Here is a 72,089-nt window from a genome sequence, read left to right as displayed (position 1 = left end):
GCGCGCCGATTGCTTTGGGCCGGGCCTAGTCAAAGTCCAGGGCCGTTTTTTAGTCCCAGTCCGTCCCTGCACATGATCCTTCAGAAATCCTTCTAATGTGATGATTTGATGCTCAAGAAACATTTACTATTATGTTACTTTTGTAACATTATGCATGTATTTGCTTTCATTTTTGACCAATTTAATGCACCCTTGCTAAATAAGAAGTATTCATTTCTTTTATAAAAGTGATCCCACTAAAGTGCACATTTAATAATTTATCAAATGCCTTTATCAAGAGTAATCTTAAGTACAGAAGCAATCAAAAGTGGAAAATATCACCTATATACACTTCTGTTTAGTTATCTCATGCTTACAATGTAGACAGGGCATTATTGTAGCCAATATAATAAAGCCTGTAACTACTGTGGAAGTCTATGAGGGATGTGTCATAGAAATCACTGCCAAATATAATATTGATTGATTTGATCCTCCTGAATTTTTCTGTTTAATTTATGTAGTTTACCCGCACTACACACTAGCATCCTCTGAGGCTGGAGTACAATGGCACGTCTGGATTAGTTTTAGACAATATGATTCATGTTCATTTGCTTGTACAGCTCTGAGAGTTCGTGTGAAACGTTCTGAGAAAACCGCTAACCAGGAACAGCTGTGAAACGGTCAAGTAAGCACTCACCATATTTATGTATGAGAGAGGTTTCACTCATTTTCCTCTGGCAGAGCGGCACAAACTGCATGTGGTGCTGGTGTAGATGAAACTTACGACGGGGTTTTGCTCCATTCTTGACTCGGTTTCATCGGCTTCTTATGGTTTGCTTGCAGCTTTTCTGGTGAATTTTTCTGGCTTGTCTCATACAGCTGGACATTGAGGATTGTCAGACCAAGACGACAAATTCTTCCCTTGTGTTTTGAGGAACTGTTTACTATAGCATCTACTATATATATATAATAGGGCTGTCAAATGATTAATCAAATCCAAAATAAAAGTTTTTTTTTTACATAATATATGTGGGTGCACTGTGTATAATTATTTTGTATATATATAAATACACACACATGCATGTATATTTAAGAAAAAAATATTATTTATATATAAAATATTTATATATAATATAAATTATATATAAATCTATATACAGTATATACATGAAAATATTTCTTAAATATATACAAGGATGTGTGTGTATTTATATATATAAAATAATTATACACAGTGCACCCACACATATTATGTAAAAAAACTTTTATTTTGGATGTGATTAATCACGATTAATCATTTGACAGCCCTAATATATAACATTTATTTATTTATTTATTTATTTTTTATTTTTGCAAATTATATTATTTAACTGAATTTAAATTGCGAAAATATTTGATGACTAATTTATGTATTATTATTTAGTGTGTCCCCGTTTGGGGTAATAACAGCATGCATTTGAGCATTTATTCAGATGGATGAATGGACATTATTTTTTTATTATTATTATTTTGCCTTTGGATAAAGGATAGTTTAAATACACACACTAATGTTCATTGGTTTTGGGGGAATAAAAAAATAAGAAGAAATGTATACTTTTATTCTGCAAGGATTCATTGAACTGATCAAAAGTTATAATATTTCTATTTCAAATAAATGCAGTTCTTTTGAACTTTATATGCATCAAAGAATCCATATTCGACATTGATAATAACAAGAAATGTTTCCCAGATCAGCATATTAGAATGATTTCTGAAGGATCATGTGACACTAAAGACTGGAGTAATGATGCTGAAAATACAGCTTAGCCATCACAGGAATAAATATTAAAATATATTTGAAAATATTACTGATTTACTGTATATTTTATCATTAAATGCAGCCTTGGTGAGCATAAGAGACTTGTTTTTAAAAACATTAAAAACTCAGTCATGAAGCAGGCCAGACTTGAACCTGCAGCCCAAGTCAACTGTTCACTATTTTATATTTTACCCGATAAAAACAATGATGACAAGTGTTGGTACACATGCGCAAATGACCTTCTTTTGCTTGATGTATCTGGTGAACCTTCCTCTCAAACATGCCTGTGGTCTGTTGCATTGCCTCCTACTGTTCTGCAAAGATGATTAATGACTGAACATCACTCAAATTCAGCACTTCTACACTGTGAAATCGGAGAGACCCGCGCTCAGTTCTCTTGAGAACCGTCTTGCATGCCCAACACATGTAAATTTGTGATTTTGTGAAGCCACAAGCTTCGGTGTGTTTGTTTTGGCCATGTATGATATTTCACTCTGATTTGTTGTTTCTCAGGCCAAGTTTAAATCTAGATGATGAAGGCATCCACATGTTGTATTTCCTCAAATTTTCCAAAACACGTTTCTGTCTTACTGTGATTGATTTACTATAGAAAGCGTGTTATAAGTGTTTATATTTTAGTCCGTGCGTGCCATATCCATAAATAGAGAAAAGTTGCTCCGGCTGCTTTGAGGTGTGTATGGTGTGTGAGTGTCAGAGATTAGTTGTTACAACGAGTGAGAAAGATTGACACGGAGCCGCTAAATCTCAAACCTCCGGGGAATCAGCCGTTTTAAACAAATGCAGAACAGAGGAGAGTCCGCTGGCAAAAAGAGAACGTGACAGAGCTTGTAATAAAACTAGAATCAACATCGGTTTGGCTTTTCGGAGATGGTGAGAACTGGGGATTTATAATGTTGTAAAAGTGATGCGGAGATGGCGTTTTTATTTACTCAGATGAATAAGGTATTTTAGTGAACAGATATGTATCTCTCTAACAGAGTTGATTGTGAAGCATCATCTATTGTGAAGGGTCATTTCATTATGGTTGTTGTAGTGAGTTGTGAGTTTATTTTTAAGGAAGTACCGTGTCTATTAATGGGTAAATTTGCAGTAACATCTTCAGCTAGTCAGCTTGACATCCTTTCCATCTAAACTGGTTATTTCTCTTATGAGCAGATAACCATATTTCATCACGCAGAGGCAAAGCACAACCAAAACAATGTTTTTCTGCAAAATGCATTTTTTTTTTTTTACAAAGTGTACCTTTAAATAAACTTTAAACCTGTATTAGTTTACCTAAAATGAAAATTCTGTCATCATTTACTCATCCTTCATCCTTCAATTCATACAATGAAAGTCAATGGGGTCCAAAATGACTTATTATATGGACCAAACAAAAAAGAGGCATTTTTTCATTCATTGTTTTCAAAAACCCAGCCAATGACCTCTCTCCATATGTTTGGTCACAGTGTGGCACGAAGCGTCATTTCAGCAAACGTTTTTCGCTGGGTAGTAAATCCTGACAAGGGCCTGCGACTTCACAGATGTGATTTTGTCAGCACACGATCGGGTGTAACAAAATCCTGTCTGACAGCCATTTAGGTCATTTCCTCTCTTTAAGACCCCGTATTACAGCTCTCTAAAGGTAAGGACTGCCCAGAGTACAGTCCGACGAAATTGGGAATGTTGGGTAATCTAATTAGAGGGCAGGACGGGGGCCCATGGGGCCACAGACTGTGGTGAAGCAGGGAAACACTCGCCCTAAAACTGCACACCGCAGGCTCGCTGTGGTAATGTCTGAGAGGTTAATTCTTCCTCATGAGGAAAAACAGGACCTTTCCTGGACGGGACAGCCACATCCCTGTGACATAGATGCAGAATGAACTAACCTTTGCGGAGTGAGTCAGTGTATTCTAGATAAGGGATGTCAGTATTTGCTTTTACTTTTAACGGAAAAAGAATATAACAAATGTGCACTAAATAACTTTTAATGGGTTAACTCTAACTTACCGTTCAGTAAATGGGGTGGGATTATGCATGTTATTCTATTGTAAAATACTACAAGAATTATGGTTTGGGAAGTATAAAGAATGAATTATAATTAATGGTTAAACTGTATTAATTCAAATTATATTCAAGAACATGTTCTTTTAGAGTACAATTTTGTTAAAATATATTTTTTTTGTTAGTAAAAACAACTTAGCATACAAATTTACAATGAAAAGAGTTTTTTCAAATATATGTTTCTTTTATGCATAAATAGTTGTCTGCAATTGTGTGGTTGATTTTTAGTGCATTTTGCTTATTTTGTTCACAGAAAGCCAGTTATGATGACTTTAAATCATTATGTGGTTGTTTCATTTGATCCCCTATGTTATGGCTGTTATATAAATACATTTAATGTACAAAGGATAATTAAGTAATTAATTGAAAAATGTATTCCTGTTTGAAAATACTGTTTTTGTCACCAGATTTTTAATGTCATTTTAACAGGATTTATTTATTTGCAGCGGACATAGGCCTATACTGATAAAAATGTATTATATATATATAAAAAAAATTTCAACGAGACAGTAAATGTAAATATAATAAACTGTTGAAAATATACGCGAACAATACAGGTTAGCAGGTATTTAAAACTTTTTTTATTCAAATATAAGTTTCTTATTATTTTAAGATGTTTGTGGCATTTCGTTTATTATTATGGTTCATAAAGCCATGAAGATTTTATGTGTCCTTTTATTTTACCACATATATTATGGCAGTTATAAAAGTACATTTTAATGTACAAAACAGATTTAGATACATACATTTTTTTTCTCACTATGTTTCTACTGTAATTTTAACAGGATTTCTTTTTTTCTTTTACAGTGGACATATACTGGGACAAAAAGAGGATAGGATAGTATAAAAGAAAAGAAAGAGAGCGAGAAGCGGAGCACAAATACAGCGAGAGAGGGTAAGACAGGAGTGATTTATGTCCTGCTATTGAGAAACTAAAATAAATCCAAACTCTGTACGGTACGATACAGTACGGACTGTAAAACACAAGACATGCTCGGCCGCTTTCCCTGCCTCAACCTCAGAAGCTTACGCTCCCTCTCCGCAATGTCAAAGCCAATCATTTGGGTTTTTGTCCTTAAGGATATTATCTGAGTTGGAAAGGACCTTGTTTTCTCCAGCCCAAGTTTGTTGTAGAGGGAATTGTGTGTTTGATTTTTGGAGGTCTGTTTTAAATGACCCGGTCAGTAGTCATTATTGTCAGTGTTGCGAGTCTCTTTTCTGTTTTTTGAACAGTTGTTCAAAATGTTGAAGCCATGACCTAGTAAAAATTGCTGCCTTAAATTTGAAGTACAATCAACTTGGATGTTTAAGTCATTTCAACTTAAATTAGATCAAACTGACTTGAAATTGAAATTGACGAGTCAAAGCAATGTAAAAACACATGATGTTGTCATGACTCATTGATCATATCATTTTTTAACAGTGTGATGCTCATTTGGGAGATACAGGTTTGCATCTGGTCTGGTGTTGATCTGCGAAGATAAATGCTAAACTTTCGCTCAATCTGCGATGAGCACATTTTATTTTGACTAATCAAAGGGCTTGATAAATGCGATACACTTCATTTAGAGAGAAAAATAGCACAGTGTGGGGCGTTTGATCAACATTATTTACACAATACGCCACAACTGTGGCGAGAGTTTGTGTCTTGGCGGACTTCGATTCGCGCACACACTCAGAGACGCATTCATTATCTGCTTCCGCCCGTCTTTTTAAACTGTTTATTTATGAAGGTGGAAGGATAATGATGTCTTGATTACACAGCAACAGGATTTGCCTTTGTGCGCTCAGTGACTGATGTGAAAGTGTGAGAGTGCTGTAAATAATTCATCCGCTTGATTTGTGACACTGTCAGCACAGTTTGTTGCTCTCTCCGGAACAGAACGCCAGATTGAGATGGGAGAATCCACCAAACTCAAGGCTGGCATTCTGTGAGAAAGAAGAGGAAAGGAGAAAAGATGTTTTTTTTTTCTCCTGTAATGATCATTTGTCACTTTTTTTTTTGAATTGTTATAACCAAAATACAATAAATTTGATCAGAATACAGTAAAAACAGTAATATTGTGAAATATTATTGCAATTTAAAAGAACTGTTTTCTATTAGAATATATTTTGAAATGTGATTCTACAGTGTCCTTATTATTATCAATTTACACTGTCAAAATTATATGATCAATAAGTTTTTTTTATAAGTTATATAAGATTTAGTCAGTTTAATGTAATTTAAGTTGAAATGACTCAAACATCCAAGTTGATTGTACTTCAAAATTTAAGGCAGCTACTTTTTTACACTGTAGAAAACGGTTCTGCTGCTTAATATTTTTTTCTTGGAAACCATGATTTTATTTTCAGGATTCTTTGATGAATAGAAAGTTCAAAAGAACAGCATTTATTCGAAATTGAAATCCTTTTTTAACGTTCTTTACTGTCAATTTTGATCAATTGAAATAGAAGTATTAATTTCTTTCCTCCCAGAAAAAAACGTCGTTTTAGATGTTATCATGGCTGTGTCTCAACAAATTACACCGACCTGTCCTTGAGGGCTCAAATTTACACCCCATGCTTGCCAGGCGTCTCTTTATAGCTTCTTCTCGCTTTTTTTACACACGCTTTGTGATCCCTAGCATTTCCGCTACATCCACGTGCGGTTGACTTTCTTTCCTGTGAAAATGTCTCGGAATCTGGAGTTTTGATTTTTCTTTGCTTTGTTCTGCTGTGGAAAGTGGACTAACACATGCTTGGCAAATGTCTGTTTGAATTTCCAAATTCCAACAGCAAGTGGAGAATCTTGTTTCATTGTTTCATAATGCAATTCTAATGAAGCACACTCACATCCCTTCGAGATCGTCCTACGCTTCGCTTTCCGGTGAGAAGTTATTCTACGCCCCCGTCTGTCTGACAAAACTCCCTATTGTTCCTTAAATCATGAATTGTGTTCAGACTCGGCCAGACAACCTGACAAAGAGCGATGTCTCCGTGAAGTGAAGTTCCACTGAATTCTCTGTATGCTACGGTCACCCACATCTGCGATATGCAGGGAAATTACCTATAAAAAGACAGTTTCGTAAAGACTTTCTCTTTGTCCCCTTAGACATCCCCTGTCCAGCCAGGCAGATGTTGGGTCAGACAGGAAGTTTCTTCCCCTTGCTCTCTGTCCTTAATGAATCTCTGGAGAGGGGCTGGACCTGGATCTGTCTCTTCCGTTTAAACCTCGGAAGCTCCACTCTCCCGCCCAGCTTATGTAACCCTCATACGCTCAGTAAAGATTCATGGGTCAGACCAAGCGATGCTGTGATCATACTGAGACTAATATGAAGCAAAGGGTGCTGAAACCACTGAATTTCTAGAGGTTGTGACTGTTTGCACATACACATCATCCTCAATGTCATGTTTTTTATTATAGCTACTTGTAATTGGCATTTTGAACACATTGAGATTCATCTGTATCATTCTGTATATTATTATGGTGTGCTTAATCTGAATGATAACTCAATGGGATTTACTGATATTTCTCATGGTACCTCACAGAGATCATGGATGAACGCATCTTATGCTAATCTATATGCTAATATGTAAGTCTATAAAATTTCAAAATGGGGTTCAGGCAAAAAAAATTAATAAAAAAAAGTATGTATATTTATATATATTAATTATATACACTATAGATAAAAAATTGAGGTCTGTCATTTTTAAATGTTTTTTATTTTAATAAATATAGAGTATTATTAGGTTTTAAAATAACCTTTTTCTGTTTAAATATATTTTAAAATGTAATTTATTCCTGTGATCAAAGCTGTATTTTCAGCATCATTACTCCAGTCTTCAGTGTCACATGATCATTCAAAAATCACTCTAATATGATGATTTGATAACCAAGTAACAATTATTATATCAATATTGTCAACACTTATTTGAAATGTCTTTAATGTCACGATTGATCAATTTAATGCATCCTTGCTGAAAAAAACAAACATTTACAAAACGTTTCATTTAGCCTTCTAATTTTCTTTCTTGCTTTGAAATATTTATTGTGAGAAATGCTACAGTATTATTCCAATTCAGTTGAAAATGTGTCTTTCCATGTTAAAACATCTAACATTATTTATTAATATTTCTCACATGGGCCTTTATTCTGTATATAAAAATATGAAGAAGCCTTTATGGGGAATAATATATTCATATTAAGGATCTTTGACATCGAAAGGTTTGAAAACCCCTGTATAAGAAGGTTCCATACAATATCTGTCAAGTGAATTAATATTTATGGTCATTTTAAATTTTATAGTTACATTTTAGTTTTTCTTTTTGTAGCATTTAAAAAATAAAATAAAAATGTGTGTGTGTGTTCCAGAAAAAAATAACAGCATGACAGTATTTTCCTTTTTCCTTTAATGTTAAGCAAGCACACATATGCCGACACACTTTGACATTTCTTTGCAGAGCGCGGTCAGAGGCGACACAAGCCCAGCACTGAGTGATCTGGCAGGAGCGATCGGGACTTTCAAGTGGATGCAGAAGTGTTTTAATATCCTTCTATTGTCCCTAGCCTGCGTCACGACCCTTGCGCAAGGATGGAGATGGAGATAGAGCTGGCTGTTAAACCACAGGCTTGATTAGAGGATGATGGGATTGTCCTACAGCAAAATGGGGAAATGCTCAAGAGCTCATGCACTTCCCACTCTTAGGCAAGAACAGCCAAAGTAACAGAGTAATGCCTCCCTTAAGATCTCGTGTGTGTGTGTGTGTGTGTGTGTGTGTGTGACCCCAGTGAGGACAAAATATTCAGGGGTCAGAGAGTTCTGCTGGGCTGGATCACAATCTGACTGACAGCGTAGAGCGGTAAACTTGCTATTTTAGCTTGGCTCTCTCCTGACGGGTGATGCACGTCTGTTTAATGGAAATGATGTTTGCCATACCAAAGAGGCGTTTAGTGGTACCGTAACCGCCTCTGTGGACAAACATAATTATGTTGTCAATATATATCATAGTATTTTATTTTTTTGATATTTTTCTTATTTTATGGTGCTTAAAAATAAAACAGTTGCTAGCAACAGAAGAAATTTACAAAACAGTTCTAGTACACAAACGTTTATAATTTATTGTGTTAATAAATCATAAAAGAGGCATCAAATTATTCGACAGAGATGAGATTATTTGGTCTACTGACAATTTATTTGTATAAATATTTAAATGTAATATTTATTACACTTAATATACCCAAATTTATTTTATACGTATATATATAATTTAACTATAAACAAGAAAATATATAAATCTTGCACACTACTCAAACTGGATTGGGGGCCAATATATATATATTTATATAAGTAAATATATATACGTTTAAATTGTACTTTTATCCTATATGCACCTGCAAATAATTTGGGTGTGAAACACTGTTTTTTATTAATTTAATCATAATAAAATATAATTAAATTAAATATTATTCAAAATGTTATATTAATTCAATATATTATATTAAATTAAATGATACTTTATAAAATAATTGAAATGTGGGTTTATGATTGTCATGCCTTAATTATAATTTAAAAAAAAAAGTAAAAAAAAAAGTGTGTCTTTATGTCGAGTTATTTCTTAATATTTTGCATCTACACTGGGGTCTAATTTTGCATCATTTTAAAAATGTACTTTTTCACACAAATCCACATAACAGTTTGAATAAAGAATTACATAAAATGAACTAATTATTTAGTTTGTCACTTTATCGACAGCAGCATATTTGCTTTGCGACCCAGAAATAGTGTCGAATTTTAAACATTTCATTTCATGTTGTTCCTTGTTCCGTGTCAGAATCTCAAAACGTTGTTGTTTCCAGGTTAAAATAAACTCATTTTTGGACCCTTCTGTATTCAGTGTAACCTGGTAGTTCAGGTAACACACACACCAGTAGAGGTCAGCAAGTCCATTTACACATTAAACACAGTCTCCATCACTCCTGACTAATTAACACTGGTTGATGAGGAACTAAGGACAAAAGCTACTGATTAATGCCATCATCCTTAAACCTTGGAACAGCACATAAAGAGAGAGCCCAGCAACACGTGGGTTTTTCCTGATGAAGCTCTACCCTCACATTGAGAATCCATTAGTCTGCTATAGGAAGAAATCTCCCAAGCCCACTATTAAGGACAGGGAGTCTCCAGCACTCTGGGATTTGGCCTTCGTCACAGGCACCGACAGCGAGAAGGAAGCCATTAAATCATAAAATGTTGACTTCACTTTTTGAAATGAAAGGATTTATTAAAACAGTATGCTGGACTGGGGGGTACAAAAGGCTTTTAGTGATGCATTTGGCTTTTACAGTATTTGAAAGCGTTTGTGGCTGGAGAAGCCGGTGGGCGAGACTAAACTAATTGGACCATGTGACAAACAGCAGAAAGAGTCGGGTCTTTACAGTCAAATACTTTTATGATTTATTAGACACCAATTGTACCACCAACACAAAGAGTGTTTTTACTGCAGTCGGCGGAGTGAATCAGGACAGAGGTGTGTAAAGCACACGTCCCAGATCGTCTCCGAGGACACATTCATAACGCTGCAGAATCTGTGCTGGCTTTTGTACATCTGAATAATGCATCAATGGATCTATTAGACACACTTCTGCTGCTATTTATTAAGCTCATATGAATTCATTTTTAATTTATAAATAAGTAAAATGGACAATTCTTCTTTTAAAAAAAATATATTTTACAGTATTTATTCATGTGCCCTGATAATCTTTAATTAAAATTACTTCTCCTGCAACGACATCTCTTCTCTGATGATGCGTTTCGGGACAACCTGTCACTCACATGAGATCGACCAATAGCAAACCACAACCATCCAATCAGTTCCCGATGGACAAAATCAACTCCCGCCCTACATTTTTTCTTGTTCGAGAAGCCATTTCACTCGGATATACATCACAATATGGGAAGAAAAGAGTATCGCAACTTAGGTTTCATGCCGCATTCAAAAATATTTGTGCCATTTTCAAAAAAGCTAGAGGTACAAGTGTACCATATTATTTTCCCTTCTGAGCTTTTGTTGAACTCGAGGACTTTTTGAAGAGGCCCAGAAAATAATTGAGCATTACATTTATAATTATTTAATTTAAATAAGTTTTAAGTCGAATTGTATAGACCAAGATAGAAAAATTGATTTAAACTGGACAGCAACCTACACTTCACAAATCACTTTGTGATCCTTTCAGACGGAATAATTCTTAATATATTATATGAAAATCATGTCAGTTCACAGACCTGCAGTTTGGCAAAACTGTCCAACATATGTTTTTTTGTTGTTGATATTTTTTTACATCTGTTGCAACATGACATCATGACTTTGCGTAAACATACACGCCACTTTCAAGTTAAGTGGCGTGTTATCTATACGCATTTTGAGCTATCCGCGTGTGTGTCCACGCCGAAACGAACCGTCATCTTTTGCGTGTATGTCTACGCCGTTAAATGTCCGAGTGATTCCGCGTGTATATGTGTATGTGTACGCCGTTAAATGCACGAGCGAAACGAAGCAAAATGTATATTTACATCTGTGGAGCAATATTTTTTTCCTAGGATGGTAGGGGAAGACTCATAATGGTATTAACCCCAGTGACGGGTAGGTTTAGGGACGGGGTTGGGGTAGGTCATAGGCTATATTTACAGTAATGTAACGTTAAGTCAAGGCGTTGATAAACACGCTGAAAAGCGATTATTGATAGCACGCCAAAAATGGAAATACTAATTGGCGTGTCATACATAGGCTACGCCATTTCATGAGATCAGTCTGTCAAATCAAATATTTCAGAGCTCGATAGCACTGTGTATCCACATCATCAATCCCGCTGGGACAATCTAAGCTACCGGTATTTGCTTTGTACTGTTGTTGAGCTTATTTAGCGGAATTTACAATTGACAAATGTTTGTTAAATATAAATGTTATTATGCTGTTGTTTGCACTACAGCTTAAGATAGGCTACACTTGACACGAATCAGTAGTTTAACATGTTATATCAACAGCAAAAGTAACACTCTGACAGGAGTTAGCTGTTTTTAAACCATCATTTTCAGATTGCACATAAAACCAGAAACAGAGTATGTTTGAATGTTAATTGTGAATTGTATTCGAGATTTATTTCAAAGTATGACAATTTATGTACAGAAGTCATGGGTGCAAAAGGAGATATTTGTTTACGTGAGGAATTTCTGTAGTCTGTAAAGTCCATAGTTCCAGCAGACCCGGACTTTGACAGATCAGAAATGTAGTGCATAGCATAGTACAGTCACACCTAATATATCCCATATTTAAGGTTAATACATTTTACAACAGAAATAACTTAATAAATAATAATCCTTATGAAAAGCCATGGAGTTTAAAACCTAACAAAAATATATACGGATTCTCCAGTGCAGGGTAAAAGATGAAAATACTGAAAAATATCTGCATGAAACATACTACAAAAAATGTATTCAGATAGATATGCTCCGTAATTTCTGGTATTGTCGCAGTGGATCTTTTCGTTGAAAGGGCAAACTTGTGTATTTCAGGGCTGAAATCTATTTCATATCATTCACGCTTACAAACTGAATGACTATTTTTCATCTAATATATATATATATATATATATATAAGGCCATTTAGTGTCACATAAACTAGTGAAGGCAAAAAGTTGATTAAATAGGTGAAGAAGATACAATTTCATTCATTCATTTAAATTGAAACCTTTTGAAGATATTAAAATTATGCGGGTCAATTTAATTATTTATTTATTGCAAATTTAGTTAAAGTTTAGGTATTTCCCATGCATTCTGATGCAGAAATATTGAATCTGCGTTAAACTTGACATTGGCTTCTGGGATTTGAAAACTATTGAGCATTGCATTTGTAGTTATACAATATAATATAATACACAATTTATTTATTGAAATTATAATTCAGGTCAGTTGAATTGAAGTTGAATTTTACAAACCAAGAATTTAAAAAGTCTTTCAACTGTTTTTAATGAACATTTTTCAATAATAATTATTTATTTTAACCTATTGTCAGCTCTAATACTTGTAATTTCTGTTTTAAAGGTTTAACAAAGCAAAATCTCTCCTCTAGATCCTGCTGAAGAACTATTTTCCCTCAACGTTTGAGCAGCATGTCTCTAGATTTAACATGTTGCACTGTTGGTAACGTATCGTGCTCCCTCTTTTCTTATAGTCACCTGATAAGTGAAACCCTCACATATCACTGCTTTTCTAGATGCTTCATGTGGGATCTGATCAGGCCTCAGTAAATCATGCCAGATATCGAAAGAGAGAAACCACATATGAAAACAAACCTTGTGTAAACAGCATCCGCACGTCTCAAAAACTCTCCTGATAATTTGACTAATAAGCGGGATAAACAGAGAATTTGCAGTACTCACCCGAGACTGTGTGACATGGTGCTTTGAGAGATGAGAATGACCGTCTCTCGTCTTCTCCGCTCTCTCTAAATAAGGCCTTGACTCCACACTCTTTTCCCCATCTGCTAAAGCTATTTCCCCCAAAAGGCATCTGATTTCCTCTCCGTCTTTTACCCGTGAGCAGAGAAAGGCCCTGCTCTGTGTGTATGGGTGAAACCTTTGGGACGTCTTGAATAGTTCTGCTCGAGTATAGTGTATGCCGCGATGAGCACTGTTACTCTGATTAAAACAGTGATACACTACCATGACTGTAAATTACAACTAATGTATATTCCATAAAGAATCTTTTATTCATTTTAGTGGGCTGGGAAGTTGTTGAAATTACATGGGATATATTGTCGGATATATGCGTGTGTGTGTGTTAAAAAAAGGTTACAACATGACTTTCGTAGACAGCGAAATAGCACATCAATAATGAGATTATTGTGTATACTGTATAACAAAACGTTCTTAGTTTTAACCGTATTTCCTTAAACTAATCAAAAAGAAAATACACTAAGCTGACTGCCTAACCAAAAAGCAATATATGCAATATATTTACAAAGCCAAGTGAACATTGAGAGGGCCAAAATCAGTGTCAGAAAACAGGCAAAAGGTAAAATACAACAAACACAGACGAACACAAACACAAAACATTTCCAACTCAAACAGTCAGTACTCACAGTGTCTAATACACTTTTCACACATACAAACTCTCTTATTAAACACTACAAACATATATATGAATACACTAATACAAACTCTCTTAAAACTCTGCACTAAACAATCCAACTCTTTCTGCCCAGGACACAAAGATGTTGTGATGACATGTCTTTTAAAGTACTGTGCACCAATCAGGACATAGCATCAATCAGCCTGCAGGAACCAATCAGAGGGCATTCCTGCACGCACACACACACACACACACACACATGCACACATACTCCCAAAACAACCAAGGTAAAACAAAACACATAAACAAACCATATGGTCCTAACTATTTATATATATTTATTTATATATATCACCTTAATATTTAGTTGGAAACAGTTGGAACCTGTAATTCTCTTTTCAGGATACATTGATGATAAAAAGTTAAAAAGAACAGCATTTATTCAAAATATAACTGTTTTCTAACAATATAAATCTTTACTATCACTTTACTGTTAGCAAGTTAACACATCCTTGCTGAATAAAAGTATTAATTTCTTTCAAAAAAAGATTTTTTTTGTGTGTATATTGTATATTGTTACAACAGATTTATATATATATTTATACACACTACTTTAAAAAAAGAGATATTAATACTTTTTATTTAACTTCAAAAAAAGTGCGCATTTTACTGATAATAAGACATTTATAAATTAAATGTAACATGGTTTTATAAATTAAATGTAACATGGTTTCCACAAATATATGAAGCAGCACAACTGTTTTCAACATTGATAATAATATGTTTCTTGAGCTCTAAATCATCATATTAGAGTGATTTCTGAAGGATCATGTGACACTGGAGACTGGAGTAATGATGCTGAAAATACAGCTTTACCATCACAGGAATAAATTACATTTTAGAATATATTAAAAATGGAAATTTTCAATTGTAATAATATTTTACACTATTATTGTTACTGTATTTTTGATCAAGCGTTATTTATGTTGTAGGTGGTTTGTCGATAGACTACTCAAAAAGAAAAGACTCAATAGTTTGTGCAGTCATCCCACCAATAGAAGAAGATCTACAGCTCAGGGGCTTCTAGCACTGAGCCCCTGTCCTAAATCATCCTCACAACACAGGAGAACGTGCAGAAGATCAACAACCCATTAACACGTTTAACCCCTCTCAGCTGCTCCGACCCTCTCAACAAATCTGCCTTGTGGGACCGAAGAAAAAGCAAATCATGAAAAAGATTTAAAAGGGCCGAAATGAACATCTATTTCTGACATGTTTTAGAAGTATCGAGCTGTAAGGCTTGGCCTGGCTCGATTCAGTGGACAGTTGTGGCGGGGTTCTGTGACCCAGCCTCCCTCTCATGTTACATGTCCCTATTTATAACATCTCCCACCCCTCCTTCAGTCCCAGCCCATTGCCCAAAATCCCGGCCACTGTTAGGAAGCACCTTTCCCTCTCAGCTGGGCCGCAGTCTGCGCTAGACTGTCAACTGAGATTCATCTCTCATCATCATAATCGTCAGCTGCTGCTGCCTGGCAACTCTCGCTCGCGACGTGCATGGGATTATCACACACACACACACTCATGTGTACTGACGCACTTTTTTCCTTTTCCACTTTTTTTTCCAGGGAGAGATTGCTTAAAGTGAGAAGCAAAGGAGCGTTTTGGGTTTCTGCTGCTTTTAATTAATCTTTTCATCTCTTGGAAGTTTTGCTGTTGTGGCTTCTGTTTTCGTGAGCGACCGGTTTGGTGCATGCGATGGATCACACGCTGTTCGGCTGTTTGCGCAGCCCTCACGCACCTCCACAGGCCCTGCACCCCGCCTTCGCCCTTCACGGGCGCTCCGAGCACCTCTCCACGTACCCTGACCTCTCCACCTCCTCTCCTTCTACCTGCATCGTGAGCGGTTACCCAGGTGAGGATGGGGGACTGTTTGGGGAGCACGGGCACCAGCGAGGGCCACCCATGTCCCAGCAGCAGCAGCATCATCATCATCATCATCATCATCATCTACCCCAACCGCAGCAGACCGGATGGCACATACCGCAGACGGCCAGCGCCTCGCCAGCCAGCGGCCGTCTGGGGCTGGGCATCTCGGCCCCTGATTCAGGCTCTTCAGACATGGGTCCCGGGGGCCCCAGCCTCTGCGCAAGCACCCCGAGCCTCGGCGGAGGGGTGCCCTCGGGGGCCTCTTGTGTTCCCGGAGGGGATTTCGGACGTCACACGATGTCGCCAGCCGAGGCAGAGAAAAGGAATAGCAAACGAAGAAGTGACAGCTCTGGTAAGAAAAAGGCTCATGTTTATTTTAAACCAATCTAAACTTAAGTAAAAAGCTAAAAGGTCCGATCTGATAAAGTCATTTTTTGTTTTATATATAGCCTTCATTTATTTGATCAAAAATACAGTAGCTACTATTGTGAAATATTATTGATAATGGTTTTCTATTTTAGTTTACTTTAAAATATAATTTATTTCTGCGATGCAAAGCTGAATAATCATCAGCTGTTACTTTAGTGTTCAGTGTCACATGATTCTGCAGAAATCATATATATAACAAATGTGTATATATACACAGTATAATTATTTATTTGATTTCAGTATTTAATATTCTTTGCAAAATATTTTTATATATATATTTTAAATTTTATAAATCATATATATAAATAATATATACAAATTTAGGATTTATTTGCTATCTGTAAATAATATTAATATTTGTTAAATACTAAATTATATATATTTCTTATTTTACAAATATTATATATAAATTGTTTGAAATATTTTTAAATATATTCTGTATATTTATATATAATATCTATGAATTATTTAAATTATTTATATATATATATATATATATATATATATATATATATATATATATATCTGTGTGTGTATGTATGCATGCATGTACCGGTATGTATGTATATATATATATATATATATATATATATATATATATATATATATATATATATATATATATATATATATTAGGGCTGTCAAATGATTAATCGTGATTAATCACATCCAAAATAAAAGTTTTTTTTTACATAATATATGTGGGTGCACTGTGTATAATTATTTTATATATATAAATACACACACATGCTTGTATATATTTAAGAAATATTTTCATGTATATACTGTATATAGATTTATATTTAATTTATATTATATATAAATATAAATATTTTATATATAAATAATATTTTTTTCTTAAATATACATGCATGTGTGTGTATTTATATATATACAAAATAATTATACACAGTGCACCCACATATATTATGTAAAAAAAACTTTTATTTTGGATGATTAATCGTGATTAATCATTTGACAGCCCTAATATATATATATATATACAGTATATACGTATATGATTGAAAAACTGTAATTTTCTCCTATGCATATTACAAGAGCATATTATATCGTGTAAATAAATTCTTTGTAACGTTTTCCAGAAAAACATTTCTCTTATCAATTATACTTTTGTCATTTTATTCCCCATTAAACACTGTTAAAACATCTAAGTTTGTTTTATTGTAACTGAAAATGTTTTTTGTCCAAGTTATGGTGCATTTTAACAGCCTTCACAATCAGACTGAGTGCAGTGCTAGTGTTTTTGGAAACGTGGAGCCGTGTGTTTGCCTGTGAGAGTTTTGTACTGTAGGTGTTGGCTTACACGCACAGAAGCAATTATTTTGGCTAGCAGAGGGCAGATTGTAACTCATGTGTGGGCATTTAACTGCACGCATGATTCACGTTTAGTCTCATCTGTTTCATCTCCTCACTTTTTTGGCAAGCACAAATAAGGCATGTGGTAAAGTAACTAATGCCATGGTCTGAGAAGGAGAACAGGGACGCCTGTGTTGGCATTCAACACGAAAAGCCAAACGTTAGATGACAGGAGTGCTTTCTCTTTGAAGATAATTTGTTTGTACATTGGAATCAGAACGGGAATATACTGTTACTTTATTTTTGGTTTTGCCGATGGGTAAAACGGGCAGGGAGATATGAAGTAAACTGAAGGGTTTTCGGTTCACTGCAAAAGTTGTTGTTTAATCTGATGGGCATCTCCAGTTTGTTTTGTCGGGAATAGTTGCCACTCGTGTTAAAAAAATCAATTTAACACTGCATAAAATGGATCATAAAATGTACTTTTACGATCTTGTTACTTCAAAGGGAATTTTAACTACTTTCTGCCCTTTAAAACAAAGTTCAGGTCCACACAAGAGGTGCAGCCCTGCAGATGTGGATTTATTCTCATTTGTGCCAACCCGAAATTAACATAACATCAATACACTTGTTCCACTGCTGAAAAGGTCTTAACAGAATTGGAGGACTCCGCACTAGTTCTTTAACAATTTATGGTAGCACTTCATTTTACAGTGTTCTTGTTGCATATGTTGTATGTACTCTGTAATATCATAACATTTTGCATAATTACATGCAACTAACCCTGAACCTAACCCTATAGTAAGTACACGCAGTTAATTATTATTACTCACTTAAATGTAGAATTACACTGTAACAAGGAAACCTTAAAATAAAGTGTAACCCAATTTATTTTGAATCTTTTTTATTTTGAATCTTTTAACAGATATCTTACAACTCTTTGTTGCAATTCATATAAAATATTTTTAAAAACAGGCAGACGTGATTAGAAGTTTTTTGCGCTGCTAAATATAATCATTATGTATTTACTATTATATTATTATTTGTATTAATATTAATTAATTTTGAATATTATTTGAATAATTCTGGATATTATTCTACTCCCGTAGCAAGTGGGATTTACAATAAACAAAATGATTAACATGTTGTGGTGTGTAATATTGTAAAATTTATTGAATTATAGAAAATGTAATTCTCACGGATGTGTTTGGGGCAGTTGAACAGTGTTGATCTATTTTAAGCATTATCGATTTTAAAAGGTATTTAAATTATTAAAATGTTTTAATATACTTTATTCATTTTCAGAGCAACTGTGGCATAACACAAAAATTAAATTATAGAATGCTTTTATAATGAGGATCAATCAATGCAACAAGGGCTGATTTAACAGTCAAAATGTCAACATATTTTTCAATTTATTTTAAGATAGGTTGTTTGATTTATTCAAAGCATGTGTGGATGTTCTAATAAAACAGCACATGTCTGGTTTGGATAGGAGACAGCCGCCGTGTATTTTGTCATGTGGGTTTTCATGATATTCCTTTTGGTTTCTTGTTTTTTTCACCAATAAAGCTCAGTATAAAATATTAAAGTAGATGTCTAAATTTTCATTGTAGCTGTATTTTTTTAAATCATCTTTGAAAGCTTGGGCTGTCCTGCTTTTCCCCCCCAGGACTTTTCTTTTTTTAAAGAAGAGATAAAAGTTAAAGCGCAGGCCTAATTGCTGTGGTGTAACCGCCGTGTTGCGAAGCCGGGAAAAGTTGCCTTAACTTGGACCAGCTCTGTTCACAAAACGCTGCTCGTGTTGCTGTTTCTCACTCCACAATGGCTGCTTTTGGCCCGCAATAAATGTGCCTTTTTGCTCTTGTTTTAATCAGACCCACATTCAGCCGACTCTTTAAAATACATCTGGTGAAATTTGAGCTGAAACTGGGTGTAATCAGTTGCATTTTGATGCACTGTCTTTAGAAATCACCTGATGATTATTTATTCAAAGTCTCTTCATTAGCATGCATGATACACCATAGCCTGCAACTTCTATGCTAAACTACAATATCATCATTACACGAACAATCCTGAGTCTCTGTCCTTGTCAGCTTCTGCAAATCTCAACCTGCAAATTATACTGTTAAATAACACGTTTGGCATGTGTTTATAGCCATCATGATGTAGCTGACAGCGGCGTTTTCACACTTCATCTGAACATCCACCTACAGTGAGACCTTCAAGGCAAACTAAAACAATACTTTGCCATATATCTCAGTGCATCTAAGATACGCTTGAAGTGTTTTAAAAACACTGTTTGTTTGAGAATCCGACCAGCCTGACACAGCAACAGTGGCTCGACCAATAGCATGAGTTTGGGGGCGGGGACAATCTGACTAATGGCAGTTGAGGGAAAATATGCTTGAAAACAGTTAAAAATTACAAATCTGATCATTTACTTTCTTCTATGTAACACTGAAGAGCACGAGCATTTAAAGTGACAGACCAGCACACACTGACACACTAGTTCGGAACGGGGTACGGTTCGCATGAAAAATCGCTAATGTGAACCCGGGTTCGCACTGCGGTAACGTTACCGAACCCGAGACTACCTGGAGGAGGCGCTCTGAGTTCAGTTGCACTCGAACCGTGCCGTGGTTGGTGTGATGTGAAAGCAACACGGACTCGGGTGCGCACTTATTCAGGAAGTAAAGTAACCTGCGCATGCGTTTAGCTGACTATGACGTATTTAGTCCAATAAAACACATGTAAGGGATGATAGTGTTGATGATTTACCTTGGATACGAGCGAGAGTGAGTCTGAAGTGTATTCGCGCATATCACGTTGAATCAGGGCAACAAATTAATGGAAATCCACAGTCTCCTCAAAAGAGTCAGTTTGCAAGCAGCAGAAAGCCACCTTATGCGACACACACACACACACACACACACACACACACACACACACACACACACACACACACACACACACACACACACACACACACACACACACACACACACAGTAAACCTGTGTTGTTCACTCAGCTGCGCATAATAGCACAAAATTAATAAAAAACACAATATATTATAAATACTAAATATATAACAGAATGATATAATCCGCTGGTGTGGACGCTAATATAGTTATCTTTATAGTTATCGTTCTGGGTGTGAACGGACCTTAAATGTTGGTCAACAGTATGAGAGTGAGTAAAATTTCATGGGTGAACTTTCCCTTAAGATGGGATAGTACACAGTATTTTATCATTGAAAAAACATGAACAATTATGTATTTGAAATATCATGCTGACTTGTGCTGAAATGGCAGAGCACTTGCGGATGGGGTCTCATTAAATTAGGCTCTATTTACAGCTGGGTTTTGGATTGCTAGTTGGATTAGCACTCACTCCACACCCACAGATAAATGAACCAAGGCTTTGCAAGTGAGTCACAGCAACATGAAGTCATGATAAAGGCGCACGTCTTGTGAAAAAAGAAGCATAAAATGTCCTTCCTCATGTATCAAAACAACAGAAGCGCATGTGTCTTCGGTAGGATGGATAGCTAGGCTAATCTGACATTTCCTCAATGACCTTTTGCGTTTCCCATTCAAGAATAGACTAGACGTAATTGAGCACTGGCAATAACCACATGTAATTGTATATATATGAGCTTTTATGCGTTCATGTTCTGTCACTCCAAAAAACATCTGAAACTAGGGAAAGCAATTCGCCGTAATTGACAGCGCAAGAGCGAGAGAGGGAACAAGAAACACTCCACTGAAAATTGTTGTGAGCTGGCAGAGTGGAAGACGCTCGTAAAATTTTGAGGTAAATAAACTAAGGAAATATATTTTTACACATCCTCCAGTACTGTTTTGTTCCATATTAAAACTACAAGGATAGCAGATTCCATTAACAGTAAGTCAAATGAAGTCTTTGGAAAGTGTTCTGGTGAGCGCTAACTCATTGTGAGGATCTATATAGCGGTTTATGAAAACTCACGGCTGGAGCTGACTTTTACAAACAGCTGGCATGCACAATTGCAGCATCGTAAAATATGACCGGCAGTATTCCTTATTCTCCTCTGCTTTTCTTTATGGCATTTCTGGGATTTCAACCCCGCAGTGATTGTATTTAATTGGAACGATTGCATTGAAATGAACTGAATGTGTTTCAAAGCCCATTTTGTTGTGGAACAGTTGATACTGCTTTTCAAAAAGTTTGTGACCATTTCTTGTTTTTTCTTTTAAGAGTCCCAAGATGGGAATTACAAATCGGATGTGAGCAGCAAGCCAAGGAAGGAGCGGACAGCGTTCACCAAAGAGCAAATTCGAGAACTGGAGGCAGAATTCGCCCATCACAACTATTTGACCAGACTGAGGCGGTACGAAATCGCCGTAAACCTGGATCTCACGGAAAGGCAGGTGAGATGACCGAGTGCGACCTGGTCCCTGTTCATCAATCATTCTGTCAGAAGCTACTGTCGTTTTATTTTTTTTCTGGGTTCAGTGCTTTTCTATCCAGCCATGGAGTGGGACTATTGTATTCCAGATGTTTCTGCAAGCTTTCTTTTTGGCTTTAGTCAAGTAACGGGAGAGGCAAAGGAAGTTCTGTCCGCTAAGGCACTTCCGCCTTGCTTCTCCGTCTTACAAATTGGTCTCTGCGTGGGAAGGCGCTTCCTACAGCCATATGTGAAATAAATAGCACATGACGCTTTATTTGGAGCCAAAGATATATTGGTTGTTGTAACTATTTGATGTTTTAACCAAACAACTATGTAATCTTATTAAACTATTGAAGTTTATTGACTCCTACAGACACAAAGAGATGACATAATGCTTGCTGTTTTTGAAATGACATCATTGGCAGGTCATTCTGGCCTAATTCAAAACACCATTCATAACATTTTTAACTGCTCAATGAGCCATGCAAGTGCTTTAAATTATAATATGTCCAGTACATCGCAGTATTTTAGATTACGAATGTTTCTAGACCTTTTGGTTTCATAAGATTTTGCAGTTTGCCATGGATCCTACAAGGAAGTGACATCTGTGGCCTTAAATTATGCTACATTCTCCGGGGATACATTCCCAAGGCTTAGAATTAAAAACCTTGCCACACGACAAGTAAGCAAATCCGCCTCCTGCAATGTGATCCCTGTGTGAACCTGCTGGAGATCTGGATGTTCGTGGCAGGAGAAGGACTATGACTGGGGCACACGTAAAATGGTTACTAATCATAATGATATTGCACAGGCTAATTAAAACGACTATCTGTAATTAAGTTGATTACAGCACCTGCAAGACAGCAATGTATTGGTCTCTCTTTAGAATTAAACTCCTCCAGTTAATTTAGTCTAAACTGCTTAACATACAAACTTTTTTTAACTTTATAATTTTTTGAGAAATAAAAAAATAGTGAAAATTCCCATTTACTTTTTTTTTTAAAAAGACTATGTCATCCACATAGTGAATTCTTATTGGCTTTTGCCAATATGTCTGTTTTTTCCTTTCTTGCATTGATAACCATATGGGTGTCTTGCCACTGCAAAGAGGCCCTGATTTCATTTACACAGATACAGTCTTCAACTTTAAATTTATTTCAATGCTGCCATGCAAGTGCTGGTATTTTTAGGAAATGATAGAATTGTCTAATGACATGCACTAACCAGTGACCAGTGAACTTACTGGGACATTTTCAGGCTGAGAGAAGAATTGCAAACGTTGCAGATATATTTTAGGATGGCAGTCTTACAGTGCTGACAGTAATGAACGTGGGTGGCCAATTTAATGGTGTTCTAGCAGACCTTAAAATCCAAAGACTATTCCTTGCGGATGCTTGAAACGTAAGCTGAAGGAATTATTGTGTTGAGCGTAAAATTAATTTGAAAGTAAAATGCGCCTTTGAACTTAATCAAGTTTGATAGCCATTTGGGGAAAAAATACTTCAAATTACACCATTTGGCCAGGTATGCGTCAAGTCTGATTGTGAAGGAAGAATTCTGGTCTATTCCATGTGACTATCTAACATCATACCTACTCCAGAAATACATTTTAGCATAAGGTGGCCCGGTCCCCCAGCAAGCCTTACTTGCACTGCAGTGACCCTTTAAGAAACAGCTAAATCATCATTCTGGGAAACGTAAATACTGTCTCTGAATTAACTCGCAAGGAAAAGACAAAAATGTCTGATGCCCCAGATTAGATGGGCTGAAAATACCTGCCAAATATGTGGATTGAAAGCCATGGTATTTTTCAAGCGTCTTCAGAAAAACATAATTCCAAACTTTGTGGATCATGCATTAGAATAGCAAGGCAGTCATCTGATCACATGGCACACTTGTACCCGATCGAGGGATATTAGCTTACTGGAGTTTGGTGAGTCATGGCCTGATCTACCTCTCCAATCGCTCCGCCAACAACCACAGTAAACTGATCATCTGCACCATCGGGGTGAACATACAGACTAATTTGCTGAAGACAAATTACACTCTTAAAAATAAAGGTTCTAACTATTTTGTTGTTGTTGTTGTTGTTTTCTCAGCGATGCCATTAAAGAGCCATTTTGGGTTCCTCATGCAAGGAACCTTACATGGAACACTTTTTAAAATAACCAATTTTTTCGTAGTGTGAAAGACTTTTTAATAATCTAAACAATAAAGATTTCCACTATAAATATCCTTTTGTGCAATGGAAAGGTTCCTTGGATGTTAAAGGTTCTTCATGGATATTTAGCTAATAAAATTATTGTGCCAGAAGAAGTGTGAGAACTTTATTATGTCTGCTCTCTCTGTATCATCTCAGTGAGCTTTTATTACATTTTACGCATGCACAGTAAGATGATTTAAGCATTTTTCATAGCTTTAGTGTGGACGAGAAACTTTTGGAAAAGCTTGAAAACGCTAATATGGTTGAAGAGCGTTTTGAAACGATCTAAATATAATGGGCTTAATGTAGATGTAGCCTAAGAGTGTAGGATCCGATAACTCATGTGTCTTTCTTTCCCACTAGGTAAAAGTGTGGTTTCAGAACAGACGGATGAAGTGGAAGCGAGTTAAAGGAGGCCAACAGGGGGCGGTAGCGAGAGAAAAAGAGCTTGTGAATGTCAAAAAGGGAACATTACTTCCATCTGAGTTTTCGGGAATTCCTGGACTCCAACATACACCGGACTCACTTATCAACAATGAGGACAGCCACGACAGCGACCAGAGCTCTGAGCACACTCACTTATGAAGCTTATCCGGGGTCATGTTCAGTACGGACTGAAAGTACACAAAGACTGCACAGCAGATGAAACGTGCCAATGAGGAGCAACCGCGCCACGACGCCTCCCAGGACAGTTCCTGTGACGCCTCAAAGTAGTGACAGTGCTTGCTCAATATGTAAAAATGTACACAGGACTGATATATTGTTCTGCATTTGGATGATACAGAATATTTGTGATACTTTGGCATCAATATTCACAAAGAAAATGTGCCTTGCTAGTTTGACGGAAATGTTTTCACATTTGAAAATGCCGTTAAATGCATTAAAGGTGCTGTAAGCCATTTCAAAATCCTCCCTGTCAGCAAAGCCAAAGTGTTTTACAGAGCTTAGGGTATTGATATGTCCTGCATGCTATTCCATAAAATAATCACTTAGTTACAGCACCTTTAAAGTACCCTTCTACTGCTGTTTTACATGAAAGATAGAATAGCAGTGTTTTAAACTGTCTGGTCGGATCTGGCCCAACAACATTCCATTCTGATCTTGCATTGAAAAGGTGCATGTTTAAGTTTGCACTGTCAATTTCTGTGCCTTAATTGATTTCTACTGTATGTTTTTGTACAATTTCAATGTGATCGAAATGATATTCAATCAAGTGTGCAGGAGAGTCAAAAACATTTCAGATAATATTATGTCATGTAAATATTCCTATCTTCCAAAAATCTGACAGCTGTATCATGTGCAGACAATGCTTCAACAATAAACTTTTCCTATGTTGCTTGGTATGATTTTCTTATCATGAATGCATCTTTTTTGGAGGTTAGCTAATAAAAAACAGTGCTTGGATAATTTGAGAAAACTGGCTTTTGATTACAGAACTGACTGCCAGGGCTCAATATGTGAGTGTTACGGGCCAGTTGACGGAACTGCCACCCTATTGGGCCTCTGCTATACCCTACTTTTTTTAATGTATGCATGCATGTTTATGTCTTTCAAACTTTTTGCTTGTGAAATACTATTTAAAATTTTTGTGATAGTAGTATCAGTAAGAACGGCTTGAAAATAATGTCATTTTTGCCATGTAACCTACTGTATGCCATCATTTTCTAGCAAATGTGTTTGTGAATTTATTTTTGTCCTGGAGTTTCCTGTATGATTATATTGACTATAATGCCTAAGCAAAACATTTCTTTGCAAATTATAATATTAAAAAATATATATTTTTATACGTAAAAAAATGAAAGGTACACTGGCCCTCTAGCGGTTAAAAAACAAACAAGCATTAATTTTGCGTAGGAACAATGGTTTCAGTTTGTCTCTACGTGACTGTGGTCCAACTCATAAAACACACATTACTAGGCTTGACATGGAAAGGATGTCAAGCTGACTAGCTGAAGACCTTACAGCAGATCTACCCATTAATAGAAACGGTACTTCCTTGAAAATAAATTCCAGCACAGCGCTACAACAACCATAATGAAATGACCATTAACAATAGATAATGCTTTACAATAAACAACATGTGCCAATTTACCTGTTTAATAAAATACCTTATCGAGTCGACCCGTCGAGTCATAAAAACGCCATCTCCGCATCGATTTTACAACATTTCAAACCCCTCAGTTCTCGCCATCTCCGAAAAGCCAAGCCGTTGATTTTGTTTTAGGATTTACGAGCTGTCGCGTTCTCCTTTTGCCAGAAGACTCCTCTGTTCAGTGTTTTTTTTTTTAATTACATAACAACTAACCCACTCCCAAGCCTCAAAGTAGCAGATAATCTTTTCTCTATTTGTTTCGATATGACGAGACATGCACGGGCGAGTGACGCAAATACGCATTTTTTTTCTTCTAAAATAAAAAAAATTATAACAGGCTTACCAATCAGGGTAAGACAAAAGCACGTTTTGGAAGAGGGATTAATGATCTATTGACTTATTTCAATTTTGTTAATTTTGAACAAAAAAGTTAGGCTAGCTACAAAGTGTTCCTAAATAATGTAAAAATTACATTTACAATTAGAAGCTCAATGTAAATTAAAATTAATAATTACAATTTTTTGAAAGTGTAGAAATATTAACTACTGGCCCAACTGAGCAAGTAGTTAATATTACATCCATTGATTTCACTGCTTGTATCTTATTATTGAAATCATCCAGCACCCAGCAGAGTCTACAAAGCATCACGAGAGATGGCGTTAAACTACCTCGTGACTCATGAAAGCACATAACACATAACATTACAATAATAATGAACATAAAAAACTTAAAGAGCACTGACCTGTACCACCTGACTGCTGCATATTCATTCCAATGTTGATGGTTTTGCCATTGAAACACATAAATTCGAGTCACGAACCGCTCCGAGTATAAAGTCACGGGTATCTCTTCCAGATTAAGGTAGTTATGGTGTGAATGCAGCATAAGCTCGTTGTTTTGGTTCAGGAGGAACTGTAAAAGGCGGCTGCTGGGTGCTCATTGACTGACGTCTGGCTAACTCATAGCATGAAACGCGCTGATGATGTGTGATGTCTGCGTGAGCAGGTGCGTGGAGGTAAGAAAACACATATGTTGACAGGCATTTAGAACATCGTACCATTGCATTCAGACCGAATTCAATGATTGGACGAACATTTTATGGTCCTACGCCTTCCACAGACGACATATATAAGAATAATTACATTTAGAGCACTTAACTTAGTGATTGCTTTTAGGATGTGAAGAGACTTTCAACCAGCATAACAAAAAATGCTTCTGGAACAAATCACCTATACCTCGCCTTTACATGATTATCTTAATTTAATGTGACGACATCTACTGCCACTAGTAGTGAGTAATAATGAAAGATTTGTTGTAGTTTGAATTATTTGCATGACTTGGGTCACTTTACTGAGCCATAGGGACCTCCTTACAGAAGCTGAAATTCTAGGGCCTTAATTGCATGCAGTTGGACTGGAGAATATGCTCTGATACACAACCATTGTTGTGTGTTCAGCTGCGAGTCTAATTTGTCAAGTACATTTTCTAAACCTCAGCCACTTCAAATGCCTTAAGCTGAATATTCCTATAGAAATCCATCCAGTGAGGGTCTGCGACTCATCACCATGATTATGAAGCGAATATTCTATAAGGCTGAGCGAGGAGCCTACATGAATAAGTTATTGAGGAAGGGGCAGGGGAATATGCTAAATTCAGTTTTTCCTCCAGGCAGGGTCAGGACTTCTGCCTTAAGTCTGAGAGGTGGGTGAGCAAACGGATCATATTCTATTACAAAATCAGGTCTGAAATATTGTTATGGCCCATTCATGCTGTCGCCACTGAGTGAGCCTGCATTCTAATTCGTAATGCAAGCCAGGAGAATCAAGACCCATTTGCCCACCAGGACCAATGATTCTGAGGGTCCTGCCAAAAGAATCAGTTGTAGCTTCAACTGCTTTTGACAGAAGAAACCACAAAAATATATTTTGTTTGAATGTTTTTGTATCACCAAGGAGATTTCTGGAACTTCCTCCACAATGGAATAGAGAGGTCACACACAAAGTCATGTTACTCTCTGTTTCACATCTAAGCCTTTCATTGCACTTTGACTTCTTAGGTTCTTTCCTGGACAGGAAAAGCTACATTGTTTTAAATATAGTACAAGCCAAAAACAGCAGTAGACTACAAGCTTTTCCAAAATATTTTTTAATTTACAGTTTGTGCACATTGCTGTGACCTTTTCCCTCTACTAATACACCTAAAGTGATTCATATATTTCACAGTAATTTTGTGAAAACAACTTTTTTAAACACTTTTAATACAAAGTTATTGTCACAGTCACCAGGGGCCTCATTTATAACCGTTGCATACACACAAAACAGGCCCTGAAAGAGGCGTACGCCACTTCCGACGCATAAGTTGTGATTTATAAAAACAAACTTGACGGGAAAATTCGCGCACCTGCACGCAAACTCTGACCCATGCGTACGAACGTTTTGGAGATGGAGCAGTTTTGCGACACCGATGGTAAGTTGGAGTTAAATGTCTTTTTGGTCACTTTTAGACAGAAAATCTAAAGAAAATTAGAAAGATAATACAAATATAATTTCACTCACCAAGCCTATCACTTGAAGCAAATATCCATCCCTTCCTTAATGTCCTCGCCAGTGAGAGTATTAGGCCGTTTAGTGAAACTGACGCATACAGCCTATCTAACGGCAGATGAAGTAAAACCGTAAATCTTCATTATGAGTCCATCATAAATACAGTGCATGTTCACAATAAAAGTTTTAAAAAATAAAAGAATGATTTAAACTATGTTTTACTTCTGATATAAACATTTAGATTAAATATGCCATTCTCATTAATGGTGTTCAACACTTAAACTACATGAAATCATTACTGATGAGTTGTTTTTACATAGATAATTGCTTATCATGATAATAGCAGATTGTCAGAGAAAATGGTTTTGTGCAAATAATGCACAACAAGGTCTATCTGTTTCTATTAAAAATACAAATCAATTAAAAATACTATTTGGCCAGTGGAAAAGATTGAGAAAAACTTTCTCTGAAATGTATTTTACACTATTTGATTTATTTATTCAAAAAACAAGGCAAGGATAGGCTTCTAGATTATTTTTATTAATGTAATCAAATGACGGCACATCCGTATTTTATATTTTCCTAATGTCTAGTACCGTTAAACATGTTATCACGTGGATGAATAATCATATGCAAATTATATGCAGATGAGGATATGCACAGTAAAACTAGGCGTTGTCGGCTCCATATATGGTTATTTTGGGGAGGAGACGCATGTGAGCACAATCTTCCGCTGACTGGTAGTTATAAAGTGAATTCTGTGCAGGTTCTGGCGTACGCACGGTTTTATAAGTCTGGATTTTTTTTTTTGTTGCGTATGACATTTTTGGCTTTTGGGCGCAGATACACTTTTAGTAAGGATCCTACGCACAGTTTTATAAATGAGTCACCAACTCTGTAACCTGTCTGCTTCCCAGCATCCCTTCTGGTCCCCACCTGCACTTTAGTCAGCCATCACCACACCTGCTGCTGATCATCACCAGATACTGATTCCCTGCACCTGCATTCCCTCATTAACACAGCCTATATCAACCTCCATCACCCTCACATCAGTGTCTGGTCTTGTCAATGTTACGAACGTAACTGCTACGTAAACGGTCAGACTTCGTACCTGAACACTCACCTGAGATCGTCAAGTCGCCTGTCGGTCTCCTGTCCTTCATCCAGATCTCCAGTCATCGTGTTCATCCTTCACCTGCACAGAGAATCCACTTCAGTCATCACCGGCTAAGTCTCCATCCTCTCACCATCGTCTGGTTTATGCTGTTGTCCCATCACTCTCCTCAAACACTGTTTTCACTTTACCTACTGTCTGTTCCCTTCTGTGTGTGACAATGCTACTGTCTATTACCGTTATATAATCTATGAGTGTCTTTCTACAATAAAAATAAATATAGGCCTATAGGTTGACTTGTGTGTCTATAATACACAATATTGTGGTGAGTTCAAGTCCTCCTGGGAAGTTCGTATTTACGAGGTGGGAAGTCATGTTTACAATGGCAGGTGCATTCAAGTCACTACTTTTGGTGTTAGATGGCGGTGTACTTTCTCTTAATTACACAAAAAAACAGCAAGGTTAAACTCCACTTCTAGAAAAGATCAAATAAATGTGCATCAGGTGTGTTTTGCTTTTTAATAATTTATGAAGGCACTGTAGACTTACATATATTGTGTATGACTTTACATATTGTATTGTTGTTTTACAATGCTATCATATTGACAGGCCTTAACTCGTAAAGATCGGGGCTTAAAGCCCTCCGCTGTGGTGAAAATCAAGTTTTTAATGTTGCTGGTGTTTTTAATATGCTTTAAGTCACTACATCAACTCCATGCACACACATAATAAAATAAGAATTTTGTTGTTAAAGGGTTAGTTCACCCAAAAATAAATTATGCCATTACTCACCCTCATGTCGTTCCAAGCCTGTAAGACCTCCGTTCATCTTCGGAACACAGTTTAAGATATTTTAGATTTAGTCCGAGAGCTTTCTGTCCCTCCATTGAAAATGTATGTAGCCTACGGTCTACTGTCCTTGTCTAGAAAGGAAATAAAGACGTCAAAGTAGTCCATGTGACACCAGTGGGTTAATGTTTTGAAGCATCGAAAATACATTTTGGTCCAAATATAACAAAAACTACGACTTTATTCAGCATTGTATTCTCTCCCGGTTCTGTTGTCATGAAGCAAAGGTGTAGTTGCATTAATTTCAAGCTATTTTAAGGCATGAACTATGAAGTTTTTTTTTTTTTTTACAGGAAAAAAAACCTTTAAAGGGGTGGTTGATTTCACTTTTCTAACTTTAGTTAGTTGATGTTTGAGCATCAACAACATCTGCAAAGTTACAATGCTTGAAAGTTCAAAGCAAAGGGAGATATTTACTACAACAAAGTCCAAAGCAAAGGGAGATATTGACTACAACAAACGGCTGGTAGGGACTAACGTACACGACATTCCTCCCGGGTTAGTGACACCACCAACCCTAGAATTTACATATACCACCCAATATGCCACTCTTCAATGACTAGAAGATAACCACATCAGCTACATAAATTCATCAACTAACCATTCAGAAATGTCCTGTTGCATTCTACATGTTCACTTCTTCTTGAGTCTCTGTCTCCATCATTGACTCCGGTTTGAACATAAAAGGCTAAAAGTTGTTGAAATGTTTAGTGCATGTCCTTGTGTGAGGTAAAATGATACAAGCTGTTGAAGCTCCGCCCTCTGTGCCGGGAGCAGCAGCTCATTTGCATTTGAAGGAACAGACACAAAATGGTGCGTTCCCTATCAAGGCTACCGAATTTCGACATTACGGATGTCGTATATGGGAACTCCTCTCCTCCTTCACTTCCGCTGAAATCTTATAGGCTAACGCCAGCAAAGCTGGCCAATTGACGCAAATATGCAAATACTGAACATGCAGTATAAGTACAATGCAGCGTCAATCCTTCTTTAGAATCTCTCTCTTCACGCTCAAATCGTGTGCTAGATAGCTGATACTACAACAAACCTAAGGATTATTTCACGCCGTCGTCGAAGGTGCGCCGAAGATACGCTTACTGTCTTCTGCATCCGATGGCGACTATCTGCAACTTGTGCTCGGGCCCCATCGTGGCCCCGGACACGCACCTGTTCTGTATCGCATGCATGGGGCTGGCCCATGCTGAGTCGGCCCTCGGGGATGGCGGGTCGTGCGAGCACTGCGCGGACATGTCCCTTCGAGCTCTCAAGGCCAGGCGGGATGAGGCTCGTGCAGCTGCGGGGATTGGGCCCACTGCCGCCACCGAGCCGCTGGTGGGCCCCCCCCAACCGCGGAGTCGAGATACGGCCTCCGGTGAGTTTCCCCGATGCCACCTTTCGCCCCCCTCGTGAGGTCGCGGACTTCGTGTCTTTCGGGGTGAGCGAGGAGGAAGACTCCATGTCTCTGTCTGCCTCCGAGACCGACTGGGGCGCGGAACAGGCCGCCCCGGACTTAGCGGCTTCGGAACAGGACACCCCGGCGGACCTACAGGATGAGCTTTTTCGCATCCTCTCCAAGGCCGTCGAGGAGCTGGACCTCTCTTGGAAGGCCCCGGATGAACCCTCCAAGAGCAAGCTAGACACGTGGTTCCTTCAATCGAGCCGCCGCCAGGCCGCTTCGAGGAGAGGAACCCCGTTCTTTCCTGACGTTCATGAGCACGTGGTGAAGTCGTGGGCGGCCCCGCAATCGGCGCGCACCCTCACTTCCACCCAGGCCATGTTTGCCCCCGTGGACGAGGCGGGGGACCGCGGCTACCTCCGAATCCCCCCCGTCGAGGAGACCGTAGCCGCGCATCTCTGCCCATCGGCTCCCGCCCTAGGCTCGGACCGCAGCCTGCCGTCCAAAGCCTGCAGATTCACGGCCCACCAGGTTAACAAGGGGGAAGAAGCGGGCGGCCCAGAGAAGTCCGCGCAGGAAGGTCGTTGCGTCTCCAGCGAGACCCAAGAAATCGTCCTGACCGCCCGGGCAAGAGGGGAAGAGAGCGCCAGGCCGGCCCTGCTCCAAAGCGCCGCGCTCTTCAGCACATAGTCCCTCGGCGTTTCACGAGCGACGTGTGCGATTGTTTTGTAAATGCTGTTGCATGTGTGTGTTCAATAAAGCAAAATACTTGTTCACAAACAGAGTTTTTTTCCCCTCCTGCACCACACACCGTGTTACCCGCCCTGCCTACGAGCAGTGCAGAGTCACGGTTGTTAACTATAAGGGCACCTCGCGGCCGCGAGGTGTTCATTCACAGCCCACACACAGCGGCGATGACCGCAGGTTTAGATCAGCCCACACTGAGTCACTTTCAGGCAGCGTGGGAGGCTATTCCGGGCATTTCTCCGTGGGTCCTAAATATAATTCGGCACGGGTACACACTTCAGTTCAAACGCAGACCACCCCGCTTCCGCGGCGTAATTCAGTCGTTAACCTTGCCCCAAAACGCTCATGTCCTGAGGCAGGAGGTGTGCAGCCTGCTCGAGAAAAAAGCGATAGAGCCGGTTCCCCCGAGCGAGTGGGAAAGCGGGTTCTACAGCCGCTATTTCGTAGTGCCGAAGAAGGGAGGGGGTCTCCGCCCCATTCTGGATCTGAGACCCGTCAACAGAGCGCTTCACAAGCGCGCGTTCAGGATGACTACACTGAAACAAATCCTGGCGCAAATTCGCCCCGGAGATTGGTTCGCTTCGGTGGATTTAAAGGACGCGTACTTTCATATTCAGATTGTAAAGCGCCACAGACGATTCCTGAGATTCGCGTTCGAGAATTCAGTGTTCCAGTACGCGGTACTCCCGTTCGGACTGGCCCTCGCCCCCCGTACTTTTTCGAAATGCGTGGACGCGGCACTCTCACCCCTCAGAGCGAGCGGGATGCGTGTCCTGAACTATCTGGACGACTGGCTGGTCCTCGCGCAGTCGAAAGAAGCGCTGGTCAGCCAGGTGGATGCCCTCCTTCGGCACCTGGAGGTGCTCGGTTTGAAGGTGAACGCCCAGAAGAGTGTGCTCACACCGAGTCAGACGTCCTCATTCTTAGGAGTATGCTTGGACTCGGTGAGGATGAGAGCGCGCCTCTCCCCCGAGCGGGCGGAGGCTTTGAGCTCTTCTCTCGGTCTCTTCAGACCGGGCAGGCTCGTCCCACTGAAGGAATTTCAGAGGCTACTGGGTCGAATGGCAGCGGCTTCATCAGTGTGTCATCTGGGGCTGCTGCATATGAGACCTCTTCAGCTCTGGCTGAAAGCACGCGTCCCCCCGAGTGCGTGGTATTCCGGCCACATGCGCATTATGGTCACCCGAGGATGCGCCCGCGCCCTGGCCCCGTGGAAGAACCCAGATCTCTTCAGCTCGGGCGTCCCTCTGGGTATAGTGACACGGCGCGTGGAGGTCCTGACGGACGCTTCGTCCACCGGATGGGGAGCGGTCTGCTTGGGGAAGCCCGCCTCGGGTCAGTGGTCAGAGGAGCAGATGGGTTGGCACATAAATCGCCTGGAACTGAGAGCGGTCTCTCTAGCCCTAAAAACCTTCCGGTCGCGGCTGGAGCAGAAACATGTGTTGATTCGAACCGACAACACTTCAGTGGTCTCGTACATAAATCGTCAAGGTGGTGTACATTCCAAAGCTCTTTTCAAGCAGGCGGAATCCCTTCTGCTGTGGGCGGACCAGTTTTTCCTCTCGGTGAGAGCGGCTCACATCCCCGGTGTTCTAAATCGCGGGGCGGACATGCTCTCGAGGAGCGGAATTCCTCAGGGGGAATGGAGGCTTCACCCTGGGACGGTTCAGTTGATATGGAATCGTTTCGGCAGGGCGGAGGTCGACCTCTTTGCGACGAGCGAGAACACACACTGTCGGACGTTCTTCTCGCTGTCCCGTTCCTCTCAGGAGGTGGACGCGCTAGCTGCGCGTTGGCCGAAAGCCCGTCTCTACGCTTTTCCTCCGGTGAAGATTTTGCCCATGGTGTTGTGCAAAATCAGAGAGGAGGGGGCGGCGGTGACTCTAATAGCCCCGAACTGGCCGAATCAGCCATGGTTCGCGGATCTGGTGGAGTTACTGGCGGGGCAGCCATGGGAGATTCCGCTCAGGAAGGATCTGTTATCTCAGGCGAGCGGAACGATCTGGCATCACAGCCCCGGACTGTGGAATCTTTATGTGTGGCCGCTGCGGGGTCGGTGAGCGGGCGAGATGCGCTTCTCTTGCGTGCTTTGGATACCGTAGAGGAAGCGCGAGCCCCGTCCACCAGGCGCCTTTATGCTCTGAAGTGGGGTGTTTTCTCTAAATGGTGCCAGGATGGCGGTACAGACCCAGCGAACTGCTCTGTGTCGGTTATTTTACGCTTCCTGCAGCACAAGATGGATGAAGGGAGCCTGCCGTCCACTCTGAAGGTGTATGTGGCTGCTATCGCGGCGTTCCACCCCCCTATTGACGGACAGTCTATCGGTAGGCATGCGTCGGTGACACGGTTCCTCAAAGGGGCTAGGAGATTATGCCCTGCGCGTCCGCCTTCGGTGCCGCCGTGGGATTTAGCATTGGTCTTGGAGGCTCTGTCGCGCCCGCCATTTGAGCCTTTAGCTTCTATCGCTATTAAGGAGCTTTCGGTCAAAACGGCTCTGCTTCTCGCTCTTGCTTCGGCGAAGCGAGTTGGGGATTTACAGGCTTTCTCTGTGAGTGATGACTGTATTCGCTTTGGACCGGGAAACTGTAATGTAACTCTCAGGCCGAGGCCGGGCTATGTCCCTAAGTCGCTCAATACCCCGTTCAGAGCGCAGATTGTTTCTCTGCCTGCACTGTCTGCTGAGCCATCGTCCTCCCTGGGTTCGGATGCTCAGAATGCTGTTTGCCCAGTCAGAGCGCTCCAGGAATACATTTCTCGCTCGGCCGCTTTTCGACAATCGGACCAGCTGTTTGTGTGCTTTGGTGGGTGCAACAAGGGACGGGGGGTCTCTAAGCAGAGGCTTGCTCACTGGATCGTGGACGCTATTGTTTTGGCTTATGTTTGCCAGGGGCAGGAATGCCCCCTTAACGTCAGAGCTCATTCGACTAGAGCGGTGGCTTCTTCGTGGGCTTGGACTAAGGGTATGTCTATTCAGGATTTATGTCTTGCGGCTGGCTGGTCTTCTCAGAACACGTTTGCCAGATTTTATAAGCTGGACTTGCCCTCTGTAGCGTCTCGTGTACTTTCGGTGAGTTGATTTTTTGCACAGTATATGCGAGCTTCTCTGCGCTGCGCTCATGAGCTGCTCTGTGTGTTGTGTTTTACTGCGTCACCGCTTGCGTTGGCCTTATTACTGTTGTTGTTGCCCTGACTGATAGTTAGTGCAAACTTCCCCGGTTATACTGCTCGGGATATGCAAATTCTGGCAGTGTTTTGCGAGCTTGTGATTGGTTAAATTGGGCCTATCAGAGGTTAGAGGTTCGCTATTGGCCAATCTCAGCCTATCGGAGGCTTGCATACTGGGGGGCGGTCTTATGTTGGGTCTGTTGTCTGTGGTTTGTTTACACTGCCACGGCGGGATTTTATACAGTTCCCATATACGACATCCGTAATGTCGAAGTTCCGTAGCCTTGATAGGGAACGTCTCCGGTTACTTTCGTAACCTCGGTTCCCTGAAAGGCAAGGAACGAGACATTACGCTCGCCACCGTGTTCGCTATTGATTTAGCGTTCGTTCGATTCTAAAGAAGGATTGACGCTGCATTGTACTTATACTGCATGTTCAGTATTTGCATATTTGCGTCAATTGGCCAGCTTTGCTGGCGTTAGCCTATAAGATTTCAGCGGAAGTGAAGGAGGAGAGGAGTTCCCATATACGACATCCGTAATGTCTCGTTCCTTGCCTTTCAGGGAACCGAGGTTACGAAAGTAACCGGAGACGTTTTTGCTCACCCTCAAAAAGTGACAACTTTAACATGCTATATAAAAATATCTGTGCTGTATTTTGAGCTAAAACTTCACATACACACTCTGGGGGCATCAAAGACATATTTTACATCTTGTGAAAAGGGCATTATACCACCCCTTTAAATATGTCATTTTGGTGATCAAAGATGAGTTTTAAGGGATACAATTATTGACTACAGGGGGACTTTAGAGCTTCCCACTCGTATTTACGACATTGTGGTGGTAACTTGTATATGATCTTTATGACATTTAATGCACCTGTCGTGGAAATTTTAGGCTGAATGTTGGGCTGACCATGTTTTAACATTTTACCTTATTTTACATGCTAACACTCTGAAACAATGTACTAAGACGTTTTGTACTTTGGATGAATGTATGTGTGTCTCTTGGAAGAAAACCCATGACTGTGTGTATAAATAACATAATTTGGGAAATGAAACTAGACCGGTGTCTAAACTCGAAACTAAAAACAGAGTTTGATTACCTAGTAACCAAAGGGCTTGTCAACGAAGAACCAATCAAATTAAGTAATGTTTCATGTCATTTTTGTCATACCTTATCCTTATTCTATAAAACTGTTGTATTTGTGTTTACTCGGGAGATTCTCAATGGGATTTGTCTGAGATCCACCGGCCATGCTTAATGCTTCTTTTTGGGAGATTCTCTGAAAACCGCTCGAGACTCCCGGCCGTAATAAAGAACATTTAAAGGACAATGACTCAAGTCTGTCTGCCATTAAAGCTGCGCAGCAAGAGAACAAGTAAGTTGGATTATCGGCTCTGGATGCTGTAGTCGACTGGAGACTCACTGGATATTTAGACGGATGCTGTAGTCGACTGGAGACTCGCTGAAGTATAGTTAGGGAGCAGATGCTGTAGTCGACTGGAGACTCGCTGAAGTATAGTTAGGGAGCGGATGCTGTAGTCGACTGGAGACTCGCTGAAGTATAGTTAGGGAGCGGATGCTGTAGTCGACTGGAGACTCGCTGAAGTATAGTTAGGGAGCGAATGCTGTAGTCGACTGGAGACTCGCTGAAGTATAGTTAGGGAGCGGATGCTGTAGTCGACTGGAGACTCGCTGAAGTATAGTTAGGGAGCAGATGCTGTAGTCGACTGGAGACTCGCTGATGTCTAGTTAGGGAGCGGATGCTGTAGTCGACTGGAGACTCGCTGAAGTATAGTTAGGGAGCGAATGCTGTAGTCGACTGGAGACTCGCTGAAGTATAGTTAGGGAGCGGATGCTGTAGTCGACTGGAGACTCGCTGAAGTATAGTTAGGGAGCGGATGCTGTAGTCGACTTGAGACTCGCTGAAGTATAGTTAGGGAACGGATGCTGTAGTCGACTTGAGACTCGCTGAGGTATAGTTAGGGATCGGATGCTGTAGTCGACTTGAGACTCGCTGAGGTATAGTTAGGGATCGGATGCTGTAGTCGACTGGAGACTCGCTGAAGTATAGTTTGGGAGCGGATGCTGTAGTCGACTGGAGACTCGCTGAAGTATAGTTTGGGAGCGGATGCTGTAGTCGACTGGAGACTCGCTGAAGTATAGTTAGGGAACCGATGCTGTAGTCGACTGGAGACTCGCTGAAGTATAGTTAGGGAACAGATGCTGTAGTCGACTGGAGACTCGCTGAAGTATAGTTAGGGAGCGGATGCTGTAGTCGACTGGAGACTCGCTGAAGTATAGTTAGGGAGCGGATGCTGTAGTCGACTGGAGACTCGCTGAAGTATAGTTAGGGAGCGGATGCTGTAGTCGACTGGAGACTCGCTGAAGTATAGTTAGGGAGCAGATGCTGTAGTCGACTGGAGACTCGCTGATGTCTAGTTAGGGAGCGGATGCTGTAGTCGACTGGAGACTCGCTGAAGTATAGTTAGGGAGCGGATGCTGTAGTCGACTGGAGACTCGCTGAAGTATAGTTAGGGAGCGGATGCTGTAGTCGACTGGAGACTCGCTGAAGTATAGTTAGGGAGCGGATGCTGTAGTCGACTTGAGACTCGCTGAAGTATAGTTAGGGAACGGATGCTGTAGTCGACTTGAGACTCGCTGAGGTATAGTTAGGGATCGGATGCTGTAGTCGACTTGAGACTCGCTGAGGTATAGTTAGGGATCGGATGCTGTAGTCGACTGGAGACTCGCTGAAGTATAGTTTGGGAGCGGATGCTGTAGTCGACTGGAGACTCGCTGAAGTATAGTTAGGGAACGGATGCTGTAGTGGACTGGAGACTCGCTGAAGTATAGTTAGGGAGCGGATGCTGTAGTCGACTGGAGACTCGCTGAAGTATAGTTAGGGAGCGGATGCTGTAGTCGACTGGAGACTCGCTGAAGTATAGTTAGGGAGCGGATGCTGTAGTCGACTGGAGACTCGCTGAAGTATAGTTAGGGAGCGGATGCTGTAGTCGACTGGAGACTCGCTGAAGTATAGTTAGGGAGCGGATGCTGTAGTCGACTGGAGACTCGCTGAAGTATAGTTAGGGAGCGGATGCTGTAGTAGACTGGAGACTCGCTGAAGTATAGTTAGGGAGCAGATGCTGTAGTCGACTTGAGACTCGCTGAAGTATAGTTAGGGAGCGGATGCTGTAGTAGACTGGAGACTCGCTGAAGTATAGTTAGGGAGCAGATGCTGTGGTCGACTGGAGACTCGCTGAAGTATAGTTAGGGAGCGGATGCTGTAGTCGACTTGAGACTCGCTGAGGTATAGTTAGGGAGCAGATGATGTAGTCGACTGGAGACTCGCTGAAGTATAGTTTGGGAATGGATGCTGTAGTCGACTGGAGACTCGCTGATGTGTGAACGTAGCTAACGTCAATTATATTTAGACGCGCTAGCGTATAAATTATACTAGAATAGTTAGTCTTAGGGAGACAAATCTAAAAAAGTTAGGTTTGAGGATTGAAAATCCATAACACACCATTAGCGATGGACACTAATTCAACCAGGTTCAAAAGGAAATGTGCCAAATGGATGCGTTTCAAGGCCTCAGTTAAGAAAAAAAATGCTATTTAAACTTAATCAAACTGATGACGAATTCATATTATGCCATACATTTATATCAATCCTAATTAAACATACTGGTCAATAGCACGTGAAGGCAGCAAGTAAAATTGCCTCCTTATTGTGTGTCATGCGATTACATAATCTCTTTTCATGACTGCGTTTCCGTGAAGTTCAAAGGTCCAGACGCCTGTAGGTGTTTATAAACGTTCAACAGACAACATCTGTGTTTAATCCGGCAGAGAGAAGAGCCACTGATTTATACTCATTTTTACCATTTACAAGCACAATGGCGCAAGGGGAAGTACACAATGTAACTGTTTCTCAGGGAGTTCGTATGCTGTTCAGTCTAATGACTCCTAATGAATCATCATTCGCCACTGTACAAGAGGTGCCGACATATGTTAATCAGGTAAGCCTGACGTCATTATTAAAAAAATGTGAAAACAAATACGAGATTATATAGGCTACTGGCTACTTATTAGAGCTACACTATGTTTAATAACAACAACACACACTCGTGGAGAGAGTTCGACAGAGCTTACACAACAGAGCTTAAACAACTTATGTGAGGTTTAGGCTACATGTTTTTAAATCAAAACTCGTTTTTTTGTTTTAAAAGTTAAAAGTTTTGTTAAATGCACAAGTATAGCCTATCGTGCAAGACGAGTGCCTTGGACAAAAACACAGTAGGCATCATACAGTGAAAAGTTCAGTTCTGTATGTGATGTAGCCTAGCCTGCTGTATTACACAACGACGATGGTTGAAAAGATTGACTTTCACCTTTCGTCACCTTTTGGATCAGGTAGTAGATGTAGTCTACGAATTTCAAATGTGCTCAGTGTTGGATGATTTTTAATATTAGCTACTTCCTCAGATTTTTAAATCATGCCAATTCATATGGTCATAGCTTTGTACAAAACATCTGTAGCCTAATGGTTTCTTCAGTATTGATAATAATGCTTTACCAAACACTTTCAGACACTCTGACATGATGCTCTGTTTGACTTTAATGGAGACTTCACCCATGTTTTCTAACAACAAGTCTAATTCTAAGTGTTTAAATGATGCCTTAATTCCACATTGTGTGGTTTCTTGATTTTCATCAATGTGCAAAAACAGTGAGCACCATGCCTGCAACAATTGGAAAATAAGTCTGCCACCTGTTCGGGTTTTTAAGCCCCGCAGCAGGGTGCTCGCTTCTCACATTTTAACAGACCCATATGTGTGTTTTTTGGTTTGGCTGTACTCAAATCAACACATGTTTGTTATTTGAGGTAAAACACTCACATTTTTACAGGCCTCCATAAACACATGAATAGAGAAATTGCAATTAACCACACTGCAGGAATCCTAATTGTTGTAATTCTGTCACAAACACACACTTGTTAAATTGCCTCGCTCGCTATTCCTGCAGAACTTTATTTGAAGTTTCTGTCTCTTGATGTGTGTGGGTGAGAGAATAGAAATTCTCTGTTTTCTTGTCTCTGTCAATACACGGATTTGTGCTTTTGACATTTTAGATATTTTCTCCGATCAGTTTGATTGAAAACTGTCATTGCAGTCCCATTGTTAGACAATAAATGTTTAGTTGAAACAATAAAATGTAAGTCCACAATATGACCAAGAAAGCTAAAGAAAAAAACTAAAATACTAACATCTGGTTTACAAATGTTATTTTTCCCCCTGGTGAGATCCGAGTCCACAATCACAGCTTTATATACAACTATTAACAATTTTTGCAAGCTTAAAAAATGTTACTGAAGGGCTAAATAGCTGTTTTCATTTATTTTATCTTATGTATAATTAAAAACATGCTAATAACCATTTTTCAAATATTCAAAATTGAAGTGCACTTGTTCCTGTAGTTTTCTTGTTGCAAATACAGCAGCTCATTGAAGTTAAATATATAATTACATGTAGGTTGAATTTCATAGGTTTCATAAAAGGTTTGTAGTTTTTGAAAGGTATATAGGTATATAGGTTTTCATAAAAGGTTTTTTTCATATATGTTGCACTAGCAGCTCGAGATTCGCTGCAGTCGGCAGCCAGATGTGTCCAGGTTTGCGTGTGATAGGGGTCCCCAAGTGGTCTATCCTGCCTCAGTTCACATGTACACACACACACACACACACACACACACACACACACACACACACACACACACACACACACACACACACACACACACACACACACACACACACACACACGTCGAGTTCCACCTGTAGATCTACTCTGTTAAGCCCTGCCCCCCCCCACACACACACTCAGTTCAGTGTGCGTGTGTTTTCATGTGAGAAAGCGAGTCTAGGGTTTCACTCTGCGAAGAGTGACCCAGAGTTCTGCCAGCACCACATCTGTTAAGTTTTTAATTAGTCTTTTGTGATTTGCCCTAGGTTTTGATGGGTAATCCAAGTTCAAGAAATCCTGAACCTCAGAACCAAATATTTAAAGTTAAACCTTGCTGGCAAATTATAATTTTGAATAATGTGTCTGGTGTTCAGAAGATGGACATGATTGTTTAGAGAGACCATCCTTACAATTCCTTAAACTCCAATCCAACACACTTTGCATTGAAATGTACTTGATTTGATTTTAGTTTTTTAGTGCTTTTTTATTTGTACATTTTATATAATATAGTTTAGTATATTTATTATACAATATTTAATATATTTTACACACACACACACATATACACACACAAACACTACCGTTCAAAAGTTTGGGGTCAGTGAGAATTTTATTTTTATTTTTTGGAGGAAAGAAATCAATACTTAATTTGATCGAAAGTGACAGTAAAGACATTTATAATGTTACAAAAGATTCTATTTCAAACAAATGCTGTTCTTTTGAACTTCCTATTCATCAAAGAATCCAAAAAAAAAAAAAAACTGTACAACTGACAGACCAACAACTGTTTCAACATTGATAATAATAATAAATGTTTCTTGAGCATCAAATCCTCATATTATACTGATTTGTGAAGGATCATTTGACACTGAAGACACTGACACTGGTGATGCTGAAAATTCAGCTTTGATCACAGGAATAAATTACACTTTACTATATATTCACACAGAAAACAGCTGATTTACACTGGAATAATATTTAATACTATAACTGATTTTTGTTGTATTTTTAATCAAATAAGCGCAGCCATGGCTAGCAGAAGAGAATTCTTTTAAAAGTATTTAAAATCGTACCGACCCCAAACTTTTGAACGGTAGTGTATATACATATTCTTTTCTTTTATCCCATGAATTTGCTACAGAATCATTGCACATACTTTATCTATTTGCTGACAGAGGTCTAGTGTGTTGAATTTTTTCTGGCTGTTACAAAAAGTCATGTGCAACACTTACAAAAGGCGACTTATTCTTTTATATTAAGATGCAGCACTTAAAAGTTTCCATGAAATGTACTAGAGTCAACCCAATATAATTATAATGATTGTTATGCTGGTGTTTATTCACTGCTGGATTTATGATTTTTGTGTGTTGTAGGCCACACCGTATTTCATTGGTTTGATAATATTGGAGATTGTGTTGGGATGGTTAAAGACAGATGGCCCTCGCATCAAGATCAACGATTTCATCACATCTTTGTCCGCAGGGATGATGTCTCGTCTGCCTCAGTAAGTTGACAACAACTTTCCCAAGTCACAGATTTACCTCACAGAAATAGTTATGAATCACAGGAAAGTATTGACATGTCTTAGATTTCAAAACTCAATTTTGTTGACAGTCATGCTGTATCCGATATCACTTGACCTTACAACGAGGTTGTGCAGTGTTTTGAGCACTGAATTAAATTGATAACAAAACTAACAAAACAAAACTACAAATTCATGTTTCTCTTGTGCAGTAATAGACTCCATGACAGGAGCTCTACTGATATGACTTAATTCAGCTCTCTGTGTGTCTATCTCAAGGCTCATGATAAGAAGTTTGGAGGTGTCAGCTTATATTTATGTCTGGAACAACTTCCGTTTATTGGAGCTTCCCTGGGATTCAGCTTGGACGTGGTGGCTTGCGTTTCTTGGTGTGGACATGGGATACTACTGGTTCCATCGATTCGTCCATGGTATGTGGATATCCTGCCAAATGCACTGCTTATATCCATCCATCTGCTTTAAAGGAGTTCGCTGAATGTAAAAATGCAAGGTCATAACATTCCAAAATTTACAGGGTGTGCTGCTTTCTTCTTGTGAATTTTAATATGATTTAATTATTTAATCTAGCATTTTTACACATTTCAGTTCCAACTGGAATAGGAGCCATTACAATCATTTTCAAAACCCATTCATTCAGTTTATAGTGATATAATGACAAAAACAAAAAACAAAGAGTGCCATAAAAGTGGTCCATATGACTTCTGAAGCCGTATGGTAAGTTTTTGTGAAAAACAGACTGAAATTTTGGTCATAATTCACTGATAATCCTGCCAGAATTAAAAACATTAACTGAGTTTTTCACTGCGAAGAAACTAGCTTTTGAACATGTTTAAACTAAAGTACTGTAGGAAGCATTATTTGTATCTGAAGTCATATATGGATGTTAGTTTTATGTTCTTGCCATAATGGCTGGTTTAGTTCCATGATAATGTTGTTTTGACCCCTGTGTCTTCAAGGATCGTATGTCTTGCTACATTTGCAAGTTCATAACTTGGAAAAGCAACTGTTTTTGATTTACCTCAGACTCTATAGGAGTTTTATTTTCCATATTTCAGTAAACACATTTATATACAGTATAATCTGTCTTCAATCCAGATGTGGAAAATGCATCTTAGATTAAATGCCTTCTTTTTTTTTTGGCCTTGCATACGAAATATCAATCTGTCAAGAACTAGGCGATTGCAAAAGACACTTATGTTTGCGTAGCATGAGAGTTCAGGCAGAGAGCCGTGAGAAGTGTGTCCAAACAGAGGATAACGTTGTCACAGCTGTAATCTTTGAGTGCTGTGGTGTTTTTCTTCTTTCTTCAATAGCAGCCGTCACAGAATAGCATTGCCAGTAAATATACTTTGTTACCATACTGTAGGTTGTAAATCTGCTTCTCAACAGTTTGAGATGGTGGATCTTGGAGCTCTCCAGTATGCTGGAGAATATGAAATCCTAAATCCTACTTTTGGTTTACCAAAATACAATGTTACAGACTGTTTAGTTTTTTTCTAAAATGCACATTGCTCAATAATTTGCCCCATGCCCTCTTCTACTCCACAAGTAAACATCCACTGTGTCAGAGCAGAGGCCAGTGCATTGACTTCAGTTTCTTCCGAATAGAAAAGGTAAAAGCAGGCCACTGCCCTTCGCTTCTGAAGTATGCTTACCATATGCTACACCAATTCCATCCATTTGGGATTTAATGTTGATATGATGGCAGGATGTTTTTTTTTATTACATCTCTCCAGACTTCACTTGGACCCCTAAATAAAGTGATGAGGTGCTTGTGGCTGTCATGTTATGTTTTCCATTGTCCCGAGTTCTTGCTCCGAGTCGGAAATGTCATTTTATGTCAGAGGTCTCCTGTGCCCAATTTGTTCTTTTTGAAGTCAGAGGAAATTATTTGTCTAGTTTTCTATTCCATTGCTGTCCAAGATGACTTCTTTTGGATATGGTATGATTCTAATTCATAAAAGACCCAGACATAATGGCCTTTCTTTTAAGGATCGTCGTAGTTAGTTTAGCTGCTATACCTTTGTAACCAGAGAATATTACTGCGGGGCTGGGAAGAATGGGAAAAGTGATCGTAGTAGCAATGGGAATCGTAAGGGATTCTGCTTCCAGTCTTTTGACCATTTCCTTATAAAGAACTGACTCAAAAGAGTAATTTGCTACTCTGGTTATACTTATTTTTGTTGAGTGTGGGCAACTCAAAAGGATGTTTCTTGTTCAAAATAATAAGGTTGTCATGTCATATAATTTTAATATTATTTCATTATATTTTATTGGTGTTATCAGTAAGAGAAAAGTTGAATTTATCACATTAAAATTAAATGCAACTATATAGAACATCTTCTGTTTTTTATGTCCATTGAGTGTAAAAAATGTGATTGATTATTTTCAATGACCAGAAACCTGTGAGCAGCAGCTCTCGGACTAAACCACATGTCCACCTTTGTTATTTCAGATTTCACTTCTGACCACTAACTTGAGAGGTTAACAGCTGGTCTTAAGGTTTAGCTAATGATCTCCGAATATTTTTCATACTCAATTTTGGTTCAGTTGGCGAACAAAAGCTTTTATCTAAAGCTCTATTCTTTTGGGACTTGTAAGCTATAAATCTTTATTCTATAGCATGAAAAAACAATTTTATGGGCATAACAGCAGAAATATGACCGCTATAAAACTATACTGACCCTAATTAGTGCCATTGTAAAATGGAAAAGGTTTTTTTGATCATTTTTATGAATTAAATTTTTTCCTACACAGGTCAAAGGTCCTTTTTTGATACTATAAGCATGCTAAGATGTGGTAAAAATGCTGTAATATCTGTAGCATTTAAAATTCGTATTGTGTAGTAGGAAGTTAGGAACCCAATTTTTGCATAAATTCACAACTGCCCTGAATGACTTTAAAGCTTAAATTTAAGACTGATTTGTAAAGTAGTTGTTTTTCCTTGTCTGAAGTAGCCATTTAATATAGTTAGAAATTCATATCCTCATAAATCAAAGACTGCTTTTGGCCTTGGTGGCTTTTGATGTTGTCCAGGCGTCTGCTTCTGCGTGAGCTATTTGCATGCGTCCATTCTGCTCTCTTCTGTCATTCTCTGTCACATTTTTTCCACATGTTGCCTTATTTTCCAATTGCCTGCAAACCTTTATTGCGACTCTTAGTGGTGTTTGGCCTTTCCATGTCTTCCTCTATAGCGATGCCACACTCCACTGTAGCGGGGCTGGCTTTCCGACCGCACGGTCGGTTTTGGCAACGTAGGCCAGACGAGGTTTATGGTTTAGCCCGGACTAGGTTAATGGTCTTCTAGATCCTTTTACGCATCAAGATGTTTTAAAATCTGTAGACAGAGAAGTGTATTAAAATAGCTGCGGTCCCCAATGTGCAATATAGGTAATGCGGTTGTTTGCACTCTCTACATCTGCTTTTGTTTTAAAACAAAATTATATTTGTTGCAATTTGGATCGTTGATATTTCAGATAGAACTTATAGTTGTATTTACACCATTTACCCAGTGTGTTTTACTAGTGTGTGTTTTACCACCGGTAAACAACATAATCATAGGCACCACACTCATTGGCGTCAATAGGAGAGAGATTTAATGCGGCCGGCTCGTTGACAGCAGTAGTAGCTCTGTTTGCTCTGCCGCTCTCATACCAACTGTGATTCAGGTCCCCATATGCTACCATTCCCAAAGAGCCCCACAAAAACCTCAGCTTAACCCTCCATTCAGGAACTCTGAAGCAGCCCGATGGGCTAGGAAGGCCATGGTGGCTGCTGCTGCATTAGGGCTCCATCAAGTTAGTCTTTCATTTCGCAGTTTCATGAGTCATGAGCAATGACAGATGTATGGTGGGCTCCAGAAGTCTGAGACCACATTTGGGTTTTTACTACTTCCAACTACTATCTACTGTAGTTTAAACATGGAAATACATTTTTGGATTTTGAAAAACCTAAAACAAAGGTCAAATTAATGGGAACTATGAATAAGATTTGCACTTCTTCTTGGGTCACTAATCAAGCAAAATACTCTTGCTTCCATTTAAAGCAAAAGATACACTTTTTGTATCCTGATATCATGCTGGAGAACACAGGTTTTACAACAAAATGGGTTTGTGCAAAAGGGACAAACCAAATATGACATTCTGAAATTCATGTAAATTTAACTTTGTCACATTTTTATTTAATTAGTTGAATTCAGAACATTTTTTACAAATGTTTTATATCCTTTTTCAGATTGAAAGTTTTTTTTTTCCCTTTTTTTCCCCCAGTAAATATTTCATTGCATCCTCAATTTTGAGAAGATTGATTTTACTACAGTAATGCTGTCAGGTAGGATTGCTTTTAATGGCAGACTCGCTTAAATAACCTTAGTTTTGGTGATTAGTTTGGCCTAAGGTTGCATTCTGTGTTTCCTACAGTAGATGTGTAGCATGACGTCTTTAGATTAATTACAAGTCCTGCAGGTCTTTGGATCTGGAGTCTTACTTGTAAGCCCAACTTTTGTAAAGCAACATGCATTTTAATTCCCTAATTCCCTCTCCTTTTCATTCACTAGAGTCACATAAAGACATTTGAATAATGATAGTTTGGAAAAACATTTGGTTCGTCCAAGGAGGATATTGTGTGGGTTTCTAAGACACGTTTTTTTATCTGGTGTGCAGTCTAGAAGAAGTGTCATATTCATGTCTTTTTACTTTATTTTGAGGTTGAAGTTGAGGCTAGATGCTGTAGGTTTATACAGAAGGTCATAAAGCTGGATAGAAACTATAAACAAGTTATGGAAGGCATTACGTAATGTTACATTCTTTATCACCTCACACCGTTCAATGTTTTTCAGTGGGAAAGGTGTTTATTGCACTTGAGCCACTGGGTTTTCCAAAAGTAAGCTTTGATCATATTAGAAATGGTATTTTGTGGCTGTCATCGTTGGAAGTGCTTGGGGCAAAATGAGTAAATATTACGACTGATGTAACCTTGTAAAGATGCACAGAGGAAGGTTGTATGGAAGGTTTGACTTTATTTGCACATTTGTAACTGGAATCCGAAAAGTTATAAAAAGAAAAAAGTTAGCTTTCTCCAGTAGCAAAATGTTGCAGTAGCACATATGTTTACATATGCAACCTTCCGATATCATGTTTGGGATACAGTAGTGGCACACGTTTAGCGTTTACGCAGACGCCGGCAGTTGTCAAGACAAACAGATCACGTCAATGCCGCCACGGGGCGTCCCAAAGGAGGCCGGGACTGGATGTTATTGTTTTCAAAAGGAATCCTCTTGGTGGAAGGCGGCGGGGTTTAACCCCAGGCCACGGGGGCTTCATAAATCTTCTCTTGCCTCTGGAAGTCCCCGGCCATGCAGGTTGGAGGGCGTACAAAAGAATCGAACCGGCCAGGATGTGGAGCCAGGGCTCAAAACCAGCACCCCTGGGACACTGCAATAATATCAACAATGTCCAGCAAATCAGCCACTTGTGTTTGTAGGCAAGTGTGTGCATATGTAAGTTTTGGATGAAGCCAAACCAAGCCAGTCTAAAGGGGTTGTCTCTTGCTGTGTCAAAGATTTTGTCCTTTAGGATAGGAGTCTACCTCCACCATATGCCATGAGTGAAGTAGGACTAGGAAAAAAAACAGATTTTCCAATTAATTGACTGTTATTCTTAAAAGTAAAGCGTGTAGCTTCTGCGACACTAGTGACACTTAGCGGGATTACAACAATAAAGAAACTGTGCAAACGTGCCTTCTCACGTTACGCCTCCCCCAACTCAAGCATCCCAAATACAGCTCTTAAGGGTGTGAAGGCGTTTCTTAACAGGTAAAGGTTGGCTACCTTCAATAAAAGGTCCAAAATGTTAGGAATACTTTTATCTGTGTTGCTAGGTGTCATGATTAATTCGCATGTGACCTGTTTAATCCTGCAGTCCATAATTAATGAATAAAAAATGCAGTGTATTGCAATATTATAGCAAAGAAAAAAAAAAAACTTCTATTGCGTTGTCCCTACAGGCAGAAAGCAATATCATAGCGCAACCAGTGTAGTCTGAATCAAGAACAAAATCATTATATTAAACCTATACTTTTAGTGAATTAAAAACATTCAGCACAGCTGTGTGATTCACGAACAAATGACAATATTGTACCTAAAATGTACAGTAAGTTTACTCTATATTAACATATTTTTGAATTAAACCATTTTATAAGAGCAAAATCACTCCTGCATTTGCGCAGTATTTCCGAATATCAGCCATGATTATTCCTGTGCAGTGAAATTCAAAATATACCACTCTTTTTTTACTAAATGTCTCCAGCAGCAGTTTTGAGTGTGAGCAAAGACATCGTGAAGTATTGTGGTGACAGACATGGGTTTGTGACTGTTTGTGTTGGCGTCTTTTGTTTGCTGACAGCTTGTCCACTCTGCCCAGACGTTCACAGTTCATTGATAACCTGAGTGACATGGCATGCAGTCTCTCGCCACGCTGAGGCTCAGTGAGGCCCGTGGCATCATGTGGGGCCTCGGCACTAGAGCTGAGGAGGTATTCACATGTTAGATGAAAAGGGAAAACTCAATATTTAATGCATGTGATGAAAATAACTTGACTGCCAAGTGTTCTTGGTCTCTTATAGTTTTTATTAATAGGTTGTTTGAATGTGCACATGTGTAGCACATTCAAAAATACAGTAACATATTTACAAGTAGAGAGATTTAATTTATTTTTCCTTTCAAAATGTTTCGTCAGTACACTTTAAAGTGTGCACTGTAATGCACAATGGTGTAATCAGTGTATTTTCTTGTTAGTTTAACCCTTCATTTTATGGGGCTTGTGTTAAGGCCTCTCACCCTTATTCATCTACTATTACAGCACAGTTATGTACTGTGATGGTAATTGTACACGAGTCTGTATGTTTCTGTTCCTGTACTTTGCATCCATACCAGAGTTTATAGATAAGAACCTATTTAAGTACAATAGACCCTGACCTTAAGGTGATGATTTAGTTTTCCATAAAAATGTACATAAATGTCTTTATTCATTCATTCTGAGAATGTCATGACGTGGTTTGGATATTAATTTGCATAGAGAATAATAGTTTGCCTTGGGCCAAAGTGTCCATTAGCAGATTTACATTTACATTTAATCATTTAACAGACGCTTTTATCCTAAGCGACTTACAAATGAGGAGAGCAATAGAAGCAGTTGAACTAACAATAGGACAACAATATGCAAGTGCTATGACCCTTCCCAGTTTAGTCTAGGGCAGTTTAAAAAAAAATAGATGTAGAATAGAAGAGATGCCCCAGCAAGCACCCAAGTAACCCTAGTTGATATCTCTCCTTGAGTGTTGAGACCAAACTAATGCTTTTCTTTATCCATTTATAGTACATACTGCTTTCTGTGCAACTAAATGTTGTTCATCCCTGTATTCTTGAGAAAAGAACAGTATCTCTGTGTCTGAGCAGACCATGGTCTTCAGGCATGATGGGAAAGTCTTTTCTGTGGCATAGGTTCTCATCATTAAAGCTCTTCCCCTCTGAATACTGCCTGCCAAACTATGCGGCTTCCAGCCGAGGCCTGCGCACGAGGACACGGATTGCAATGAGGCCTAGCTGAACATACTTCCTACCGGTGACACCCCACATCAATCTTACACTGCTCTGCCCTAGGAGGTGAAAGCATGGGCTCACACACTCTCAAACACTGACTGGAGCTCTGCGGGTGTGTTTTGAGAAAAAACTCTGATTTCATCTCTTGATTCAAAGCAGAAAGCTCTAAAGAGTGTTATTTATAACAAAGTAGTTTTAGCTCTTGCAATACTTCATTTAAAGTTTGGAATTTAAATCTAATTCTATACTAGCTTGAAGTGCAGAGACAACTATAAATAAACTATGTGAACATTTTTTCTGTTGGTTTGAGAATCCTGACACGGCAACAACTGATGTCTGTTTGTTCAATCAATAGCAGAAAGGGGAAATGTTTGGGGGAACAGTTTTAATTTTCATACACACTGAAAGCATCTCTTCCTGGTCCTGTTATCTGGATTAAGTGGACTGGTTGAAGTTGTTTTCTCAATGGAGAGCTTCGACTGCTCACTTTGCCACTGGCCTGGTGATTCTAACATCTCAGCAGAGCCCCACTGGCAGGGAGGAAGGTTTTGTTCTTATGCTCTCACCACGATGTGTTTTTTCAGCTGGATCACAGCATTTCACCGGGAACTTCACCAGCTCTTAGATTTGATGGACCTCACACTTACACAAGGCCTTCGACAATCTCCGAGAAAAATCCTAAAGAGATTTGACAGTGTTGGTCATCTCATTAGTGCTGCTAAGTACGGCGGTCCTGTAGACTTCATTGAAGGAGGAACCCAAGCTGTATCAAAGGACCAGAATATCAAGGAGACTTGAGGGTGGACTTGTGTTTTCATTAGAAAATGTAAAAACAAATAAAAGAAAATAAACTATTCCAGACTTCACAGAAGCCTACAGTGGCTGTTTGTACATTTTATTTTAATTATTTTATTATGTTATTTATTTTATTATTTATTTTTAATTTAATTTAAATTTTATTGATTTAAAAAAAAATGAGAATTTTTTTTATTTTAAGAAATGTTAAAAAATATTTCCATGAGTCTCATTGTGATTAGGTTACTTGTTCTTACTCCTGGTGCATATTCAGAAGCATGCAGTCAAATCGTTCTGCCAAAAAAGAGATTGTGGCCTGAATATGGCTCTTAGAGTCCCCCTTTTTTTAGTGTGCAAACTATAGATATTCTTATATCAACAATTTCAAAACATGTCTAAAGCCAAAACATAGAAATTAGTCCAATTCATTGCTGCTTATCATCGGTTCAGATTCTGCACATTATTTCAGCAATGTCACTCAGCTGTGTCTTTCTCCTTTTTTGTCGTTTCAGAGTTAAACTTCCTGTGGGCTGCTCATCAGGTTCACCACAGTTCTGAATACTACAATCTGTCGACAGCACTACGCCAATCTGTCACTCAGCAGTTTTCCTCATGGGTATGAAGAACCTGCATCTCCCTAATTAACCTATGATAATTTTGGCATGATGCATGATAGATCACATAACAGTTATTAGTTAATGAGCTCTAGCCGTGTAGCTAATGACCTATTATGAAGTGATAATATTTGATGTGTTTTATCAGCTGTTTTACCTTCCGTTGGCGCTGATGGTCCCTCCGTCGGTGTTTGCAGTGCACATACAGTTTAACCTGCTGTATCAGTTCTGGATTCATACTGAGGTACTGTGGATTTGTCATTACTAATGGTTTAGCACATTTCAAAAACATTGTGGCACATTATGTGATAAAATTAAGCCATTTCTTTGCTCTCAACTGTTTCATGTTACTTTCATAGCATGGTAGACTTAGTGTAGCCATTTTCAAACTCTAATCTTTTGTAGGGTTGCAGTTTTGCCCGTTCTGTGGTTATGAATACCACACTCAATCATAAGTAATGAGATTTCGAGATTTTATGAAATATTCCAAACAGAAGCTTTACATTTGCCATTTAAATGGGCTTCAGTATCGGCTTTACATTCGGGGATCGTTTGGGAAATGGATTTGGAATCACTTCCATCTTGTAGAGCTCTATTAGTGAAACCAGTCTTCACGTCTCCAATTTTCTGAGGGGTATAATTTATGCTCCCTTTATAGGCTTTTTTTTTTGATGTCATGTAATTTATTGGCGTCGAATTCCCAGCCCTCATCCAACATTAGAACACGAGTTAAGTCGTGAGGGAGCTCTTTTCTTTTAAGATAAAATTCAGCTGTTGCCAGATCTCTCATTACATGGAAATAATGGCCCACTGAAATACGGTGCTCACTTATGCTGAGCTGTTCCCATTTTGCAGACGTCAAAAATCAAATACTTAAGTAAAAAACCTGATGGTCAGCCCTAACACCTGCGATATATTCTCCATCAAGCTGAAATTGATGTTTATAACCTGGTAAAATAAGGCTTTGAATGTGTATGTGTGCATTTAACTCGCCATAAAGCTTGCGCATAGACACGCACACGTGTATTTATGAGTGTGTGTTAGTAGACTTAATGGCTTCTTTATTCTTCTTCTAATCCAATGTAATGTTTGTTTTACATCCAATCTATAAATATTGTTCTTTCCATCTGGAAATCTGGCCACCTTTTTCTTTCCGTAGTTAGCAGAGTTTCGACCGAGCTCATCAGATAAGAAAACACTATGTATTAATGATGTCTCCAAGTACATTCGTGAACATCTGAACCAGTCAACGTTCCACAATCCCTGAAGAGCACATTTCTTCAGCATGTAATGCCAAGATAAAGACAAGGCACTCAATAGGGAAAATTAATCACATGTTGTATGTAAGACTAATATTACGATTCTGTCTGCCTGTCCATATGAAAAATGTCAAAGGAGGACAATGGGCTAACCCATGATCATTTGTCTTTGGGTGTTTTGTCTGTGGTTTACACACTGAATATAGGATCGACCTGTTGCTGTTGCCCTTTTGTGCATTAAAGGAAATAGTTGTTAATAAGGTTAAAGAGAGCGTTCACCCAAAAACGAAAATTCTGTCATCATGTACTTACCCTAATATCATTCCAAAGCTGTATGGCTTTATTTCTTCTCTGGAACACGAAATAAGTTATTTTGAATATTGTACTAGTCATTTTTGTCCAAGTAGGTTTTCAAATAATGATACAAAAATTACACAAAAGCACCGTAAAAGTGAACCCAAATTAAAGTCCTTATTAATCGATAATCTTCCCCTTCGGTAAGCCGTGAACCATTGTGAATGGATCTTTGAATCAGTGATCTTTGGGTACCAGATCAGTCAGATTTGTGAACAAATCAATTCAATTGTTTTTTGTGAACCAGATCAACTGATGTCAAGATTGTCAGTTGAATAACGTTCAAATTTCTATGTGTTCCTCACGTAAAGCTGTCATATGACTTTGAATGTAGCGCACAAGTCACATATTTTATGGTGCTTTGCATAATTTTTGGAGCTTGGAAGTCTGTAAGAATATTATCTGTGACCTTGTGCACCTTTTTCTATCACTAGCTGGTCAAAGATCTTGGACCTCTGGAGTGGATCCTAAATACTCCCAGCCACCATAGAGTTCATCATGGTAAGTGTTATTAACTTTGACAGTAGAATTGCATTGCACTGTTCCCATAATGCATTGCTGTTAGTTTATCACTGTGGGTCAAAAGCGAAGCCGATTTTGTCGGATCTTATCATGTGACATGAGTAACACTGTGTTAATACTTCATATGCCTCATTTTTAAAAACGGTGATGCCGTAACGACTTGTCATTATCTATGTAGTGAATCATTAACATTTGACCATGCATTCGCAGGGCGAAATCCGTATTGCATAGATAAGAATTATGCAGGAATTCTGATCATATGGGACAGGATGTTTGGTAAGTTCTGTCTGTATATGCTTTCAAAATGTCGACCAATAGGTTGTTGTCGTCTGATTAATGAAAACAAGCCTGATCTGTGCACTAGTGGCACATGCATCCATGCATTACATTCATGTAATCTTTCTACTGTCTTTGGGAATAAAAATGGCACAAAGTACAAATTAGTAGTGTAAATTATAACTTAAAAACACAAATGATGATCTGTCACTTTTTGTGAATTGTACTCTACGATTGTGATTGGGGTGTACTCTGCTCTTTTCCATATAGGTACTTTCACTCCTGAAAGTGATAAAGTTGTCTATGGTCTCACACACCCAATCAACACATTTGAAGTCTGGTCTGTCGAGGTTGGTGCATAACAGCTATGACAATGTCAATAAAGATTTTTGATTTTTAACTTTTTATTTAAAAAAATATTAATAATAGTACTAATATTACAGAATGTTTTTAAATGATTATTTTTTTGCAATACTGATCTGACTTGCAATATCTAAGATTAAAAAAGTATCTTTTCATTGTAACATACAGGGACAACGTTTACATCATTTATAGACAAAATGTTTCGATTAATTTACCCCCTCATTCTATCAAGACCTTTGACTGGTGAAAATATCAACACTGGAGATGAATTGGGTTTCACATAATGGACTCTAGTGTATCAGACCAATCTAATTTTAGAGATGTAAATATCTGAGCAGAGTCAATGGGAGCCGGCTTCTGCTCACATTACCGGGCTAGTGGAAAAGCCATGCTGTAACCATAACATTATTACTTCACTTTAAACATATGGCTCAGGAGAGGTGAAAGAGTCCTGCAAAACCAAATGGAGGTTGTGTTTGATTATTTTTTCTCTGCTCTCCTGTGGCGGTCCGGAGTAAGAGCGGTCTGATGCATGTGACAAAAAGCATTTAGACACGAGGACTAGATGATGATGAATAAAATGAATAAGAAAAATGTTTATCTTTGGGTGAAATATAAACTGTGCAAAAAAAAAAAAAATCTGATTGTGATGAAAAGTCTAAAATACAAATCAAAAGGATAATATTTCACGCCATAGTTGAGTGAAAAGTTTTTGGGTAATGCAGCATTAAAAAGGTTTCTTAGTATAACGGCTGCATGTGCCATGTATGGTTTAAACACTCTTTCTTCTTCTTTTCTTTCCCCTCTCAAGTTCCTTTATTACCCGTACCTGTGGCAGAGGTTCTGGGAGGCTGAAGGCATTTCAAATAAGCTGTCCGTCATTTTTAAAGGGCCAGGCTGGACTCCTGGAAAGCCAAGACTGGGAGACATTGCTGATATACCCCAGGTGGGAAACTCTTTGTTTGTTTTTTTTACTCCATTATATCTTACTATATTCTGATAAAATGGTAGACCGAAATGAATTGAGAATGTACTTTAAATTCTAATCAAATTCCTACATTTCTAGGAAATTTTAAATTGAATGAAATAAATTGCTGTAGTTTAAGAACTCATAAACATTATATATATTTTTATAGATTTATATTTAATTCATACACTACCATTCAAAGGTTTGGGGGCAGTTTTTTTTTTTAAATGAATACTTCTATTCAGCAATCATGCATGAAAAGACTTTTACATTGTTTCAAACTTTCCACAAAAAAAAATTAAGCATCACAAATGTGTTTAATGTTGATGATAATAAATGTTTCTTGAGCAGCAAATCAGCATATTAGAATGATTTCTGAAATATCATGATGTGACACTGAAGACTGAAGTAATGATGCTGAAAATTCAACTGAAAATTAAAAATCACAGGAATAAATGACATTTTAAAATATCTTAAAATAGAAAATAGTGATTTTAAAAAATATAATGTGCTCAACCAATAGTATGGGTTTGGGACAGGACTATCTGTTTGTCCGACCAATTGAGTTAGTACTCAGGAAACACTGTTCCATTTCTGCTAATGGGGCAGAAAATTTCACCTTTATCTTTAAAATTGGAAACTCTTTTGTTCCTTGCCTTACTTGTCATTTACTACCTGCTGTTTCTGTAAAAAGAAAAGAGGTCTCCCAAATGACTCCCTGAGTTCCCACATATAAAACAAACTCACGTTTCAAACAGGCTTTACAAGTGTGCGCCGTTGCCAAATGAATCTTAACCGCCTTTGTGAGCCGAAGCACAATAGGCTCATTTTCACTCGTCTTTAAAAAGCGGGCTTTTTTTGGGCCTGATCAAACAGCAGGCCTGCGACAAGGTTTTAAAGTCTTCTCATCAGGAGAGCGGCGGTTTGCTTTGAAACGCGTCTAACTGCGCCACATACTCACAGACGCAGTTTCACACTCTGAGAAAGCCTCTCTCTCTCTCTCTCTCTCTCTTTCTGTCGCTCTCACCATGTTACAATTAAAGCCACCTCAAAGTAGGCCCTGGTGATCCTAAACATGTGGAGAGAGAAGGAATTTGACAGAAATATCTTGAAAGGCCCTCGGTGATGCAGACCGGGGTGTGCCTGTTGTTTCTCCTGTGGAGTGGAGGAGAGGAGCAGCGAGGGAGACCGGCTCGGATGTGTTGATTTCTGAGGGAAAGCAGAACACCAGGGTTCTGGTGTGAGGGAAACCCGCACGTGTCTGCAGCTGAGACAGCCTCAGGAATTCTTAGGAAATCATCAGTGATCAAATTCTCAGTGATTCATGCCTATACAACTGATGTATGTAGCAGAGTTGTTTTAGGTCGGGATCCAAACAGTAATGTAATTTGAGTTAGGTAGTCAATCTGGTTTTTCGAGCATGGTGGTTGCTTTGTTCCTGGTCCAAGGTAGTCTACTAGCGCTAACCAACTTGACCTTGGTCCTACCAGCTCTGATCTACAATCTCTAGACCATTTTAACCAATTGATGGCTCTAATTAACCAACTTGGAACAGCTAAAAAGCATCTAAAAAATACCAAATAAAATCAATAAAAATAATAGTTAATAAAAATGATCTCACCGATAATGCGCTTAGTGGTAGCCAAAAAAGTGGCAAATTGTTGTTTCTAAACATTATATTTGAAATGATGTTTTGTTTTTTTATGAGGTTTTATTGGTCTTTCTCTAATCAGATTACAGGAGAGGAAAAGCCTTACGATCCAGCATGGTCCTTTTCGATGCAAGCCTATGTGTTCATACAGTTCATACTTCTATTGGATGTATATAACAACTTGTTAATGGATCAAACGGTAGGTACCCTTTTTTTGTTTTTCTTCCCTTTCACCATTGAAATTGACATCAGATTTTTTCCAGAAATGTGCCCGACTGAAATATCAAAGCTATCATCTGAATGCCATCTTTCATTGTCATCTACAAGATCTTTTTTAAGGCTTTTAATTTGCTGTGTGGTTAATGCTACCTCGCAAAGTCTATTATCAACCTCAGTCTCTCTCTCATTATCCTAAAAATCCTTTAATAATAAGGCCTTTTTACTAGGCCTTAGTACAGACAGAATACTTTGAAGTAATCTTTGTCTATTATTTTTCAAACCCCCCACCCATTTAAAAACAGAGATGTTCAGTTGCCCTTGTCCGTTATCCTTGGAAGTCCATGTTCCCCAGGCATAGTTTTGGTTAGCCAGAATATGTGGCCCCACCCTGCCTCCCCACTGAAATGAAACGGCCTGTTTTCCTGTGATTCCTACCTCTGCGGTGCTCCTTTAGTTGTGGCTCTCGGTGAAGTGTCCCCTGGATCCCTCTCTGGCTCCACCAGCAAATAAAACTGCCGGTCAGCGGTCCAGCAACCAATACAAGTCCTCTGACAAATTGCCCAGCCCCCTGGGAACCTTCCTTTTCCTTTTCCATGGAAAATAGCAAACTGAGGCCTTCAGCCTTAGCAATAAATATTATAATATCTCTTTGTCCGTTTGCATTCACTTCGATTGACAAGTGATGCTACAGCTCTGATTAGTGCCTCTTTAAAAAGAAGGAAAACATTGATTTTTTGTGTTGACCATGTGATCTTTCAATTGCATCATCCATGCAGGGCTATCAATCCTGCTGGATGTTTGACTAACTGTTCATTATGGAAGGTCTGTGCACTGACCTCTGATGAAATGCAAATTTCGGAAGATGCCCCCTCCCCCTTCCCCCCTCTGCCCTCTTGCTCTGTTATTTTTGAAACTGGATATGGAAAGGCTTTAAAAATTAACTAATCAAAATAGATTTTTTTTTTTTCCTTTTTGTTAATTGTTGAAAAATGAGCCAGCGCTTCAGGGCTGAGGTCTGGGATCTGGAGTCTGTCTTGAGTCACACAGGAAAAAGTCAGTAATTGTTTGCTGGTGTCATATCAAATATGTTATGAGGTCGCCCACCTGACTTAACCGCTGCTGAGTAAGGTGGGTTAGCAAGGTCAAGAAAACCCTCATTATCATTGTTCCTTGTATTAACAGCAAATTATCACCAGATTATGATTTCAGAGTAAATCCATCCATAGAGGTGTGCCAATTCAGATTTAGATGATACTTCCCTAACGGTTGGCCTTGAGTTCTTGGAGCGTCCTAGTCCTGACATGACACCTAAATGTGTTAGGTTACTTGTATACCCCTGTGTTGCATGAGGACATCTTTCTATATTTTGACTGAATTGAGTGAGACATAAGGATATTTTTCCAAATCATGACCTAAATTATTGTTCCCTCTTACCTACAGATGCTTTCTGAGATGACTGTACTTCTCATGACTGCCTACGTATTACTTTCTCTAACCTGTCTGGGATTCTTGATAGATCAAAGGTACAGCTCCTATTTTATTTTATTTTTTTATTTATTATTTTTTTTTTTTTATTATTATATATATTTTTTTTTATTGTTTTATTTATTTATTTAGTTTTATTTTATTTTATTATATTACCAAACAGTACAGTAAAAAATATGGAAGCCTGTTTCCGCCACTGAAAAAAAAAAAAAAAAAAAAAAATTGCGACTTTTTATCTCACAATTGCGAGATATGAAGTCAGAATTGTGAGAAATAAAGTCGCAATTGCGAGATATAAAGTCGCAATTCTGAGAAATAAAGTCGCAATTGCGAGAAAAAAAGACAGAATTGCGACTTTTTAGCTGTGTCCCAATGTGAAGGCTGCATCCTCCGAAGGCCGCGGACTTCGAAGGATGCAGCCTATTCGTCCTTCGAAGGATGCAGCCTATTCGTCCTTCGAAGGACGCACCTTGTAGCCTTCATAGGATTTCCTAATTGCGCATCCAGGTGTTCCCGATTACCGCTCCATGGCGCCAAGCAACAGTGCGAGACGGAGCTGCCATCCTGATGATTAATTTGTTATAATTGAGTAAACAGCTATGGAGCCAGAATTGGCTATTGTCATTTTTATGTTTTATATTTTACTGAGGATGTTAAATACATGAATTTTCTAAACGACATTTAGGCCACTTGTCTTTAAAATCAATTTTTTAGGAGGAAAAAGCTCAGTATAATAGAATAAGCAAAAAAAGACTTCACATATAAAAAAGAAATATAACACAAACACAAGGATAGGTTATATAAAAATAAAACATTCATAAATTATTTTATGATTAACATATTACTGTCTTCAGTGAACTCAACGCAAATGATAATAATATTATTATTATTAGCCTACATTTAGGCTACATATTTGTTCCGCTTTTATCCAAAAAAGGAACAAAGAAATTCGTCAAATGTCAGTCATAATACAGGGCTAAGATTATCACAAATAAACACAAGATTTTGACGCAAATGTGTGTGGGAGTGTGAGCGCGCACTGCATGGCACGGAGGCGCGGCCGCGAACACTTGCATTTTCCCATCAACAGTGGAAACAACTTAAAAAATACTCTATAATTTCTGGTCATACAGAAAAGAATAATACATCATTCGCAACTACTTTTATTTGTCCAAACTCACTTAACAAGAAAACGTTGTGCTTTTGTAAAATAAAATAAAACAATCAGTCGCGCTTTCATGATCTCCGTGAACTGGAGCGCGTCTCATAAATGAAATGAAACAAAATATACCTAGCCTAAAGCTTGAAATGTTCACTTTTAAACGAACAATTAAAATGCCTCGTTATTTATTCAGACACATTTATTATCATTAGCCTATAAATCATGGTTCCAGAGACATGGCTCTTCTCATTCAGCATTGCGGGAAAAATATAATTTCCAGGTTCTAATCTGGCCTTAGAAACCCAGTAAAATCGACATTTGTCCCATAGTAATTTGTGAATATTTTAAATGTTTAATAAAGGGGCAAAAAGTCTTTTTTTTTTCTTTTTCTTTTTTTTTGCAGCATTTGTGTAGCCTACAGTTCAAATTTTGGTGTTCAACTTTGGCTTTTAAAAATACAACAACCTTTCATTTTTAGTTTTTCAATTACGGGTAAAAAAAAAGAAAAACAAATGGACGCAAAAGTAGGCTACCTTATATTATTAAATATTTCAAATAATGTATTTGTAGAAAGGTTTGATAGTCAATCATAATACTAGTAAAATCAAAGACTTTAATCTAAAAAACTATCACTAAACTATTTTTAGTTTAATAGTCTGTGTAAATTTGCATCCATTCGTTTTTAATTTTTTAACCCGTAATTGAAAAACGAAAAATGAACGGTTTTAAAAGGCATAGTTGAACACCAACATTTGAATTTGAACTGTAGGCTACACACCAAATGCTGCACCAAAAATGCTGTCGTCACCGGCGCGCAGTGAATTATGGGGTAGGATCAGGGTAGGATAGGCCGCTAAGTGTCCATTTATGTATCCTTCCTTTCACGGGGAAACGAAGGGTGCATTTGGCGTCGCTTTTGAATCAGGGTAGCCTTCGTCGCGCCGCGATGACGCAACCGGCCTTCGAATACGGCCTTCGAAGGATGCGGAATTGAATTGGGACAGCCTTCATCGCGCTGCGGTGACGCAATCGGCCTTCAAATACGTCCTTCGAAGATGCAGCCTTTGAATTGGGACAGCCTTCGTCGCGCCGCTGTGACGCAATCGGCCTTCAAATGCGGCCAATCGGCCTTCAAATGCAGCCTTCGGAGGACGCAGCCTTCACATTGGGACAGCTATAATCTCACAATTCTGACTTTATAACACATAATTGCGAGTTTATATCTTGAAATTCTGACATCTTTTCTCAGAATTGTGAGATATAGACTAACTTTTTTCCCCTCAGAATAGTTTATATCTCACAATTCTGACTTTACAACACGCAATTTCGACTTTATATCACGCAATTCTGACTTTATATCTCGCAATTGCGACTTTATATCAATCAATTCAGACTTTATATCTCGCAATTCTGACTTTATAACACGCAATTCTGACTTTATAACACGCAATTGCGACTTTATATCAATCAATTCTGACTTTATAACACGCAATTGCGACTTTATATCACGCAATTCTGACTTTACAACCTGCAATTGCGACTTTATATCAATAAATTCTGACTTTATATCTCGCAATTGCGACTTTATATCAATCAATTCTGACTTTATAACACGCAATTGCGACTTTATATCAATCAATTCTGACTTTATAACACGCAATTGCGACTTTATATCAATCAATTCTGACTTTATAACACGCAATTTCGACTTTATATCTCACAATTCTGACTTTACAACACGCAATTTCGACTTTATATCAGGCAATTCTGACTTTATAACACGCAATTGCGACTTTATATCAATCAATTCAGACTTTATATCTCGCAATTCTGACTTTATAACACGCAATTCTGACTTTATAACACGCAATTGCAACTTTATATCAATCAATTCTGACTTTATAACACGCAATTGCGACTTTATATCACGCAATTCTGACTTTACAACCTGCAATTGCGACTTTATATCAATAAATTTTGACTTTATAACACGCAATTGCGACTTTATATCTCGCAATTCTGACTTTATAACACGCAATTGCGACTTTATATCAATAAATTCTGACTTTATAACACCCAATTTCGACTTTATATCACGCAATTCTGACTTTATATCTCGCAATTGCGACTTTATATCAATCAATTCTGACTTTATAACACGCAATTGCGACTTTATATAAATCAATTCTGACTTTATAACACGCAATTGCGACTTTATATCAATCAATTCTGACTTTATAACACGCAATTGCGACTTTATATCACGCAATTCTGACTTTATAACACGCAATTGCGACTTTATATCAATCAATTCAGACTTTGTCTCGCAATTCTGACTTTATAACACGCAATTGCGACTTTATATCAATCAATTCTGACTTTATATCACGCAATTCTGACTTTACAACCTGCAATTGCGACTTTATATCAATAAATTCTGACTTTATAACACGCAATTGCGACTTTATATCTCGCAATTCTGACTTTATAACACGCAATTGCGACTTTATATCAATAAATTCTGACTTTATAACACCCAATTTTGACTTTATATCACGCAATTCTGACTTTATATCTCGCAATTGCGACTTTATATCAATCAATTCTGACTTTATAACACGCAATTGCGACTTTATATCAATCAATTCTGACTTTATAACACGCAATTGCGACTTTATATCTCGCAATTCTGACTTTACAACCTGCAATTGCGACTTTATATCAATAAATTCTGACTTTATAACACGCAATTTCGACTTTATATCACGCAATTCTGACTTTATATCTCGCAATTGCGACTTTATATCAATCAATTCTGACTTTATAACACGCAATTGCGACTTTATATCAATCAATTCTGACTTTATAACACGCAATTGCGACTTTATATCTCGCAATTCTGACTTTACAACCTGCAATTGCGACTTTATATCAATAAATTCTGACTTTATAACACGCAATTTCGACTTTATATCACGCAATTCTGACTTTATATCTCGCAATTGCGACTTTATATCAATCAATTCTGACTTTATAACACGCAATTGCAACTTTATATCAATCAATTCTGACTTTATAACACGCAATTGCGACTTTATAACACGCAATTGCGACTTTATATCAATCAATTCTGACTTTATAACACGCAATTGCGACTTTATATCTCGCAATTCTGACTTTATATCTCGAAATTCTGAGAAATAAAGTCAGAATGAAAAATAAAAAAGGTAATTGCGACTTTTTATCTCACAATTCTGTGGCGGAAACAAGCTTCCATAAAAAATGTATCAAAAATACATAAGCAAAAAAATAACATTTTCTTGTACCTTTCTTTCAGGGCTAATGCAGTTGAATTGGAGATGATGAGATGCGTTTTGATAATGGTTCTTCATCGGTTTGGTTACATTAAACCTCTGGTGCCTCTTTTGGCTTTTCCAACTGAGGTAAGTTTGACTGACACATGCACGGCATTATCACAATCTCTATTGCAGATTTCCATCTTCCACAAGATGCTCTTTTGGATTATTCTCAAAACATGCTGGATAACATGATCAAGATTTGTTTTTTTCATGCAGCTTAAGTGCCGCAAAAGAGGGGCAAATCAAATACTGCTGTAGCATTCTGATTTCTCAAACGTTTTACTCGTTGAAGTAATAGAAATAGATGGTTTCTTACTAGTGCTATCAGACTTGTGTATATGTTAACTTCATCCTAAATGCATCTGTGTTCGAGTGCATGTTTTTCGGATCTGGCACCGTGTCTTGCTGCACGCCTCGGTGATGTATGACTCCAGATGCATGGCCCAATTGACCATAAAATTGCTGTGTGTGTGTTTCTGGCACTTGCAGTGTGGGCCGTGCATCTCGGCTGACCTTTCATTAGTGCGCCACCTCTCTCTTCACAGCCCTCCCTCCATCTCTTCTCTTCTCACCATCCAAGCTTTATGCAAAGGCAGTGTTTCTGGAATCAATTAACCATGTCTGCGGCTCGCCGTGGAAGACTGATTAGATTTACACAAGAGCTGAATTGCTCATTTCACTGTGAGAGCGTGCATCTGTAAGCTCAGGTGCTGAAATTCCCCCAGAACAGTTTTACACAAAAGTAGCGTCATGTTGGATTTTTGTGTCCATGTGAACTGTATCCATAGACTCAACCTGATTGAGTATGTTTCGTTAATAGACCTCATACCAGGGTAAGAGTTTCCTTTCCTTTACATTAGTCTATTTGCAGCAATGCCATCATAATCCTTCAGAAACATTATCAGTTCCTAAAAATTGCCCTGTCATTTCCACACTCATTCCAGCTTCTGTTTATTTCAGGTAGTAGGGGATGATATTCTTCCATCCTTGCCTGTTTTGTTTTTTTCCATTCGGTGTTTTTCCACCCATCAAAGCTAATATTTGTCGTCCTCATCTCTCAAGGGTGAAACAAAAATTACACCACTGCAAAGACCCACCCCACTTTTTTGAAGGAAAAGGTTAAGATAATATTATCAAGATCAGCTTCACACAAAAGCTGCAGTCAGCTTATCTTTCCACAGCACCTGACGCCCCCAGCACACTGCAGGAGAGGAGCTCTGGAGCTTGAGCCGGAATTAGACTGATAAGAAGAGAGTTAGCAAGTATTTCAGGTGATTGGGAACAGTTGTTTCCACTGTTAGTTCGAAGTTGTCACCAGTGAATTGGTGGTTTGTTTGGGATATCTTGGAAAAGATAGCATTACAGCAGTGCGTACAGGGAAAGAAAATAATTTAAAAAAATAATTTTTTAATATCTTTTTAGGTGATCGACATAGAGGAAAAGTGACAGGAAATTGTTGGGCGAGAGAGTGGGAATATTATTTCAGACTTGAACCTACATTAAAATTAGCCAATTTTTGGTTTGTTTGTTTGTAAAGTTATTTAGCAATTTGACTTCTATTGTAATGTTTAGTATATGTTAATATAACATCCATATTTACTTTGTACAGTACCATTCATGCTCACTAAGCCTGCATTTATATGATCAAAAATACAGTAAAAACAGTATTATTGTGAAATATTATTACAATCTAAAATAATTGTTTTCCATTTGAATATATTTTAAAATGTAATTTATTTCTGTGATGCAAAGCTAAATTATCAGTACTCCAGTCTTCAGTGTCACATGATCCTTCAGAAATCATTCTAATACGCTGGTTTGCTGCTCATTTTTTTTTACTATTATTATTGTCAATGTTGAAAATAGTTATGCTGCCTAAAAGTTTTTTTCAATTAAATAATTTTTTTCTGGATTCTTCGAATAGAAGTACAAATGAACTTTTGTAACATTAAAAAGTCTTTACTGTCTCTTTTGATCTATTAAAAGTATTAATTTCTTTTAAAAAACAACAACAAAAGAAATCATACTGACCCCAACATTTTGACATTTTTTTAATATCCAACCCACTGGAAAATATCACGGTTCTATTATTTTGGTGTTATTTTAGTATTTTGATTAAAAGCATTCCTGATATAGAAATATAGCTAATTTATTCGATTTAGTCTTGACGTCTGTATTAACAATGACATAATCGGTAGCAGTATGAAGATCGCCTCTCTTGATCGAAGAAGGCTAATGCTAATATAGAGTATTGGCTTCAGGTTGCTAAGCAAGCTGCCATGCTGAACAGAACGTTCCTTACAAGCCTCAGGAGACCCATCCATCTTGGACCTTGTCTCAGAATCCCATTGAACTGATTTACAGAAAGTCCAGTGAGAGTCACACGAGGCTGACACGACGCCCTTCACCCCGGCATCAAAGCGTTTGGAGCCGGACTGAACCAGGCTTCGGTCTCTCGGCTTCATTTCAGAGAGTCAGCGCTTGTTTGACTGCCAAAAGCAGTAGGGGGTTTCAGTAATAGGTCAGCACTGCCACCCCGGACGAGAACTCGGACTGTTTAACAGGTTTTTTTTTTTCTTTTTTTCTATGGCTTCGTGTGTGTGGAAAGCCAATGATTCCTATACAGTAGCTTAGGTATTTAAGGTTTATTTAATTTTAGGTGTTCATTACTGACATGAAGAGTGTACAGGTTGAAAACGCCCCCTCACTAGTCGTACATCACAAAGGTGACAGCAGAGATTTAGTACTGTACACATTTGGCCCAAACAACTGCCCTGAAGACTCGACTCTTTGCTTATTAAACCCGAGTGTGAATGTGTGCTGTTGTTTAGAATATATCTTTGTATTTTCTAGTGCTTTTATGTGTGTGAAAGAGAGAAAAAAGCTGAGGGAAACAGAAAGAGAGACACAAGGGGTCAACTGAGGCAGGAAGAGCAGTAAAAAGAAGGGAAAAATACTTTATCAAAACATACACATCCTTGTGTTTTTCTACTTAAAATAAACCTGCGAAGGTAAATTGGTGAGAAAAAGCCTTTTAAATTGATTGAAACATCTGCCAGTTTGTCATTTAACCCTCAGGTGCTCCTTATTTAAGGTCACATTCATGCTCCTCATGGCCAAAAGTGGCAAAACACCTCAAATGTCATTGTTTTTTTTTCTCTCAGTTAAATCAATGTTTTTGTTCCATATTACTTTTTAATTCATATTTGTATTTTGAGGGAACTTTATGGTAATATTTATGCCATAATTATGATACATTTTGTTTCTGTAATATTTACAATATACAGTATAAAAAGCCTAGAATGGAGTAATGTCTCAAAAGTGAATAATTCGTGCATTTGTACTTAGTAGAGTCTTTGTCCAATTGCGGTTCCCCAAAGAAAAGTTGTAGTATTGTCTTAAGATATTTCTCCTACAAAGAGAGAGCACTGTTACATATTACAGAATGTAATAATTTTAGGAGAATTTGATGAGTTTATATTGTAACCTCTGACCTTTAGCCTAATTGAAGACTTTGGCATGCCGGAAGCAAATCTAAGCGGTCTTGAGACACATTTGAGATTTTAAAGGTTACAAGAAAATCTGAGAAGCAGAAGACTTGAGTAAAATGCACTTCGTTTAATAATAATAATAATAATAATTTTTCTATGAATAAGGGTAAACAACATGCATTGTAAAAATAGCATTGCCATTAGATGTGTGGAATCAGGTAGCAGGAGGTCAGGAAGCACAGAGACATGCCCTTTCCCTTTGTCTCTCTCTCTCTCTCTCTCTCTCTCTCTCTCTCTCTCTCTCTCTCTCTCTCTCTCTCTCTCTCTCTCTCTCTCTCTCTCTCTCTCTCTCTCTCTCTCTCTCTCTCTCTCTCTCTCTCTCTCTCTCTCTTCTCTCTCTCTCTCCTCTCAGAGGGAAACAGCTGTGCTGCTCCTGAGGAAACTACGGTTATTTATTTCCCATTGGAGAGGTAGTTCTGATAGACAGAATATGATTTTGGACTCTGTTTAGAGCTCGGATGCAGTTTATGATCTTGAACGCAAGGAAGGAGGGGCAGTTAAGGTTACAGCTTTTTGGAAGAATGTCACTTTTGGCCTGTTTCCACAGTGGCTTCTGTGAACCTCAACTCCAAATGCATCATGGGAGATTCTTTGGCCACATGCTTGACCTTTTGGCTTTAATTCTTTTTTTAATGTAGTATATTTTCCTGGTGTGTGACCTTTTGGGGCTCTCACATTCAATTGGAAATAAGATTTTGAACAATGTAATTGATACACATACATTGAGTCCACAGTGAAATTGTAACAAAATCATAATGCATTACATTGTATTATAATGTATTTTTTTATAATCACATTCATTGCAATAATGTATAACTCTTCAAACACATAATTATATGTACAACTTTGCTAAATTAAATTTGAAATATGTAACTGTTTACAGAAAACTACAACTTTCATAAACTAGAGTTTGCCTATTAATATGAACCTTTTTTCCATTTGAATTGAAATATCTGTTTGTTTTCTGCAGGCCTTTGTCTTAATCTCTGCAGTCTACTGGAGTCTACAGTGTGTGAACCAGCTAACTAACAGGATGAAGAAACAAAACTAGATAAGACACCAACTGACAACAAATAACCTCACATTGACACATTACACAGTTTTATGAATCCGTCTTCTTACAAACTTGAGACTGATTTTGGTTTGGCATTGAAAAGATGCTATTTTAAAATGGTCTGAATGAAGATATTAACACACTAAAGACATGTATTGTAAAGACAATATGGTTCTAACCAGCTTAAAATGAACTTTTAACACGTAAGCACATATAATGCTTGCAGTAAATTAAACACAGAAGGTACCAACTTATAATAACTGTAGCTTTATCTGCGTGCATATTTGAAATGTATTCAAGAATCTTAGAGTTTTTTTGAAGAACTGTGTGTAAAATGATACATTTTAGATAAGTTTTATCATACAGAATCTACCTGAACTCTTACTGACAACATGAAATACCTACATGCATTTGTTTTTAAATTTTAACATGTAATATTTTATAGCTATATATATATATATGTTTTATTTTAGGAAAAATCTTTTGATTTGACTACTCAGTCTGAATAAACCAATGGAGGCTGGTTGTTAGCTGTGGAGTGATCTCATGTAATTCTACAAATTACCACCAGGTGGTACTAGCAGGGCCACTAAAATTGTGTCCCCATTTCATTCAGTTGCTCATTGCTACTTAGGTTTATTGATCATTCCATTGCTTTTTGACTGGGACAGTTCCAGTGGAGAACAATTCCTGTAGGACAAGAATAACAGAGCGGCTTGGAGCCACTTACCCTTACAATTAGTTGAAAGAAAGTATTTGTTTTGAATTAATATTATTATTATTAATGATGGAAATAAATGAATAAAAAAAGAATACCTTATGGTGTGTTTTTAAAAACTGAACCACTTCTTGAGTACATTTGGGTATAATAAATCACATATATTCTATATAATTTATCACATCAGCGTACAGTCAGCCAGACAAATAATGCAACACTTAAACAAGCTGCCTCCCAGCACAATAACAATATTAACTTGTAGATGGAAATAAAAATAGAATAAATATGTTCTTCACCAAACATTTGAGCTTGTTTTACATTTGTTTTACACATATGCATTGGTTTAAAATAGCAGCTTTCTGCCAGAATGTGACTATTTCTGCAGTTTAATATCCAGTTTCATAACATCTGGATTTCACACCTGGATTGAAGTGAGGTGGTGTGCTTAAGCAGTGTAAATAATTAATGATAAATTTGTTTGATGAATGTGAATTTAATGTTACTTAAATGTTACTGCTCATTAAAGCAGCAGTAGTTGATGTTTAGCAGTGTAGAATATTAACACATTTAGTATTTTCAGTGGCAACATGGTGAAACATCCCCAAACAACTGCTTTATATTGCTTTTGATGAATTATAGCACATTTGCATAGTATATAAGCCCTTTTATACCTGCTTTGCTGAATATCATTTGCTCACAAATAAGCACTGTATGTGTGTGTTGAATAGGAGCTGTAAATAACAGTTCCTTAGGGAAGATGGTCCCCATTGACAAACATTTAAAAATATTATTCAAATGAGATCGGTTATTCTGTTCAAAGGGTTTGGAGTCTAAACTACGCATGCGTGTTAACTTCTGTTATGATATTGTTTATACAAACTAGCACTGCTGTACAGGTATATACACATGACAGCTTGGCTTGACACAAATCTCTTTCCTGCCATCACCGACTGTTAGTTGCATGTGTGCACATTGAGTTTGAGGTGAAAGCTCACTGATGTGAGGATAACACACATTAGCAATGACCCGAACCTCTTTTGTGCTGATATTTTGTCAGGTTATTACGTGCGGACTGCAAGATCCGCATTACAAGTACAATACAATCAACTGGAAACAATTTTCAGAGACATGATTAGGTAAAACGTATAATGCGGTAAAAATAACAGGCCTGTTCTCCTCGAAATGGCAGATGGGTCCTGTTAGCCTCACAAATGTGGTGTTCTGCTGCCAGAAAAGACCCAAATGACTCATGTTCAGATTATAGCATTACACTGCTTGCATCAACTGGAAGAACTAGAAAGAAACAGGCCCCGTCCTTTCTGTCTCCTATAGCCTGGAATGAAGCTCTTCCACGGGATGTTGACCACAGTCAAATATACAGTATTATAGGATTTGTGGCCTCATTTAGCCTTGTAACAAGTCTAAATGAGAGATTGTACAAGATTGTTTATAAAATATGTGCTGTTTACGTTGCGTTTTCCAACTACACAGTTGGCAGTAATTTGCCTTTGTTAATTCCTTCCAAAAAGCTATTGAAAAGTTATATGCTCTGTGCATTCCCACATATTATTGGTTAACTTAAAGGGATAGTTCACTGAAAATTTTTAATTTACTCAACCTCCATATTGTTCCAAACCGGTCTGACTTTATTTTTCTGTGGTGCACACCAGATATTTTGAAGAATGTTTGAGCAGTTTTGCATAGCCTACCAATGACTTCCATTGTATCGACAAACACTGAAGCCCCGTTCACACTACAAGCGACTTTGTCGCTGCAGGTCGCCAATGGCTGCGCTGGAGGGCGTTCCACTACTGGTTGCCTAGTAATGTTTGTGAGTGACATTCACGGATGTTACTCTATGTTAAAGCCTTGTTTATACTCGACGCGTCCGCAAGAGCGCGAAGTGCGCGCGGCAAAAATGACGTCATTGCGGTGTGGGCGGTCGTGCGCGTTGGGTGCGCAAGACCCCATTTCGCCTGGCGGTGTGCACGGCACTTTTTGTAACATCGCGCGCGGCGCCGCATCCGAAGGTGAACGACTTCGAGCCGAATCAGGCCGAACTGGTACGTCTGTACCAGCATGTTTATGATCCTTCTATACACAGAGACATTTGCATTGATGGGCGACCATAAAAGCCTCTCATTTTGTGAATAGGAACACATTTGCATTAAGCACCCAGTTTGCACTTGTCTAAAGTAACTGCTTACATTTATAAAATAAGCCTACAATAGCAGAAGTAAGCCCTGCTGATGAAATTAAGGTTTAAACACTCTTCAATAAGGCTTCAGTTGTTTAACGAGTTTGTACAAGAAAGTACAATACACCTACTGCATTTATTACTCTTTTAATATGAATCAGCTATTAATAAACTACTAATAAACGGCAAACTACTTCTTCACTGCTGATTCCTGGTGGTTTAGAGGAGAATTACTCCGAGTCGCCCCCTGTCGTTTCACAGAATAGCACAACGGCGAGCGCGTCAAGTATAAACGCCTCGTCCGTTTGGAGAGGTGCGCGCGCAGTCAGCGGAGTATGGAAAGCCGTTAGGGCCAAAAACACGCGAATTTTAACGCGTATTTCACGCGTATTTCACGCGTAAAATACGTGTAAAATACGCGTGAAATACGCGTGACATAATCAACTCGTATTTCACGTGTGAAATACGCGTTAAAAATCAGTATGAACGGGTCC

At 38.4% G+C, this 72,089-nt stretch overlaps 2 protein-coding genes and 1 long non-coding RNA gene across 3 annotated transcripts; all 3 read left to right on the top strand.

The window, feature by feature from the left end:
- The first annotated feature begins 12,870 nt into the window (after positions 1–12,870).
- On the top strand, positions 12,871–14,197 carry LOC130104324 (uncharacterized). The gene is made up of 2 exons (XR_008809481.1): positions 12,871–13,017; positions 14,081–14,197. It is a non-coding gene; the product is annotated as an uncharacterized LOC130104324 (long non-coding RNA).
- A 972-nt stretch (positions 14,198–15,169) lies between these two features.
- On the top strand, positions 15,170–24,866 carry meox2a (mesenchyme homeobox 2a). Its single transcript, XM_056270779.1, has 3 exons — positions 15,170–16,228; positions 21,863–22,035; positions 24,622–24,866. The coding sequence occupies exons 1-3, from the start codon at positions 15,706–15,708 to the stop codon at positions 24,841–24,843; spliced, it is 918 nt and encodes a 305-aa protein (XP_056126754.1). The 5' UTR covers positions 15,170–15,705; the 3' UTR covers positions 24,844–24,866.
- Positions 24,867–39,939: 15,073 nt separating this feature from the next.
- agmo (alkylglycerol monooxygenase) lies at positions 39,940–68,932 on the top strand. The gene is made up of 13 exons (XM_056270765.1): positions 39,940–40,187; positions 43,283–43,413; positions 43,711–43,862; positions 52,357–52,460; positions 52,607–52,702; positions 54,506–54,572; positions 54,804–54,869; positions 55,140–55,219; positions 56,044–56,178; positions 57,933–58,049; positions 59,510–59,592; positions 64,054–64,159; positions 68,597–68,932. The coding sequence occupies exons 1-13, from the start codon at positions 40,065–40,067 to the stop codon at positions 68,675–68,677; spliced, it is 1,341 nt and encodes a 446-aa protein (XP_056126740.1). The 5' UTR covers positions 39,940–40,064; the 3' UTR covers positions 68,678–68,932.
- Positions 68,933–72,089: the final 3,157 nt, after the last annotated feature.

The sequence above is a fragment of the Rhinichthys klamathensis genome, unplaced genomic scaffold, assembly GCF_029890125.1.
Source record: "Rhinichthys klamathensis goyatoka isolate OS25496 unplaced genomic scaffold, OSU_Roscu_1.1 h1tg000308l_1, whole genome shotgun sequence".
Classification (NCBI taxonomy): domain Eukaryota; kingdom Metazoa; phylum Chordata; class Actinopteri; order Cypriniformes; family Leuciscidae; genus Rhinichthys; species Rhinichthys klamathensis.
This window is presented reverse-complemented; position numbering and strand designations above follow the sequence as displayed.

What these genes read in the sequence shown, in the direction of transcription:
- meox2a (XM_056270779.1), top strand. Translation starts at nt 15,706, where the DNA reads ATGGATCACACGCTGTTCGGCTGTTTGCGCAGCCCTCACGCACCTCCA. An exon ending in ACGAAGAAGTGACAGCTCTG is followed by an intron (nt 16,229 to 21,862) that starts GTAAGAAAAAGG and finishes TTTTCTTTTAAG; the next exon opens with AGTCCCAAGATGGGAATTAC. An exon ending in TGGATCTCACGGAAAGGCAG is followed by an intron (nt 22,036 to 24,621) that starts GTGAGATGACCG and finishes CTTTCCCACTAG; the next exon opens with GTAAAAGTGTGGTTTCAGAA.
- agmo (XM_056270765.1), top strand. Translation starts at nt 40,065, where the DNA reads ATGGCGCAAGGGGAAGTACACAATGTAACTGTTTCTCAGGGAGTTCGT. An exon ending in AGTTCTGGATTCATACTGAG is followed by an intron (nt 52,703 to 54,505) that starts GTACTGTGGATT and finishes TTCTATCACTAG; the next exon opens with CTGGTCAAAGATCTTGGACC. An exon ending in GGATTCTTGATAGATCAAAG is followed by an intron (nt 59,593 to 64,053) that starts GTACAGCTCCTA and finishes CCTTTCTTTCAG; the next exon opens with GGCTAATGCAGTTGAATTGG.